Raw genomic sequence first — 72,089 nt, forward strand, 5'->3', positions numbered from 1 at the left:
GTCTATGAAACTACCCACAGACAAATTTTATAAAGGACTATGTGTTAACTGGAAAGAGAGCACCATCTACACATGCTGATATTGGCTTAACTACTTTGCAACGTTGGAAAGAAGTGTAAGATTATATATCTGTCACTAATATCAGTGACTCTCCAAAGTAAAAGATATAATTTCTTCCATCAGCATTTCATATAATTAATGTGAATTTTATGATGTTTTATCCATACATTTTTAAGTCAGTAGTCATTAGCACATAGACGTGCTAGAGCTAAATACAGCAAGGTTCTGAATGCAAACGCTTTCATCTAACTTTAACATCTGAATGAATTTAACTTAACTCTAAGTCTTATAGTCTTCAAGGCCAATCAGTAAGCTCTTTATACACAGAGCCATCACACACTGGTCTTCTTTATTTCTGATGATACTTGTAGGGTGACTTAACCTGTGAAAGAAGAACAAGCCAATCATGCAGTGCTGTCTGTCCTTAATTCTTGAGAGTTTGTCACAGGATTGAGTATAGAACTAAACATATTTCCTATCAGTAAACTTTGCACTCATTTCATATGGCTAAGTTTGAGATTTTTAATCTAAACATTATTTAAGCAAACCAATTAATATAAGATAAACATAAGGAAATAAGTCAAAAGTGTCTGAATTCATAGTGTTTATAAATAATGATCCACTCAGGAGCACTGGTTTTATATACATTGCATTCTTCCTTTGGTGTGTGTAGTATGTTTAAGAAAATGAAATGTATTTCAGCTGGAAATTAAGGGACTGATTTACTCCAAGGCTCCAGATTTTTCTTCTGGAGCCCACATGCCTAGGAAACATTTGAGACTATACAGAAGCTTTAAACTTTTCTGGATGCCAAACAACTTGAGGATGGGACTTCCTGTCTGTTTTCTCTATGGAAGGGACACTGAGAATTTTCCAAGATCTAGGAGCACATTCCCCATCATAGTAAATATGCCACACTTGCAAAAAATATTAGGAAGTGAATACATACGATCCTCATTTCACAGATGAAGATTCTTAGACACAGAGATTTGCTATCTTCCTCCAAATCACAAAGCTGATAAGAATGGACACATAATCCAAACCTGAGCAGCTTGCCTTCAGAAGTTGTGTCTTCAGTCATTTGTCAAGAACATTTGCTCATATTTATTAGCAAGACAATAAACCATGAATATCTGAGACAGAAAAAAGAAATTTCAAAAAAATATGATCCATCCAGATGAAGTTGATTACCCTATTTGATCCTGGTTGTTATCCAGTCAGTCGGGCATCTGTATTTGATTTTCAAATCTTCACAGAAATCATAACTGTCAATGGACCAACAAATGTTTCAGACAATTAAAAGGAATTGGATGGATTATTTTTGTTTGGATGGTTATATTAGTTAAAATTCTCCAGTGATAGACATATAAGAAATATATTACAGGAATCAGCTCATATGATTTGGGGAACTGAGGAGTTCTGTAATACTTTATGTGCAAGTTAGGCAAACAGGAAGCTGGTGGAAAAATTCGGTCCTCATCTGAAGGTCCAAGAATCAGCAGTGCACATGTTCCAGGGAAGAAGAGTATGGATGCCCAGGCCCAATCCCCACTCCCTCCACCTTTTTGTACTATTACAGCTCTAAGCAAACAATGATGCCCACCCACACTGACAGGAACCATCTGCTCTGCTCGACTTAGTCTAATTCAAATCATAATCTCTTCCAGAAATACCCTGACAGACACACCCATAAGGTTTTACCAGTATTTGGGAGTCTCTTTGCTAAGTCAAGTTGACATATGAAATTACCCATCATGGTTGTGTCGAAAATTCCCTTCCCGAGTCCACTCCTTTCAAAGCTCTGCCTTACCGTGGTGGCATATTTGATTTACCAGCTAACTCTACCAAATTGATTGCACATGCATCTCTATCAGATGTGCTTCTCGGGCTTATTTAATTCGCTTTTTGTGGTTTGATTTTTCTCAGCCTTTTTTTTTTTTTTTGCTATCCTTGAAAACAATGTGTACCTAACATAAGAAATTTTTATGAAAAGACAGAGAAATTAATAGTTGAAAACAGTTTATATATACTCTGCCTTGGCAGATATCAGCAACATTTTCATGTTTGTCATGTGCCTCCCTTCTTTTCTTACTCTTCCTTTTCACTTTTCTTTTCACATACAAGTAGAGCATTGCCTCTAAGTTTGCAGTTTCAGTCCATTCTATATCATTACATACTTGCTGGAGTTGTTAGATATTTTTCAGAAGCAAATGTCAATGTGTAATTACCTAGGCCCTCTGCATGTGTATGATAGTTGTGGAGCTTGATCTCTTTGTAAGGCTGCTAGCAGTGAGATCAGGACCTGACCCTGGTGCTTACCTGTTGTTTGGAAAGCTGTTTCCCATGCTCCCCCATGCCCAGCCTTGACACAAAGGGAGGATCACTGTTCCACCTCAACTTTCTCCATGCTTTGCTCAAGCCCATGGGAGGCCTGTGCCTGTTCCTTTCTGAATGGAGACAGAGGAGGAGTAGAAGGGGAGGGAGATAGATGGGAAGTGAGGCAGGGACAACTGGGAGGGCGGAGGGAAGGGAAACTGTGGTTCTCTATGAAAAATAAATGAAAAATGTTACTTAAATAAAATAAAATAGATCCACCGGTCTCCGCCTCCTGGTTAAAGGCATGTGCTGAGATTAAAGGCACGTGCCACCACCATCCAGTATTCAAATTTTCATATATTTGAAATATATATTCTTTGAAATAAGCTTTGAAAACATATAGGAGACAACTATAGAAATATTTTAGGAAAATTCTTTGAATAATAGACAAAATGAAATAAATGATATTCGTAGGAGAATGGTTAAAGAATTAGGATAATTATCCCCGCCACAACCCCTGCCACCACTACCACCACTGCCAATTAAGTAGGGATGGAAACAGATGGGGGAAAGCAGGTATAAGGAGTGGCTTAATCAAAGCTAAGCATCTATGAAGCCTCATGAAAGCCCACTAATTTGTAAGCTAATTAACAAATGTAATTTTTTAAAACATAATTGAACTAAGGTAGTCCATATCAGTGACCATGGTGGTCATAGAAGACAATGATTGTTAAATGAAAATCTTTATGCTAGACACAGGTTACCCCTGAATGAGTTATCAGTGGGTGAAGTCCCAGAGGCTCCCAGCACAATATAGGCTATTAACATTCTTCTTGGTTTCTCACTATAATTAGATGGTAAGATCCTACTGCTGAAGATGCCACACACTTTAGTTGTAGGACACAGAGAAGTCAATATTAAATTGACTAGGAAATGCTCTCTCTCACAGATTTCATAGTGCTGGATAATACTATGCATACTGCTGGGGGAAGGGGTAATGGAAGGGAGCTATTGAGAGTTTTACCCCAGTGCTAGACTCTGCATAGCACAGTGCCATCTTTCCAGGCAGTATGTGCTCACTGGTGCAATACTGGAAATACTGTTTATTAGAGTAATCAACCACTCCCTTCATATGATTTTGAGGCTTCCTCTATAGGAGAGACTTCAAACCTCATCAAGTAAACATGGCCAAAAATCATGGCCAGGGATGTTGTAGTCCCCAGGGGAAACCTATAGTGTTTTTTTCTAAATTTTTACATTAACAAATGTCATCTAGATATGTATGTTTATATCCAACATTTGTGCTGCTCTCAACCACAGTCAGAAAAGCATATTTTGGTGTGTAGTAGTTACTACAAAGATCCTAACTGTCCAACGTGCTAAGAATAAATAGTTGTAAGTGCTCAGGGGTAGATGAGACATCTGAGTCATCTCCCCACCCCGAAGTCTCAGGGAATATTGAGCAAGTGGGGGCTGGAAGCATTTAAGAAGCAGGGCATGGGGGCATGGGGAGGAGTGCTGTGAAATCTTGTCCTCTTGACATAGTTTGGCTGTTGTACACATGATCTCCCACCAGCTGAGGTTACCTGAACAAGATTAAGCCACTTATAAATTTCAACATGAATGGGGTAAGGTCTAACTGGGGCTCTGCCCCTAACTGAGGAGCAATTGGCAGTTGACGGCTGCTGGGGAGAAACAGTTATTTTCTTTGGAGGCAGGTCTGCCATGGCATGTTGCCCATGCCCTAGTGGGTGATATACATATGGGCATCAGATACAGTGGGTTTAGAAAAAAAAAAGACATTCCCTCCAGTTCTAATTTTGTGACATACTACATTGTCTAGCTTGGTTTTGAGGGATAAAGTTCAACTTTGTGAATGATAGATAGATAGATAGATAGATAGATAGATAGATAGATAGACAAATAGATACTAGATTTGTATGCATATATATTTTGTTTTATACTATATTAGATTTGTTTTGCTAAGGTTTTGTTTTTTATATCTGTAAACAGGTATGTAATTTGACAATGATTTTTTCTTTCTTTTGCCCTTGCCTAGCTTGGATAATAGGTTTATAACAGTCTTACAGAATTTATTGAGAACCATTCTGGCCCTACCTGAGATTTTTTAAATACTATACAAGTTTAGATGATCTATCCATTGAAAACTTGTTAACTCACCTGTAAAAACCAGGATTGGTGCTTTCTCACTAAGAAGCCTTTCTTTACCCAACAGTTATCTGTTTATATCTGCTGTAAGCTCTGCACTGACAAGGAAAACTAAACCCACAGACAATCTCTTAACTCTACTCTATTAAACTCTATAATGATACTAATGAGTCAACACTCATCAAGCAATTTCAGTGAAAGGAATGAAACTGTGTATCTTTGCAAAATGTGAATGCTGTAATAATATGATCCTGCCTATGATATATTCATTTATGTTTTTCTAAAGACAAGGCTAGAAGACCAAGGTTGATATTTCCTTTGCTCAAAATTTTCAATACTGTAATCATAGTTGTATTATAGTGAAATATTTACCCCATTTGCAAAACATTTTCCCTTTAGATCAACTTTATTTAATTTTTTAAAGTTTTGTTATGGAAAATTCAGCTTCAAAAAGAGGTTAGTATAATGAACTCCTGCATTTCTCATTCCATTTTGAACCATTATCAAATTAAGGGAAGTCTTGCTAAATACAAACTCAATCATTTTTTTTTCCAAACCCAAGAAATAAATCAGAATCTGTCTCAAATATGGCGGTTCTTGTGGCATTGTCTGGTTGGCTGTTGGTGGTCTCTAAGGCCCTGTCATTGAGCCATTACCAAAATAACTACCATTTTCTCTCCATCTTGTTTTTGTAAATAGACTGTGGAATTTTTCAGATTCCGTATTAGATGACATCACAAAGGATTGGATGCAAATGTAGATTTGAGAATCTACTTCTATTAAGGAAACTATTTTTGAGTTTGAGGATAGTCTTGTCTACAGAGTGGGTTCCAGAACAGTCAAGGCTACACAAAGAAACTCTGTCCTGGAAGAAAGTAAGAAAGGAAGGAAGGAAGGAAGGAAGGAAGGAAGGAAGGAAGGAAGGAAGGAAGGAAGGAAGGAAGGAAGGGAAGGAAGCAAGCAAGCTTCTTTTAAAAGATTTGGAAATATGTAAACACAAGACCACATTTATGATTTTATTTTTTCTCTAGAAAATACAGCTATCTTAATAAACTTACATTAGGGGCAAAGGATAAAGATCAGTGACAGCTCTTGTCTATCAAGCACAAGACCGTGAGTATCTCAGTATCACAAAAAATCAAATTAATGTACTAATGCCTCATTAGTGCCATTATAGAGTTGAATAGAATAACAAAGAGATTGTCTGTGCTTTTAGATTTCCTTGGCAGTGCAGAGCTTACAACATAAAACTGTGCTTTATGTAGTTGACAGGGATTAACACAGAGACTCCTAACTGGCCAGAGTATAGAGAATAAGTGACTGTGGGATGCTGGTCCCTAATTGGGACATCTGGATCATCCCCACTTCCCCAAAGGCTTGGGAACATGGAGGAAAAGAGGCCAGAAAAACTGTAAGAGCCAGAGGTTGGAAATGACTTAAGTGGAGCAGTGTTTTCTGGATATAACACAGGGTTGTACTCATGAACTCATAGAGACTGTGGCTGCAGTCTGCACAAAACCAAGCCTAACAAGTTGCAGCAAGGACTAGGGAGGAACTTGTAAAGCCCCACCATCTAACTGAGGAGCTATTAGCAGTTGGTGGATACAGGGAAAGGGTGTGTCAATTTTCCTCAGGGGTGTGGCCCTGGTGGGTTGCCCATGCTCCTGTGAATGGGTCTATACCCATGCACATATGGGCAGCATTAACTTGTATCAGTGAGGGAAGACATGAAGTTAGGAGAAGGTTGTGGTGGGGGAAAGGATTCTAAAAGGATTGGATTTGGAGTGGGAAGAGTGGTATTAAAATCCATATACAGGGATGATATTTGCAAAAAACAATTTAAAATATATTTTTTGTATTCATTTTCACCTCTCTTGCAGGTGAAACCTAAAAATAATTTTATAATGTCACTAGAATCTATTCAGTATTTTAATCACTATTTCATATTGCCTATTTATTTTATAATTTTTCCAATTGCTTCCTTAAAATAAGGTCCTTACATGAGACTGCAAGTCCATGTTTGTCCATAACTTCCCATTCCACCATTTTTCCCTTTGGTTATTTGTTGAAGAGTTTAGGTTGATTTTTTTCTAATGTAGTTTTTGCATTTGAATTCTACATATTATATTGTTTAAATCTGTTCTACTTTGTGTGTTTTTAGTATATCAATATTTAACATATATATTATATGTAGATTTATGAGCAGATTAAGGTTTAATATTTTATGTCTTATGTTTTACAAGATAGTTTTTCTTTTATGCAGCAACTAGTAGTTGATACAGCCTTTATCTATTAACTTGTTGGAGGTTCCAAAATAACAAGATAATAACTATTCATATTCCATTGAAGTACTTCTATAAAAAGCAATTTTCCTCTTTAACTATTTGTTGCCATAACTGTTTTCTTTTAGATCTAGAACAATAGCAGGGCGCATGGAAACTCATGTGGTTTCTGCACTGACTCTTGCCTAAGAACAGAGCATTTGTGGTGTTAATTGTAAGGTGGTGTTCACACCTGGGACCAGATACGTCAATAGTGAAGGATTTATCCCACCTCTGTGTTCCCTGACACAGCTGGACTACGTCTTCTAAGCAGGGTGGGCATGGAAGAATCATATAAGGAAATAGTGTTCTCACTTAAATATAAAAAGTGTTTCACTTACAGAACTAACAGATACACTAAACTGACTTACTTGTATCTAGAATTCCATTTGATTGGAATTTCCCTTTCTTCCTCAGCTCAAGACTGAAAACCTGATATTGATTCAATTGGTGTGCATCATAGTGACATTCAAAACCTTACTCTTTGCATTACCAGAAAACTCTCTGGTAGTTGTGGGAGAGGATACTGGCATTTAAGATATGACCTAGTCAAAGAGCCGCAGTATGAAGGAAATGAAAGGCACTAGGAACAGGTGTGGTAGGACTTCCCACACACAGCTTAGTGGGCCACACCGTCAAGCTCATCTGGCTCTGCATTGCCTGAGGGAGAACCAACATACATTCTTCATACAGTAACTGTGCATTTTGCTTCCACACTGTATAAATTGTTTGCACAAACTCAAGGCAGCATGTATATATGTTAACTATGTTTTTAACTATTTCATTCCTCGTGGATAAACACTGAAGAACAAAATATGATTTGTTTTTTTTTTCCTCCAGTCTCGACTAAAATGTTCAAAGAAACTGAGCTGATGTGTGAATTATCGCAACCCAAGTGTACTTGAAGACAGTTCTTTGAATGTGTGTTGTTAGTTTTTGTTGTTATTTCAGAACTTGTTCAGAGAATCATGTGAGTTGATTCTGAAGGTCTGTGGACACAGACTTCAGGCTTGGGCAGGATGCTCACTCACTGGTTTACATTTAGAAATCTTTGTTCTAATTCAAAGACAGGAAACAAAGCAATACAAACAGGCAGTAGGAAACATTCATGTAAGAACGATTAACTTCAGGTTTTTAAACAATTCAGTATTAGGGGAGAAATGAAAATATTTCATAATGCTGTAGAGCCCAAAGGGCCAGTCAAATCATCACAATTTCTAGTATAGAACCTAAGCATGTTATTTAATAAATCTGTCCTGAAAGCCAGTGTTCTTTGTTGCATTTTATTTTATCTTTCCTAAGGTTTATTTGAATGATTTGTTCCTTGCTAAAATATTTTACTTTTATAAGCTCAGACTGCTTATAGGATATGTTTCAAAGCAAATCTATATGATCAATATATTCAGAAAGCAACTGTTGATTACCCAAGAATTATGTCCAGTTTCTAGCCTAAAAAGGGTTATATTGTTTTAAGTAGGTTATACATGGGGAGGAGGAATGTGTGTAAATCTGTAAATAGAATAAAAGTTTTTAAGGCAGTTATATAAGATCAGTAAGTTATACTAATGTGATCTTGAAAACATAAGCTCTAATGACTGTGAGAGAAGAAAGGAAGGGTGGGGACTCAGCTATAGATCAAGGGAGGCCAAGGGACATTCTCCAGCGGAAGTAGAATTTGTCTTGAGCTCAATGAAAGATGTGACAAAGGGTAGTGAGAAAAACATTCAAGATGAGAAGGGAGACGTGCTATAAGGAGACTTCTGCTGGACAAGTATGTTTGATTAAGCAAAGAGCTTAAGAGAGTTGGTGGGGAAAATCTAGCTGGCAAGAAGATGACAATGTAAGCTCCTTGGGCTTAAGAATTTTTCAAATGTGGAGTCTTTAGAGATCCTGTAGCAGATAAATACCATGAGGATGAACACCATCCATGTTTGAGAAAACACTGGTGTGCAGAGAGCAGAGTAACCACATGTACAGAATAAGAAAAATGACACCACTGAAAGAAATAACGATGCTTGGCTCATAAGATCCTCCAAGCTCACCCATGTAAACGACGCATGTTTTCAGTTCAGGCACCCTTCACTAGGGGTTCAACTTGTCAAAACATGCTTCTCAAACTATGATCTTAACTATGTCCCATGGAACCAACCATTGCAGCAGATATTCACTCCTGGATGCAGGTCTAACAGAGGTCTTGAGTTCTGCCACTTGTCAGTTGTTCTTTCCTGATTCTGCACTGTGTTAGTGCATGTTATAACTATATTTCCAATTGCTCTTTCACTGCTATCTGCATTCCCATTATGACTAATACTCAATCCAGCCAAAATTGCTTTGGGCTGCACCTGAGTACTATATTCCAAGTGTGTTCACTTCTACTGTGCACACACTGGGCCAAGTTACTAGATGCTGTCGTAATTACAAAAGTGTTCTAGCTGGTATTCCCTTTGGCTCTATTCCTCCATAATCTCCACAGAAAGCATGAGTAAAACCATGAAAACACAAAATATTGCTTCAATTCCCTCCAAAACATTGTTGGATTCTTTAAAATACAGAGACTTACAGGCAGACCCTGCATTTCTTCCTATCAATAATCATTCTGAAGTGGGAACAGAAACTTCTCAAGACCCTAATCTAATCTAGGAGGAACCCTTTGGGGTCCCACAGCACCAAATCTGCAACCAGTCCACTACTTGACCAGAACCACTATTTATATGCCTATCACTTGGCTCTCTTCATTTGTCCCTCCTGTAGATCCTGGTGCCATTGTCTGAAGGCAGAAGACAGTTTTCTAGACAGCTGTCCCCCTGGTGAGGCCAAGAAATAAATTCTTTTCCTGCTTCACCTCTGTTAATTAGTCTCTCAAGGTAGGTAAGGGGCCAAACCTGCTCTGTTCAGACCCCTAGAGCCAGGTCTCTGCAAACAAAATCTAGTAACACTTATATCAAGCCTTTCATTAGCCTTCTATTACATTTAGAATTTTAAAAATCTAAATTCTTCATCCTCCTACTCCACAAAGTTTAATATGATCTCTCCCTGTCTTTTCTGATTTCTCTTTCACTGACCCCTTCATTCTCTAAATTTCTCCTTTTAGATTAGAATAACCTGTCACTTCTTAGAGATTTTGCCTCTGTTGATACAATGATGTCCTTTGCCTCCATATCTATGTGGAGCTGGTCTCCTGCAGTCATTCACCTCAGTTGACATCATCCCTCTGCTGATATTCATGAGTAAGTAGCAGGTCCCACCCCTTTCTTCACTCATGGAAGACATCACAAGTCTCACTTATCAGGTTATTTGCTTCTTGTTTCTTCCTATTCTAATGCCACCCATGAAGGGGCCTGTCATCTGGTTTATCACTCTATGTCTTCAGTAGTATCTGGCACACAGTCAGCTCTTATTAAATAATTGTTGAATGAGCAAACAAAGTCCCTTTGTATAAATCAGGATAATTGTGGGACAAAAGAATTCCAATTCTGTGCTAGTCTCAGGGATGGGAAGACATGAGAGAAAATGTGTATTTTCCTGCAAAGTTTGCAAGACAGCCAAGGGTTCCCCCTCACAATGGAAAGTTTTATTGCCATGAAGAGAAGCACATGGAGATTAAATTGTAAGGAATACTTGGAGAGATTTGTGGACAGTTATGTACCCATTCCGTGGGTTCCATGAGCCTGTAAACAATCAGAAGCACAAGCCACACCCTGGCTGCTATGCTGCTGTTATGGAACAGAGAGAAAGGCTAGCTTGTGAACCATTGTGGCAGGACTGGTGGCTTGAGAGACAGCACAGTCTGTGTTTCCCAGTGGGACAGCCTCTCTCACTCTCAGGTCCCAAAGGGCAGAGAGCAAGGACCATAGAACCACACAGACCAGTACTCTGACTTCTGAAGAATTTTTCAGGCTCCACATGAGTAATGAATTGGGCCTGGCATATCACACATTGCCCTTAAGATGAAGGAAAACAGAGCAGGGATGGATGAGTGCCTGTGGGAAAAGAAGGGGATCAGCTCTCACACAAACCGTCATGCCCTGCATGGCTGGCTTAAGCAGAAGTCTGGCAGTGAGAAAGGGAACTAAATGAAGAAGAAACTAACAAGTAATTCTCTCTCTTTTTTATTTGAATTTCTAGTCTGAGGGGGATAAAACACTACTGCTAGTTGTAGCAAGTAATGGTATTAATGATACATCTTCCATCATCCAGAGAGTATTGACCGCCATCATTTGCGTGAGACCACTGAAAAAGAAAGCAGTATGTTGTTAATAATTCATAGTTCAAATTCTAGATACCTAGTAGACCCAAACTCAAATTAGAGATTTTGTCATTTAGGAATATGGCATCTCATGTAGTAGGATTTTTGTGCTATCACTGTGTAATACTGTTTAAAGAAAACAGACAAGCTATTTCAGTGATTCATTCAGTACCTATATGCCATAGAAACCTACTAAATCGGAGTAAAACACATGCAAAATAAACAATTTGTTTATAAATCCTATTATACAACCTACACTTTTCCTTCTCAAAGAACAAGACTCAAGAGGGGTCTAAAAACAGCACAAATTTTCTTCTTAAAAGGTCTTTGGATATTCTGATTTTGAAAGAAATTGGTGAGCTTAAAAAGTGGAGTGCAGAACTAAATAGAGAATTCTCAACAGAGGAATTTAAAATGGCTGAAAGACACTTCAGAAAGTGCTCAACATCCTTAACCATCAGGGGAATGCAGCTCAAAACCACTCTGAGATACCATCTTACTTTTATCAGAATGGCTAAAATCAAAAACACTATCCTCTCCAGCATAGACTGGAGAGGATGTGGAGAAAGAGGAACACTCCTCCATTGCTGTTGGGAGTGCAAACTTGTACAGCCACTTTGGAAATCAGTATGGAGGTTTCTCAGGAAAATAGGAATCAGTCTACCTCAAGATCCAGCAATTCCTCTCTTGGGCATATACCCAAATAATGCACATTCATACAACAAGGACATATGTTCAACTATGTTCATAGCAGAATTTTCTGTAATAGCCAGAACCTGACAGCAACCTAGATGCCCCTCATCTGAAGAATGGATACAGGAAGTGTAGTACATTTACACAATGGAGTACTACTCAGCAGAAAAAAACACTGGAATCTTGAAATCCGCAGGCAAATGGATGGAACTAGAAGAAACAATCTGGAGTGAGGTAACCCAGTCACAAAAAGATAAACATGGTATGTACTCACTCATATATGATTTTAGGCATAGAGCAAAAGATTAACAGTCTACAATCCACACTGCCAGAGGGGCTAGGAAACAAGGAGGACCCCAAGAGAAGTAGTCTCTCGAAAAAGGGGAGGGGGACAAGAACCTCTGAACAAAGTGGGAGCAAGGGGTGGGTGGAGAGGAAGGAGGTGGGAGGGGAGAAGGGGAGGGAGGAGGAGAACAAGAGGACTGAGACAGGGGAGGAATAGAGGAGGGCAAGAAAGGAGATGCCTTGATAGAGGGAGACAATACAGGTATGAAGAGAGGTCTGGCACAGGGGAAATGTTAGGGGATCCACAGGGATGACCCTATCTAAGAATCCAAGCAGTGGTGGAGCAAATGCCATTGATGCCCTTCCCCTATATTGAGACTGGTGTCTACCTTGGTTACCATTCCTAGAACCTTCATCCAGTAGCTGTTCAAAGCAGAAACAGGCACCCACAGCTAAGCACTGAACCATACTTCTGGAATCAAGCTGTGGAGAGGGAGGAGGGATGAGCAAAGGAGCCAAGATGGGGCTGGAGAAACCTGCAGAAACAGTTGACCTGACCTAGTGAGAACATAGAGACCCTAGTCATAAAGCTGGGGAAACAGCATTGGACCGAACCAAGCCCTCTGAATGTGAGTGCCAGCTAGGAGGCCAAGACAGTCTATGGCTCCTAGCTGCGCCAGTCTTTATTCCTAGAACACAAATGGACTTTGGGAGCCCATTTCCTATGGAAGGATACTATTGCAGCCCAGATATAGCAAGGGGGGGCTAGGCCCTCCCACAAATTATATGACAGACTTTGAAGGTGGAGGGCCTCACTATCGCTGGGGAGGAGTCGGGGTGAGGGTTGCGGGGGTTTGATGGGGAACATGGGAGGATGGGAGGGCAAGGGAATGGGAGGATAGATATGTAAATATGAGTATTAATTAAATAATTTAAATAATTTTTTTCTACCTTTAAAGTATGTGAAACTCTATTAATCCATTCCCTTTGTAAATATCAAGACTGAGCTATAGAATTTAAACATTAAGATTAATAACAAAAAATTACTAATAGGTTTGGTGTGGTTAGATCAGTGACAGGGCATGTGCTTTGCACACTCAAGGCTCTGGTTTCCATCTGCTATAACACACACACACACACACACACACACACACACACACACACACATCAAACAATGAATGAATAGATATAGTTTCAAATGAAAATTGAAATTTTATTCTAATGCAATATACAAGTGGTGTTTTCCAATAACCAGTTTGCCAAAGAAAAAAAGCTTACTGCTGTTGTTGATGAATAATACTGTATAAGGAAACCAGTGCTGCCATAGACAGGTCTTAGACGCAGAGCTGAATGCAAAGGATCTGGATGACAAATACTCAGTATATGCTACACCCATTAAAAACAATCCCTACTGGCTCCAACAATTCCATTTCCAGGAATTTCCCCATGGAAATAACAGATAATTCCCACAAAGATAGACATATGCATCTCACTTTGGAACTGGGTTGAATTATACCTCAGAAAAAAAATTAAAACCCACAAGAAGCCCATATTCTAAAATTTGATTAAAGAAATCATGGGAAATATTTTGTAGGTGTTAACTGATAATGAAGATCTATTGACTGCTATTAAAATGATCGTGATTGGTTATTCCTTCAAAATTAAGTAGTAAAAATTATAGCATAATTTAATTTTGTTACAGCCTTCATATCTATCAACAAAATGCTTAGAAAATTAATTCTGCATATATGTTACAGTTGTGTAGTTTGGTCCTCTTATGGAACTTCTAACAGTGCTAACAGGGCTTGTCTCTGACTCTTTTACTGGCTTTTGTGACCCACTCCTCATACTGTGTAGCCTTGCCCATAATATGGGGAGGTGCTCTGTCTTACTGCAACTTGATGTGCCATGTTCTATTGATACTCCCAGGAGACCAGTCCTTTCCTGGATAGAGGCAGAAGAGGAAGGGACTGGGGATAGGTGGGGGAGATAGGGGAGACTGACTGGAGGGGGAGGATGGTGGGGAGCCTGCATCTGGGTTATAAAGTAAATAGATGAATAAAAAAGGAAAACATTGTCTACACCAACATAAAATTGCATATATATTATGGTTTCCAGTTTAGTGTTTTTATGGGATTCCTGACTGTGCAAATGTGTAGGACTGTGCAAATGTGTACTCTGTTTCTTGTGCCTTCTCTTGGGCTCTTTTCCTTTTGTTTGTTTGTTTTGTCCAATTCTAATGTGCTAGTTTTGTTTCATTTTACTATTTTTATTTTTATTATCCCTTAGAAGACTTTTTTAGTGAGAAACAGAAAGGGAGTGGATCTGGATGAGAGGGAGGTGGGGAAGGAACTGGGAGAAATAGAGGGAAGGGAAACCATAATTAGAATATTTCATGAGAGAAAAAAGACTTTCAATAAAAGAAAAAAACCACTAGGTTCAGTTCTATGTAGATCCCAATCTTAAACTACTAACACTCACAGCGCACTGCTTTCTCTGAAGTGGTCTCATGTTAAAGAAAATATGAATTGAGTTTTGGGATTCCATTTGGGTATGGGATTTATGTTTTCCTTTATTTTCATTATACTTTTACATTTTTAACCATTCTCAAATGTTCAATTATTTTATGTCAACAGGAAGTATTAAAATATTTCATTTATTAGATGATGACAAATATTTTTATTTAAAGGTATCTAGAACTTGAAAGCTATAACGTGGTAATATTGTAATATTAGTGAATGATAGCAGGGGATTAAACTCTTTACAACAAGATCTCTACATTGTACTGGCTTCTTTATAAGTTAATATTTTCTATCTATAAGTTAATATTTTCATGAATTGAAACAAGATAGCAGGACATAGAGTCATATACGTGTGTGTGTGTGTGTGTGTGTGTGTGTGTGTGTGTGTGTGTGTGTGCGCGCGTGCATGTATATGTGTGTTCATATATGTGTCTGAATGAATAGAAAGGAGAAAAAGTAATGACAATAAGCTTTATGGTGTTGTTAAAATGCACATCTTCAAAGACTGAAATGGTTTTATTTGATCTATTTAAAATACTAGCAGTATTGGTTTAACTAAACCTGCAGCCACCTTTTGCTTTGTCTTCTTAGGAAACTAAACAGTTTACTATTAAATTAATGTTTGGTCCATCACCATGTGCCTAGAATAATGACTTGACTGAATCACACAGTGAACAATGTGCTTTTCAGGACTGACTTGGAATAGTTTTCCTTGTTTTGTTTTCAGTGTGTTTGTTAAGAAAGGCCATGTAGTCTTCTGGGACCAGTTGTCACCTCATAAATAAGAAAAATAGAGGCCAACTCTACTAGAAGCCTACTAGAAGAGAGCATTTCACTAGTAAGGACTCTTTGGAAACATACTGCTGTAACTACAAAATTAGAAACATAGGGACCAACAAGTAATAGGGGAAATTTTAAGAAAATAGCATGAACTCAATATTGAGAATCTACATCTTCTTTTAACAAAAAAAGACTCAGGAAAAGCACCATATTGTTTGCCACTCAAACTAACACTTAAAGCATAGATGGCACCTTCCCCTTGCCTGCCTTGTGTGTGTTAGGGAATAGAAGACACCTGCCCCTTGCCTGTCTTGGGTGTGGTAGAGCATAGAAGATACTTGCCCCTTGCCTGCCTTGGGTGTGTTACTGTGGTTGTAGCAGTACTGAAACAGAATTCAAATTTTGGCATTAAGACTGATTTTTCACTCTAGTTCTTTTTCTCCATGCTTCCAAGTTAATATGTATTTAGTTAATGATTTTGATCCCATTTTGGACCAATAGAATAATTTTGTAGCCAAATATACAGCTTATTTCATGGTATGTTTAGAATCAAGCCCATACTGCCAAAGTGAGCCAAGGAGTTGTATAAATGTGAGAAGTACAGACAGCTCCTTTGGAAACATCTGAGTGAAAAAGGCTGACTTGTCCATCTAGAATTACCTGATTTATCAGAAATTGTTCATTCTTACATAAAAATGATTCCCATTATGACAGGCTTTGTGTTTCAGGAAACAACTGAATTTGTTTTCACTGTCCAACACCCATGTGGAATGTGTTGACCAAAGCAACAATTGGAGACTGTGCTGACACACAGTGGAAGAATTTTTACCAGCATGGATTATATGAGTTCTCTCTCAGTTGAAGGAAATACCAAAAAAAAATCTTTAAAATTATTCCAAAGAAATGCTAAAAGTCAAGGAATAGTATATATGATACATCCAAGCTAATAATATACAGCATAATAGAATAGAATGCATTTTAATTACAAGCAAAATCACACTATGTACTTACCCCATGTCAGGCTTTGTGATAAGATTTTGTCCAATTAAATCATGTCTATTCTGATGGAAAAGAACATTGTTATCTATGTTTTCAAATAAGAAAATTTAGAGGTTAAGAAACTAAAACAAGGTTATAGCCTGGTGTATGAATGAGCCAGAATTCCATTTCATGTAGTCTTACCTTTGAACCACCAGACTACCATTCCTTTATCAAGAGCATTCACTCAGTGAACTCTAAGTAACAGCATAGAAAAGTCTCTGTGGAATTTCACCTTGGTAACAAAGCAACTGCTTAGAGGTTGAGTTGAGACCCTATTATGTGAGACACTTTGGGAGAAGCCTGAATGTTATTCTTGAAATCGGGGGGGGGGGGGGGGGGGCTAATCATAGATAATCCCAAGGGATACTCACAAAACAAATTCATTGTGCTAATAAGTGACTTCAACAAGGTACAGAGAAAAGGATAAACACAAAATATTAGAAGTATTTCTATATAATGTCAATGGAAGTTGAAATTAAATAAATTATGTTCATATTAAATAAGAATCATTTTGTTCTAGTGAAAGTGATACACTTAAATATACAAGAATAAAATGTAATAAGAATTACATGCTGAAATTACAAAATTTAAATGAAATAAATCAAAGGTATGAATAAAGAAACATACTATATTCATAATTGGAAGAGTCAACATAATAATGTCAACTCTCCCAGTCTAACATAGAATTATAAATCATTTAAGCTTAAAACTCCTTCAAAGCTTTATATCAATAAATATAAGGCTTATAGATTTAAGGCATAAATATATGCTTATGAAATGTCAAAAGAATTAAAATACCTATGTTGAAAAAGAAAAAGAAAATGAGAAGAGTTAGTCTACCCAATGACATAATCTCTCTATAGTAATCAGGACTATGTGATTTTTGTGAAAAGTAGATAGAAAAATTAAATGAACAGAATATAGAAGCCCACAAAGCCTGCCAAATTGATTTGTGGTTAAAGTGAAAAGTCATTTCAATGGAGGAAAGACACTGTTTTTGTTTTGTTCTAATTTGTTGATGAATACTGGCCATGGTGGTGCATGCCTTTAATCTGAGCATCTGGGAGACAGGGGCAGGTGGATATCTGTGAGTTCAAGACCAGACTGGTGTACATTGTGAGTTCCAGGTCATCCAGAGATACAGAGAGGGACTTTGTCTCAAAAGGAAAAAATATAATGATGTGTCAATTACACATTCATAGACAAAACCACTTATTTCAACCTACATATCATATCTCATACAAAAATTAACTCAAAATAGAACATGGTTGTCAACCTCTGAGTTTAGACCTAGACAAAGATTTAACAATGGATTTAACAATCACCACCATAAAACAATGGATTGGTGACTTGTACCTAACTAAAGTTATCATTTTGTATTGTGTGTAAGATATTAAGGAGATTTGAAAAGAGGGAGACATGCAGAGAGGGAGACAATATTTCTAAATAGTCATATATTTGATGAATACCTAAAATATGAGAAAGTCTTGAAACTCAGCTGTTTAAAAAAGTCAAATACAGTTGATTCTCCATATACATGAGCTTGGTGTCCACAGATCCAACCAACCACTTCCTCAAAATACTTGAGGGGAAAAGGGTACATCTGTGCTAAACATTTTCTAAAACAACTACTACGTAACACCTGTGTCAGATAAGACACCAGGCATAATGTAAAGATAGTTTAAAGTATGTAGGAGTCGGCATAGATTATATACAAAGACTGCCCTTATTATTTTGTATAAGGGACTTAAATATCTGTGAAATTTCATATCCGCAGGGTGAAATAGAACCAATATCCCATGAACACAGAGGAATATGGGTAAAGAACATGAAGACTTTCATTGAAGATGTACAGATGGAAAATAACAAGACAAAAAATCAATATTATCAGCAGTTAATAAAATATGTATTAAATATATATCACTACATGTCTATTAGAGTCATGAGAATAAAATAATGGTGACAATACAAAATTTTTCGAAGACTGTGGATAAAATAGGACACTCATATATGCCTGGTACAAATTTAACATGAGAATTTATGAAATGCATGCACCATAGGGCCAAACAATTGCACTTCTGGTCATTTACCCTAGAGAAAAGAAGACCTAATTTTACATAATAGTTTCTCCATGAATACTTGTGGAAAATTTTCTTTGAATTAAGTGAGACCTAAAAATTATCTACCTAGATGTTTTCTAGCAACTGAGTTGTTTAACAAACTGTAGTATAATTATAGCATGTATTCTCAGAAGGAAAAAATGAGACGCACTGTTGATATACACAAAAGTGATAAATCCCCAGAGAACTACACTATGTGGGAAAAAAGGCCCCCAAAGTTTACATACTCTGTGATTCCATTCATGTAATAGTTTTGAAATGACTAAATAGTAGAAATGAAAACCAAATTACTTGTAAGGGATTACTAAAATAATGCTATCCTATTATCTTAGTTTGTTTTCAATTGCTAGGATAAAAACCAAGACCTAAAGCAACTTGGGCTGGAAAGGTTTTATTTGGCTTATACTTCCACATCACAGTCCATCACTGACAGAAGCCAGGGCAGAAGTTGAAGTAGAAACAGGAGGGGTGCTGCTTACTGGCTTGCTCTCCATACAACCCAAGACTACCAGCCAGGGATGGCACCACCATTGTGCACAGTGGTCTAGAACTTCCCACATTCATCACTAATCAAGAAAATGCCTCCACAGACCTGACTACAGACCAATTTGATGGAGATATTTCCTTAGTTTAAGTTCTTTGTTCTGAAATGAGTCCAATTTGTGTCAAGTTGATAAAAATAAAAATAAAGTTAGCCAGCACACCTTTAATTGTCAAGAAATCCTAGCATCACCTGAGAAAGAAGACTCAATTACAGAAGTGTCGGGGTCGGATTGTCCTATAGACATGCCTGTGGAGAACCATCTTGACTCTTAATTGATGTAAGAAATCCAAGCCCACTGTGTGATGTACCACCCCTGGACAGGCGGTTCGGGGCTGTGTAAAAATACAAGTTAAGCATAAGCCTGGTAGTGAGCCAGCAAAGCAGTGGTCTTCCACGGATTCTCCTTCAAGTTCTTGCTTGAATCCCCGCCCTAACAATCCTCAGTGGTGGAGTGTGACCTGGAAGTTTAAGCCAAATAAAACCTTGCCTTGCTACATTGCTTGTGGTCATATTTATCACAACAACAGAATAGATCTAGCTCAGATGAGGTAAAAGCTAAGTTTGACCGCACTAAGAGCTACCTGAGGGATCTCTGCTGGGTTGTGAATGTTCTGTGTTGATTGCATCATTTTCAGGAGTCTAGCTGTGATGTTATCTTCAGTTCTGTAGGATCCAATCACCCAATTAAATTAATTTTTTTAAAAAAATGGGTAAAGAGCACAGGAGACCTATGTAGTGTTTTTCGAACTGTGTAAGAATACTTATGTTAAAATTAAAAGTTTAAAAGAATAATACATATTTTAAAAGGAAAGGGCATAGCATAGGATTCCAGGCTGGGGTTCTTGTCTATTTTCGCCATCAGTAGCCATAGAGTCTTGGGTAAGTCCAGTCAATTTTCAAAACCAGAGTTTTCTGATTCTAGAAACATTCAGATGAAATAGCATTAATCAGTTTCTAACTCTGTGATTCCTCTTTGGGCTTCTGTTCTCTGTAAGGACTATGTCCATGGAATATGTCCTTCTCTTTGCTGATGAAATCGAATGCATGAAGCCTATTTCAAATCTGGGAAAATACTTATACTGAAGTGTAGACTGAAAATCTTGTAAGTGGGCAAGGTCCATGTTGGCTCACTGCTGGGCATTTCTCTGAAAGGAACCCATCAGCTCAACTCAAGAAAGCATTTCCCTTAAATATTAGCTTTAAGGAGCTCACTTGAGACTGAATTATAATTTTTCTCAGTCTATAAAAGAAATATTTCCTTTCTAGCTGTTTCTGAGATTTCCAGAAATCCAAACTTTTCCCATGCCCCAGTTTCACAGGGTGGGGGAATAACCCACACGTGTGTGGCTGGGCCTTTAGTTCACTTCAGCTTCAGGAATGTTGGGCTTGGCAGAGTTGCTGGGACTAACATGTTTACACGACATTTGGGGCACGTTTCTTCTGGTCTTCTGTCTTTCACCAGCTGATAGACACCAACCCTGTCTGAATAGGAATCTAATACTGGGAACTAGTCTGTTTTACTACATTCATACAACGTTTCTCTCAAGTTATTTCCTCTGCTAAGAATCTGCAGATCTTAAAGGAATGTTAGAGAAACAAAACTGTTATTTAAATACCATAGGACGTTCAATTTTGCTAGCATTGTTCTTTAAAAATTCTTTTGAGTTCAAATTACAGAAGTATTGACACATTCTTTGACATAATTCCATGTATGTAGCTCATATTTTGAATATAGATGAGCCTGTGGAATAGATGACAGCTTTGAAGAGGCTCTTCTCTCTCTCTCTCTCTCTCTCTCTCTCTCTCTCTCTCTCTCTCTCTCTCTCTCTGTCTGTCTGTCTCTCTCTCTCTCTGTCTCTCTCTCTCTCTCTTGGTTTTTTGAGACAGGGTTTCTCTGTGGCTTTTGGAGGCTGTCCTGGAACTAGCTCCTGTAGCCCAGGCTGGCCTCGAACTCGTGATCCTCCTGCCTCTGCCTCCTTCAGCAAATCCTAGCAGCGTGCACCACCACAACCGGCATGGCTCTTCTCTTAATCTTATTATTTAACTATGGAAACAACCTAAATATTTAAATATGAGGCTGGTATCCATACTCTGGCTTTAAAAAAATTTAAAACGTTGGAGGGTCACTATGAAAATTTTTGAAATTGTTATGCTTGAGTTCTACTTGGGAGTGCAAAGAATATGTGTAGTTTGAGCTGGCATATATCCTACCTTTTGACATTGCAACACAATATTGTTATCGACAAAGTTCACTCTTGAGAAACTCAAAAACAAGTTACAAAAAGATTCATAATATTTTAATTAAGTAAATTTATTATTTTATGTTTGGCTGCATTCATAGCTGTCCTCCACTACATTTGGCCACATGAAGCCAGCAGTCCACATGCTAGCCATTCCTACTTATGGCATTTATTCATCACAATTTTTTATTGGAATCCATCATTAGTCATGCCATGGCTAGTGTGAAGAGAGATACAGGCTCACAGGAAATGAACTTAACACATAGTGCTGAACTATACAGTGAAGGCAAGTGCTGTAGGAGGACATTAGAATTATTTAACCCAGCTGTAAGAAGGCTTTCACATGTGTGATACTGTGTTTTGAACTCCAAATCCCACTTAAATAGGGACATCAACATCCATATATTGTGAATATCCATAAGTTCAGCGCTCTCCTTTGCTGGGTTATTGGTATGATGGGGGATGCCCTTCACATAAGTTTCTCTTATTGGTTGATGAATAAAACACTGTGTGGCTAGTGGCCAGGCAGGAAGGATAGACGGGGCAACCAGAGGAGGAGAATTCTGGGAAGTATAGCCAGAGAGGAGGCGACATGTGAGCCCAGGAAGAGAGGACATGAGTCAGGTGTTCTCTGGTAGGCTAGGACCATATAGAAATGCATAGATTAGTAGTTATTGGTAAATAATTAAGACAGAGCTAGCCAATAAGAAGCCATATTCTTGGCCAACAGTTTCATAATTAATATATCATCTGTGTGTTCATTTGGGGCTAATGCAGCTGTGGGACTAGGCTGGTAGGAAAGAGTGCTCGTTACATTGGTATATTTGTAAACATTCTTCTATAAAGAGCTGGTAATCCAGATCAAGACAGCCTACTGCCAAATAGACCACTTTCCTGGTGAAAATTGCTTGTACAACCTTCATTGCTCTCAACAGTGTAGTGGTGAGAATGGATGTACCATAAATGGCTGGTATGTATCACAGGGTCAGCTAAAATTAGAGAGCACAGACCACTCTATGAGATGTTCAGATTTAGAACATCAAATCTCTATCTATGACTCTAGTTGTCAAATGCTTTCCTTCCTTCAACAATAAACCAGACCAGTGGATTTATATAATTTGCAAATTTATCCTGAACAATGTTGCAGAAAAAACTAAAACCAAACTGTATTCCCTTGTAAAACCAGTTTCCTGAGTGATGTATAAATAGAAATCATAAGAAAGCATGTTGGGGATTTTCTTCTCCCAAACTTCTTACTTAATACAGAGAGCAGGCTTCTTGAGGTAAAATTGAGTATCTTCATTGTCCAAAGTGACCTTAGGTTCCCCATGTAAAACCCAGCCCTCCCCACTCCAGACTGTTGGACAGTGTTAGTGTCTGGTTTGTCTGATTTGATTAGGAACTCTCCAGGCAAGAGCTTTGTCTGATTCTATGTTCTCCACAGCACCTAGCTTGTTGTTGGCTTCCCCCAATGCCAAGGAACATTCTGTTAAAAAATAATAAGATTGACTTCTCTACTGAACCTGATGAGGTGGCAGTCTTCTTCATACCCATATCCCTTCTGACCCATGATTCATATTTGTGTGTGTGGGTAGCAAGTTTCCTGTGTTACTGAATCTCCTTTGGGTTGATCTTCTCAGGAAGAGTTTGAGTTTTGGGAACATAGACAGTTGAAATATGCTAAGCTATGTGAAGGGGAAATATTTCTAAAAGAACCACTATTTTTCAATGGTCATGGGGATCTGTGTTAGCCAAGGATGCAGGTTGGTTAGCAAATGAAAGCACAAAACCAGCATGTCCCTTAATGCAAGTATTACACTTCAGATTCTCTGTTCCTTAAAGAAAATAGTCAACTTTTTGTTTCATTAATGAATCTTTGAAATTGTCATTTTAACTGTAGCTTCTTTATCCTGGTACTAAATTAATAACAAAGTTTCCCATCATTTTATTTGAGCCACTGTTAGAAGTCAGATATTATATATGGGATTTCATAGCATAAGCATAACAGAGGAGGATTCTATGTGACCTCAACTCATTTCATATGAAAGTGAAAAATGTCTTCATAGAGAAAAGACTCTTTCATTCTGTGTTTTCTTTTCTTGCCATTTAGCATGCCTAAATGTTTTTTGTTGAATGTTAGACATGATAGATTAGGTAATAGGAATTTAGGTAAATATTCATGTAGGGTGAGGTTTTGTGCTAATCTGACTAGGAGTTGGGTTGTGATTAATGTTTTCTATAGCAACATACCAGAGCCTTCAAATGCCTCTGCTGCACTTGGTTTTGTTTCCTCTGTTACTCTAGGTCTTCCCTAAGAATTCCTGTCTTTTGGAACTTTAGTCCTAATTCTCTGATGTATGTCCTGTGGGTGTGATGGGAAGGTGTTGAGGCAAGGGTGGGGTGGAGTTTATAATTTTGTCACTAAATTTTAGTCTTGTCATAGGCTGAGCTCACTAAACTGTCACTTTACTGAGTGTTTCTTATCTTTGCTCCACACTTAGATCACACAACAAACCCATATGGAAATGTGAGTAGAGTCATTCTCTTAAGAAAGCTTAGATTCTGGTCTAATGTAATGGTGGAGGTTTGACCTTTGAATTCAGTTCCCTACTGGATAACTTAACTCTAATGAATTTTTATTTTACTCAAAATCTATAATACCAGAAATAATAACCTTCACATTCACACAATATTGTAATGTATGATTTTTAACAGTCAAGATGAGTTTACATTGTCTTCAAAGCTTATTATTCCTAATGACAAAATTAAGTGAATAAGATAATTGAGATGGATAACAGACCCTAGCATGGATCCATTGATTAATTCTGGTAATCATAAGTAATATCTGTAAGTATTATAGAGAGGATTAATGAGAAAGGTGTGTGTGTGTGTGTGTGTGTGTGTGTGTGTGTGTGTGTGTGTGTGTGTGTACTAGGAATCATGTATTGACAACTTGGTTCCCAGTTTGTGGTGTTAATGAAAAGTGGTTGGATAATAAGGACATTAATCTCATTAAAGGATGAATCCATTGATAAGATGAAGGTTAAATAGTTTATTGGTAAGACAAGGTACATAACTTTGAAAGCTCTCTCTCTTTCTCTCTTTCCTTGTCACCACAAAGTAAGCCACTTTGTATCACTCTGCACTTTTTGCCATTATATGTTACCTTTCTATGGCCCCAAAGTAATGCAGACAGATAACCATGAACTACTTAAACCACTTAAACTAACAGCCTAAACAAATCTTTCCTTCTTACAGTTGATTTCAGCAGTAAAGAGGTGACTAGCACTAGTTAATAATTGCAGAAGAAATAATGAAATCAAATTACTAGCACTTAGCAAAATCAGAGTCATGATTGCTCCAAGCTGCGTGGGGTATTTCATTGCACGTTAGTGGACAGCAATGGGACTAAGGTCACTGGAGAGAACAAGATATCTGTACAGTCTCCGTGTATCAAACAGGTTGCTTCTTAACAACAAAAGAAAAAGAACATTCAAGATATGTTCACAATAAAAAAAAATATGATGGACATGTTACAAGCAAATGATGTGAGTTGGCTCCCTAAAGCCAGATTCATTGATTCAGTGCACAGAATGTGACACTCAGGTAGGAAACAAAACTATTTCTCATTGTCCTATCCAAAAACATATTCTCTAAAGCTGGTTCTAACAAAATGTTCATTTGATGGAAACTGTATAAAACAAGACTTGAATTATATTTTTCCTGTCATGAAAGGAAAAAATAACTAGGAATTCTTTTAATATCTTGGGGTAACACTAATCAAACAAGTGAAAGACCTGGATAGCAAGAACGTGAGGCTTTAACAAAAGAAATTAAAGAAGATACCAGAAAATGGAAAGATCTCCAATGCTATTGGATAGTTAGGATCAACACAGTAAAAATGGCAATCTTGCCAAAAGCAATCTACAGATTGAACACAATCCCCATCAAAATCCCAGCACAATTCTTCACAGACCTTGAAAGAACAATTCTCAACTTTATATGGAGAAACAAAAGACCCAGGATAGCCAAAACAACACTGTACAATAAAGGAATTTCCGGAGGCATCACCATCCCTGACTTCAAGCTCTATTGTAGAGAGATATTCCTGAAAACAGCTTGGTACTGGAACAAAAATAGACAGGTAGACCAATGGAATCAAAGGGGAAACCCTGATACTAACCCACATATCTATGAACACCTGATTTTTGACAAAGAAGTTAAAGATATACAATGGAATAAAGATAGAATCTTCAACAAATGGTGCTGGTATACCTGGATGCTGGCATGTAGAATACTGCAGATAGATCCATGTCTATCACCATGCAAAAAACTTAAGTCCAAATGGATCAAAGACCTCAAGTAAACCCAGCCACACTGAACCTCTTAGAAGAGAAAGTGGGAAGTACCCTTGAACGAATTGGTACAGGAGATAGCTTCCTGAACATTACACCTGTAGCACAGACACTGAGATCAACAATTAATAAATGGGACTTCCTGAAACTGAGAAGCTTCTTAAAGCAAAGGACACAGTCAGCAAGACAAAACGACAGCCCACAGACTGGGAAAAGATATTCACCAACCTCACATCTGACAGAGGGCTGGTCTCCAAAATTTACAAAGAACTCAAGAAGCTAGTCTCCAAAACACCTAATAATCCAATTAAAAAGTGAGGTACAGAACTAAATATAGAATTCTCAATAGAGTAATCTAAAATGGCTGAAAGACACATAAGAGGATGGGTAAGGAGGACATAAGGGAGCAGTTAGTTTGTGTAGGGAAAAAATAGAGGAGAGCAAAATAAGAGATACCATCAAGGAGCCAGTATAGGTTTAAAATGAAATCAGGCTCTAGGGAAATGTCCAGAGATCTACAAGGATGACACCAACTAACCATCTAAGCAACAGTGGAGAGGCTACCTTAAGTGCCCTCCCCTGATAACCAGATTGATGACTAACTTATTTACCATCCCAGAGCCTTCATCCAGTAGCTGATGGAAGTAGAAGCAGATATCCACAGCTAAAGACTGAACTGAACTGAACTGGAATCCAGTTGCAGAAAAGGAGTGATGAGCAAAGGGGACAAGACCAAGCTGGTGAAACCCACAGAAACAGTTGACCTGAACAAGGGGGAGCTCTTGGCCCCCAGACTGATCACTGGGAAACTAGCATGGAACTGATCCAGGACCCATGAATGTCATGGGTGTCAGTGAGGAGGCCTCAGAAATCTATGGGGCCTCTTGTAGTAGATCAGTACTTATCCCTAGCATATGAATGGACTTTGGGAGCCCATGTCACATAGAGGGATACTTCCTCAGCCTCGACACACAGGGGAGGCCTGTCCTATCCAAAAGGGTATGACAGATGCTGAAGAACCCCCCCCCATGGAAGGCCTCACTCTCACTGGGGAACAGAAATGGTATTGGATAGGTATGGTGTTTGTGGGGGACTGGGAACGGGGAGGAGGACAGAACGGGGATTGACATGTAAAACAGTCTTGTTTCTAATTTAAATAAAAAATAAAAATTAAAAGAAAGTAAAGGGACTTTATACCTAAATGACATGCAGCATCTTCACTGGACCTTTGGGATAGAGCATGTAAAAAGGATTTTACTTCATTATTTTGAAAGCTCAAATATGGGTTGTGGAAATATTCAGTAGGAAACTGAGTTCAAATATGGGTTGTGTGGATAATAGCATCATTGTGAGCTTATGTTTTCCTTTGCTGTTTGTAGAAGAGTGTCCTCATTTGGGAAGAGAAATAAAATATTTTTCATTGAGTATCTTGATATTTATAATTAATTCTTAAATAGTAGGAGATTAACAATCGATTAGGCTAATTAAATGACCTACATTTACTTTTTTTATAGGCTTGATCTTTTCAAAGTAAAAGTAAATATAATGAATACCTATAATAATAATCACTGCCAAACCATGTAAGTGTCGTTTATCACACAAAGTAACAGTTAATCTTGCCTTTCATCAATTAATACATTTAAAAACCAGTTACCATATTATATTGAAATAAGTATTAGCAAATGACAACCCACCTGTAGTAAAATAGTCAGTCAACAAGAAGAACAAAAGACTCTTGAAAAGCAATTTATAAGGAGTTCAGAATATCATGATAAGAAATTAAAAGTAAAGTTTTGGATACTCATCTATAAAATACTTGTTGCCGAACTATGAAAATGCCAACTAAATAATTAACACAAAATAGAGGCAGATGCAATAAAATACCTTCTGTTTTTGATTTAGTGCTTGGTAGAAGCCCATTTGCTTTAAAGTCTGCCATCTCACTGTACTGGTTACTCTGACAACATGTAAAATAGTGAGTGCATACACTTAGTCTTGGCTCTGAAACTTCTCCTAAATAGGACACTTTTAAAGTCACTTCTTCTGAAAGTGATGGCAATGTGATTGAAACTATGAAAGAGCCTGCATAAAGGTTATGTTGAATACTGCCAAGTGCTAGAGCCCTTTGCAAAGAGTACCCAAGTTAGGTTTTACCCTTTCCACCTCACCTCCTTGGCTGTAGGGTGTTCCAAGGCCCCAGGTTAATCAGTGCGTGCACAGGCATGAGGGGAAAGGCATGAGGGTTAAAGAATTAATGCTCTTGTCTATGTGCAGTAAAACATCCTACTGCATTGAGACACATTTTGGAGCAAACTTCATTTCAATTAATGTCATTTATAAACTATCTTCACTCTGGGGAATTTCAGCAGCTTGATTTAAAAAAAAAACTCAATAAACAGAAATGTCATGCTAGCACTGCTGAATATTATTGTGAGATATAACAGTTAATTCCCCTTCTTCCCTGACAAATTTCAAGAATGAGTGGTCTAAAGGTTTATGTCTGTCCTGGAGAATGGGACAAAGAGACCCAGGGAGAGTGCAATAGGACACAGCAGGGAAAGAAGAGTTACTGTCGCTCCAAATACTGCCCTTCCCAACATGGCATGTCAATGGATACTAGAATCTAAGGAAGGAAGGGGTCTGATGAGATTCAGAAACTTGCCCCAGATGAGATTTGTAGTCTCCATTTTGAACAGAAACATTATATTTGCAGCTCAGAATCTGCAGAGAGGAAGCACTCTAAACAGAACTTTCACTACAGTCCCAGGAATTTTCTCTCAGCTCCTGATCCAGCGGAGAAGCTGCTGTCCTGGGATGAGTGCAGAGCCTCAGAGCAAATGTCTGAGCTATTATTCCCTGTGCCTGAAGACCCTGGAATAGCATGTGGACTTCTGATTGACAGTCAAGTTACACTCCAGTTTTAATGTTGTTCTGTGTTTTTCTTTCATTAGAAACAAGATTTCTTCACATGTCAATCCCAGTTCCCTCTCCCCACCCCTTCTCCTCTGCCTCTCCACCCTCCATCCCAACCCCTTTCTGCTCCCTAGGGAGGATGAGGCCTTCCATGGGGTTTCTTCAAAGTCTGTCATATCATTTAGAGCAGGGCCCAGCCCCTCCCTCATGTGTCTAGGCTGAGAGACTATCCCTCTATGTGGAGAGGGTTTCCAAAGTACATTTGTGTACTAGGGGTAAATTCTGACCCACTACCAGAGGCCCCATAGATTTCCCAGACCTCTAAACCGACATCCTTGCTCAGGGGGTCTGGAACAGTCCTATGTTCTGTGTTTTATATTAAAGTCATTTAACTTCTGAACATCTCTTTTAGTTTTTTATTTTTATGCTGGAAATTAAACTTACAGGCTCTCCAATGATTAGCAACTCAGTTATCTTATTAAAAAAAACAAACAAACAAGCTGGGTAGATACTCTTGGCTGCCTCTTAAGGTAGTATTGGTGTAAACTGTTCTGAGGGTCTGCTGCTGTGCTTGACAGTGATAAGGGATGAGGACATGAGTTGGCCATAGGCTTAAGCCATGGAGTAAGTGTGAGTAATGGTCCCTTCCCTTTGATTTTTTCCTGGAGTGACCACCTGGGTCATGATGGCAATGATGTTCAGCTTACTCCAGCTTCCTCTGTGTTCACACATATTCACACCATGAACTGTGTGGGCTTACACAAATTCAAAAACAGAAAAAAACTTTTCCTGATTTTTCCAAAATTAGCCTTCATAGTCATACATAGTTTGGGTCATCACTATTTAGTCTTATCCACCTGATGCCTAAATTTTCCTTGAAACTTCAAGTTCTCTCCAATTAACCAATCAGCTCTCTTCAGTTATTTTGTAGGTCTTTCTTTATTCTACTCCTATGGTCTTCCAGTAATAGCAGATAACAGCCTTTATGTCTAATATAGGTAAAGGCATTTGATGGTCTTCAACTTCTACTGTTTAAACTTTTTTTCAAAAAGTAGTACAACTTAGAAATATTTTTGATGATTTGAAATAAAACATCAGTCTTAAGCAATGGGAACTTGCTTTCAGAGATATTATCAAAGCAATTCTACTTTTTGCAAACAAAAAAGAAAGGAAAAATACAGTAATCTTAGATTTAAAATGGAAAAACTAAGGGCCATGACTTGGGGTAACTTTTGCATTCATCATTCCCTAATCACAGCACCAGTGCTTTCTATTTGTCAATTGTGGCATGATAATTGACTCTACTTTTTCCTCTCTTGTACTCCATTTAAGGAGCAGGAGGGAGCACTTTGTGAAAGTACAACTGCTAGTTCTTGACAAAAAGAAATATAGCTGCTTTATAGCTAGGTGAAAATATGTTTCATGTTTCAGTCATACATATCTGGGCTCAAGGTTTGGAAAGTTCAAATTAAATTTCCCAGTATTTAGTTTATTATAGAGTCCATGCTAAGTGCCTTGGGGAAATTGACTTTTCGGTGCCTTATCATGATTGTCACATTCTTAAGCTATGAGTTTCTCTTCACTACAATCCACCAGTGTTCTGAAAGTATAGGTTTTATAACTAGGAAAACCATACATAGCAGTTCTTTTAACTGGGGTTCTTTGTCATTGTGAGGTAATGCTAAGAGTTCTTTGTAAAGCTTATCACTGCCTTTTTCTCACCAACTCTATATTTATCATCACTGTTTTATACACTTACTATGTCAAAACCCAAGGATAAGTCAGCCCATGACTAGATCCTCCCTTTATAGCATTCAAATTTATTAGTGTCCTTCATTCCCAAAAGTTTGTCTAACCTAAAATGTGATGATGTCTCCTGTTGCCTCAATTGAATCTTATCTTTCTAGATACCAAAATTTAACACAATAAGTTTCCAGTGGCTCGCTGTTTGTTGTCCCACAGGTTGTCCCAACAAATAATAATGAAAGTAATGAAATAAAAATATTTACAAATTTATATTGTCTTTCAAATTTCTGAAAAAAGAACTCAAACTATGTTTTTATATGTCTGTCTCTAATGATTTACTAAGGCTGTCACAGAAAGAAGTTGCGCCTTAAGATGTCTTTGAAAGTACATGGAAATGTATATGCATAAGAATTCATGTCTTAAGGTCTTCTGAGGTCATCATATTTCTCACTTATCCATAAGTTTTCTCTTCCATGTATTAATGCAAAGGAAAAGAAAACCCCCCCAGCCATTTTCCTTTTACTGTCTATACACAAATTCAAAGATTCCCAAGCAAGATGACACACTAGAAATAAACACAAGAAACTTTCTTCTTGGCAATGCACTCTAAAAGCAAAGACTAAATAGTTGCAAAGGTAGAAAGAACAAGCCAAATATTTCAACTTTTGTTCAAAAGTCTAAATAGAAATATGGTCATATTGTGAGCTTTGCCATCTTTAGTTTCTGGGAGAAATCTGCATGAAGAACGTTCCTTGAGCTGGCACCCCAGGGAGAGGGCTCCCTTTCATTCTTCACAGATGGTCTCTGGACACAAGCAGCTGCTCTGCATGCCAAGGACATGAAGAGAGAAGGAACTACCAAGCTGATTTCTGAGGAAGCTGGCTCCCAACCCAAATATGGAAATCACAGCCAAGACCTTGGTTACTTGTCACTTTTTCCTTACAATTCTGAGTCCTTATTTGTTCTCCTCTAGAGGCAGATGGTCATTGCATCATCGCCATCCACATTCTCCTCAGTGTTCGGACACTAATTTACTTAAACACTTTATACTAAGGGCATTTCAGTTAAGGTTATGTTATTATTACCCAAAAAGTGAAACAACCCTGGTGAGTTTTCCAACTGTGGTGCTTTAGAAGATGAATAAATTCTGCCCATCTTTCATAATTCTTTAAGACTGAAGTCTGAGATCTGTCTTCAGGGAGGCTTCCTCTGTCTAACAAACATTCATGCCATCCCTGAATAGCTGTTTGCTCATCTATCTCTGAATCCCTTTAATCCTGTTCACATAAGTGCATGCAGGATTTCTGTAAGCCTCCTGCTATTTATTCATTTTGAAATTATTTGAAATTTATTCATTTAGACCAGGAAGCATCTTCTTTATATTAGAAATAAGCATGAGGGAGCACTAAACATTTTGTAAATAATTTATCTAATGTCCCACTTGTGTTGAACAGCTGTAAGAAAGGCAGTTTCACACTTACTGAACTGTGAAAGATTATCCCAATATAAAATGTTACTTCTAATGGGTAGGAAATTTAGTGTGTCTAATATGAAGATTAATTGAGGTTATTAATGACCACAGCTTAATTTTATTATGAGGGATGGTGGGCAGTGTTTTCTCCCTGTTTGCTATTCCCATGTCTATAGAGCAATTTTGGATTTAATGTGTGATCACTCTCTTTTTACTCATCCTGTGTGTTGGTCACTGTACAAGACTATCTACTCATCATCTGCTAACTAGGTGTAGTAACCTTTAGAAAGATATTGTTTACTGTGTACTCCTGTAATATAAACTTCAACTAGTGGTTTTAAAGACACAATAACAAGATAAAATACTTCCCACACTGTATTATGCTCAAGAATTATAATAATTACAGTGGTTAAAACAAAACAGGAATTAAAATTAATTGACTGGCATGTTTTTTATTAACACAGGGTACTATAAAGTCTGTTGACCTCAGAACTATCAACACAACACCACCTTAGCAGAATTAAACTATGAACTCCATAATTTTTTTTTTAAAGAGCTAAGTAGGTCAGACTGCTGACAGCCCTGGCACTGACATTCCTTCTGACTGGGAAAGCATTCTCCACTGTGGAAGAATGAAGGCGGCATCATAAATCTACCTTGTTGCTTGTAAAGAAGTTATTTAATGAGAAACTTGGAGTATTTCTGATAGTATCAAACAGTTCAAACGTAAGCTTTCTGCTCCTCCTTCCCCTACTTTCTCCCACCCTACCACACACACACATAAATTTTAGTCTTCTTGAACGATGTGCCCTTTCTTTGGTAATCTTTTATTTATTCTTGGAGAATTTCATACATGTATGCAATGTTATACCATATCCTCTCAGTACAGTATTCACACACAATTCACTTCCAACACATCCTCCTCCCAATTTATTTCCTCTTCTTTTTTCCATATACATTGCTGTCCATATATGCACGTGGCTGATGGGAATGGGGCCAACTGCTAAAGCAAAAGAAACCTACCAGTGGGCACACCCAAGAGAAAATGATTCTAGTTTCCTTCAGCAGCCATCAATTGCCAATAACTCCTCATAAACCCTCCACCCAGCCCTAAATCCCTTCTGTAATCTTTCTGCTTTGGTCTTTTGTAGGTCTTGTGCAGATAACCACAGCTTCTGTGAGTTCATGCATGTGGATGCCATGCAATGTTCACAGGACAGTGTAGCATAACATTTCTCCTTATCTTCCAGCTCTTTGTGCCTCATCTTCTATGATGTTCTGAGCTGAGTTGGAAGTGAGTGTTAGTCATAGATGTCCCATTTAAGGCCAAGTACTCACAGTCATTTGTTCTCAGCACTTTGACCAGTTATGAGCTTCTGTATTTTAATCACTACCCACTGTAACAGAGTTTCTCTAACCAAGGTTGAGGGCCATACAGCTTTATGAGTATAAACGTAACTATTTAGGATATGATTTGACAACATAGCCATTCAGAACAATGCTTTCCCACAAGAATGTATGGTCTTTTGAGTGGGTTTATAATCCTAAGCATGAAGCCTCTCCTATGACATTCGTTGTAATTTAAGAAAAGAGGTGCTTGAGAGAAAGATGCCATGTGACAGGGTTCAGGCAAAGGGTTTTTTTAATTAGGAAAAGGGATCATAACTAAGGGAAAGGGGAGGGGTGAGAATGGCCTCTGGAGACAGAAGCAGCAGGAGAGAGGGGAAAGGAAAGGGGAGGGGGAGGAAGAGATGGAGTGAGGGGAGAACAGACAGAGAGAGGCAGTGAAAGAGAGAGAGAAGGATGGGAGGTGGGCATGTTTAAAAGGGAGCATAGTGAATATGCACAGGTGGTGTTCTTAGTGGCTGCAGTTGTGGGTGTATCCTGTCAGAACCCCAAGGACAGGCCAGTACAGATGCTGACTACTAACAACGTTGACCTCAAATACAGTTAGAAAGCAGTTGGTTACCCCATAGCAGCCATACTACTAGTAGGCCAGTGGACACATCTTGCCTGGCAGGTCAGTATTGTAGCATGCAGGTTCCAACATGGTGTCAAACCATACAATTAATGCCATTTGTCTACCACTAGGCTATAAGTTGTGTGCCAACTATGAAAGCTAGCCAATAGGAAAACATTTACCAGTAAGTTCCAAGTTAATTTCTTTAAGTCCTGAAACCACTAAGAGCAACAGTAATAGCCTATACTGTTTTTATTATATCTTGGACCTATCTGTCCAACAAGTTGAAGGAAGAAGTTTTCCCTTATCTGGCATTGGAGTTTTGTTACACAGTCTATGGCTCTGCAGAGAGAATTATTGCCCTGCATAATGTACTGTATGTGTTATGTACAAAATATTACAGAGTGATAATTCTTCTATGTGTATAAATTACATATAAAATATTATGTATTACACATAAAACATATTACACAGAGTGATAATATATATACAACACATATAGTGTAATATTAGGTAAGCTTTTCCTCTCTTTCCCTTTGTATTACGTCCCTGCCCCCTCCTGAGTTAATTATTTCCTACATTTTGTTTTCTTTCCTCTTAGATAGCAACAACATCCTACTATCTTCTCAGGTAACCCATATCGGTCTAATTGGATGGGAGGATGGCTCAATAGGTGGAAATTTTTGCATGCCACTGTGAGCCTAACAAAGTGCCTGTGGTTGCAGAAGTCAAGGACCCTAGATGATAGCATACTTCTGCTATTTTCCTAAATGAATACAACTTCTAGCTGTATTCTAAATGCTTAGCCTGTTCCCAAAGATAGTTGTAGCTCTCCCACACTGTCAAAGAAGATGACAAAGGTTACTAAAGAGATACACGACTGTCAAAATGCAACAAATAAATGGCCAGGGGATGTCCAACTCCAATTGGTACATCTACAGTACAATTCCTATCCATAAGGCTCAAGGAATGTTGTGCAAGAGGGATCAGAAAGTCTATATGTACAAGAGGAACAGGATATTTGCTTTGAAACAGTATCTTCTAAATATGTAAGGGGTGCTGTAACCATAAACAATGTGGCTGTCTGCACAAGACCTACACAAAAGCATTGTAGTTGCCATGCCAATATAAATGGGGGAAATTTCACAAGGCTCTAACCCTCCCATCATAGCTCAGGCCTTTCCTTAATCTCCTTTTCTGTTCTAGAATAAGGCTTGGTTGCAGCATCAAGTTTCCTCATGCTCTTTTTTTCTTCAAAAAATACATTTCATATTTTTTCTGTGCCGATTGCTCTTTTTCATTGTTGACCTCCATACAACTGGTTAGTAATAACCATGTGACAGAGTCAATATTAGATTGTATTGAAGTCTACTTCACCAAAGACATTAGTCTATTACTTTTATATTTAGTCTCTGGCAGATTCTTAGAACAAGGGCAGAAAGCAGCTACGTTCTTTGCCAAAATATCACAAGAATGCTAATATCGTTCCCCTCTGAGGCTTCTTTATCTGGACTACAATAGTCCACATACCTCTCCACACGTTTGTCTTTCATGCTCCTACTAGGATGACCCATTAAGCTCTGCTTGAAGCATTCAGCCACTTTTCTAGTCCAAAGTTTCAAAGCCTACTACAATTTCTCCAAAAGCCAACCAGGCCAGTTTTTTCACAGCCATAGTATACTCCCTAGTAACCAGTTTCTGTCTTAGTTTCTTGCTGTGATAAAGACCATGACTAAAAGAGACTTGGATAAGAAAGGGTTTATTTCATCTTACAACTCTCAGTCTGCATTTCATCACTGAGGAAAGCCGGGCAGGAACTCAAACCAGGAACCTGGAACTAAGGAATAAAGAAGAAGCCATGGAGGGATGTTGCTTCATTAAGGCTTGCTTTCCATGCCTTGATCATCTGCTCTTTTACATTACCCAGGACCACCTGTCATCACCATACTACCCTGTGGCACCACCCCAGATGGACAGGGCCCTACAACTTTAATCAGTAATCAAGAAAATGTCCTCACAGACTTGTCTGTAGGCTAATCTGAAGGAGGCATTTCCACAGTAAGGTTCATCTTACTGTTTGACTCTAGCTTGTGTCAAGTTGACAAAAACCCAACCCAGAAACTCAGTTTATTTACTGAGTTATTTATGTAATTTATGTAATTAATAAACAAAATCCATGGGAGTCCTATGTGAAATATCTGCTCTTAGAAATTGATGCCATATTATACATACAAAGAGAAGTTGAATACCAACTTTGGTATAGAGGCTATATTTGCTGAAATACTATATTCTCTACATTGCATTTCAATTTGAGTTATTAATAGATTTTTCTTTTGTTTTACTTCATGTTGATTTTTCCCAAAAATATTTCAAAAATCTCTGAACTATTTCACAAAGTTTAAGGCTGAAACTTTCCACTGTGAAGTCATTGGCCCCTGGCCAGAGTGCAATCACATAGAGAAGAAAAATGATACTTATGTGCAACAAATTAAGCCAGATGAAACCAGGGATGTCTTCTTTTTAATCAAGCATGCACAGTCACACATGGGAACCTGGAGAAATCTAAAAAGAGTCATATTTAACTTGGACTTTGCAACAATTCTCCCTTTCCTAATATGGATATTTTCTTTTACTTGGCATGGGTCAACTCTCAAGAAGAGGTCATGCCTTTGAATTTTTCTTCCACAATCAGATAACTGAAGAAGTAGATCTAGTTGGGGCATTGACCATTGTTCCTTTGAGTCAACTATGATGGTTTAAAGGGGGCTGCATAAAAACAGAGCCAAAGGTATTCCTAAATAAAAGATGTGAAACTATAGACTTCAGTCTCTGCTTATACTGTATTAGCAAACTAAACTTTCTGCCTATGTTCCTATATCTTCATTCCCATAGAAAATTTCAAGGGAGCCTCATACAAATCAAAATAGAGATTTTGCTGATGAGCACACTTTAATGTTACCTCAAAAACACACAATATTTTCATGATAATAAGTCTTCCCTGTGGCATACTTGTGTCATTTATCTCAACTTTAACGAGTGCCAATGTTTTGCTCTTTTAAATGTTCTACTGTTGAACAGTATCTGTAACCCTAAATACCCAACTAAAACATCCATGAACCTTCAGAAAGAAGTCAAATGCATTCCTGCTTAAATGAACTGACCTACATGTTAATTGAGTTATGCTAACTTTTCCTCCATTTGAGATAAAAGGAATAAAAGAAAATCAGGCACCTCTTACATCTCCATGCACAGTGGTGCTTAGAGAAATATAGCCATGCTCTCCCAAGTTTTGCACTCCCCTGCGGTCACACATTCTTTCCCTTGACCTATTACAGAAGTGTTGGATGTCTTGCCTTCTATAGTGCACTGACTCAGTTGGAAACAACTGCATCAGCTAACATGAATTTGGCCTGTTTGAGACATGCTAGCAAGGTTTTTCCACCTTAAAATTCTTTTACAGCTAGTCTTCTGAGTTATTGTCTGCTCAGTCACTATCTTCCACCCAGTTTTCTTTCCATCTTACCATGTCCTCAGAACCACTTGAAAACTCATGATCTTTCAAAAATAGAAATGCTGGAGAATTCTGTCCATTAGAGTGCTCTGGGATCATGGTGCCCACAGTTTTGTGCTTCCAGCTGTTACTCTGTTTGTCCACCCACCCTGCCAGAGGAAGAACAAATGTGTAAAACAAGTGGAAGTGGTGTGATGCTTTAGAGTTTATGTTGACATTTCCATGCCATTTAAATTTGTCTAGGTCTTCAGGTGGTGAGGCCACCTATTCAGTCTAGCTGAATATAAGCCTGTTGATCTCAAAGATCCTCTCTTGTGAATGTTTACCTTGTCACTTTATTTTTCTTTTGAAAGACTAATAGAAGCTAATGGCATCACTAGAATCTTCTTTCTCAATGAAAAATTAAAATTAAAAACATAATCAGTCTGCTTCTTCTGGAAATTGCCAGCTCTTTATTTGAGAACATATGATTGTGGTTGTAATGCGAAATTTTGATTTATCATTGTTTTGGAGAGAGCTCCTAATGTAATATCTTAGGAGAGATTGTAATTAACTTTGAAGCAGTTGAACTAAAAGAGCTCTCTACTTACTTCTTTTGGTGTTGTTTCCCGTCACAAATATCAATTGTTTTTGTAGGTAACAATAACTTTGTGTTCAGGTTCATTCACACAAAGTACAAAGGAGTTCACCAATGACAAGGGGCTCAGAATTGAGAATTTTGTGGCTTAAATATTTTCCTAACATTCTATTTTATATCATCTCACACTATGTATAACATATAAAAAGTACTTTAATTATTTAGTATTTGTGGGGAAATGTGTTATTACCTGGATGTGAATGTTCCCCAAATCAACACATTAAAATCCTAGCCCTCACAATCATGGTATTGAGAGGTGGGCCCTTGGAAAATGTTCAAGTCTTGAGGACAAAAGCTCTCTTGAATGGGATTAATGTCTTTATAAAAGACCCAAGGAAACTTAAGCATCACTTCCTCGAAGGAGGAGACAGCAAAAAGCCTCTATCCATCAAAAACAAGCTCTTCGTAGAGTAGATACAAAATATGCTAATACCTTGATTTTATGTCTCTCAGCTTTCACAACTCTGAGAAATGAATTCTTGTTCTCCATAACCCATTAAGTTCATGGTACTTTTGTTCTAGCTTACCTTATCAAAATGCTCTGATTAAATTTCATATTTGAAACAAAGTGGCCACTGTGAGAGTATTAGGAGCAAATTAAACCTTGTGGACATGGTTCTTATGGATATAATTGGGGAATCCTATAAAAGAGCTTGAGGAACTGGGTGTGCTTTCTTCCTTTCTCCTGTATGGTAGGAACTACTTATGAAAAATAGGCCTTCCAGATGCATTAATCTAGAAACGGCTTTATCTTGTGCTTTCAAGCTCCAGAACTACAAGAAAGTAAATTCTTGTTATTTATAAATCATAGTCTTATAGGATTATAAGTGTGAAACACACCTCAACACACTGAGCTGTGAAAGGCAAGGAAATGCAAAGAATGAGCAGAGAAAAAAAAAACAAGGAGGTAAACTGACTTTGTAACTCTATGAAAACAGGGTGTTATTTTCTTAAAACAAAACAAAAAACTCTGAACTTAAAATACTGATAGGAAACTGGTGACAGAGAATGAAGTAAGTAGAATGAGCAAATAATTTTTTTAAAGGTCATAAGGGTACTACAGGAGATGAAATCCACGGCCAGGCAAAAAAGGGACCCTCTTTTTCTATAATAAGGGGAATATTAAAGGCTTTGTGACAGGAAGCTGGAAGAAATGGAAACATGATGACAGGAAAACCCAAGATACATCATCTACTGAGGGTGGGTGAGGGAATGTCAGATGACAGCCCTGTGAGAGACAGATGTGTGCTGTTCATAACCATCTACGTTTATAGCATTTTCGTTAAAACTGAATTTTAGATCACTCATAAGTTCATATACTTTCCCCCTAAAATCATATTTCCAGTTTCAAGAAGGTGAGCAGAGGCTTCTTTTTTTTTCTTTTTTTTTTTTATTAGTTCAAATTAGGAACAAGCTTGTTTCACATGTCAATCCCTTCTTCCTCTCCCTCCCCTCTCCCACACCCCTCCCCCCATCCCTGACCTATCCCACCCCATCCACCCTCCACTCCCCAGGCAGGGTAGGGCCCTCAATGGAGGCTCCCCAAAGTCCACCTGGGCCGGGCCTAGGCCCTCCCCCATGTGTCCAGGCCAAGAGGAGCAGAGGCTTCTTTAGACCCATTTTCTGTTGAAAATTCACATCTAAATGTTAAAGAAATGCATCATATTTAATAAATATAAAAGATACACTGTTGTAAATTATGTTATATAAAAGGAGACTTGAGTAACCATGAAAATATTAGAGGGGGTGTTTAGATCTAGGTACCCCCATTTGATGGAGATGGGCAGAAAATTCCAGTCTTGAATTCAGTTGTTTTTGATGAAGTTCTCCAGCTTACAAGCCATATCCTTGCACACAGAACTCCATGCATCTGTCCAGTTCCTTATGCTTGTAGAAGACAAAGATCATCATGTGAATTAATTTGAATGAGAAAGTGTTCTTCTATAGCCTTGCATATTTCAACATTTGTCCCCATTTGAAGACATTGTTTGGGTCGATGGTGAAGCCTTGCTGGAGGAAGTATGTCATTAGGGGTGAGCTTTGAGTATTCATACCTTCACCCTATTGTAACATGACAAGACACTACTACAGTAACTCCACTTATTCATGTTGAGCCTATTTTAGGTTTAACTAGAATTTGATTTCCTTGGTGGGGAATAAGGTGGAAAATTAACCAACTCTATTCTAGGACCTGAGGCCAAGATGTCCCAGCTATCTTAGCTTCTGTTTAACTGCTTGCTTGTGCAAACCGCTCTCCCTGCAGTTGCTTAGCAAGATAGTAAGATGTGGTTTTTATGCCTTTAAAAGTCCCTTGGTCTAAGTGCTCAGGGCTCTACTTAGGTCCAGAATACTCTAGTCTCATCAGACTAGAATAAAAACTTTGGATTGGCTATAAACTTTGTTTCAGTGGCCATCTCTGGTGGGCTTCCTGTAATGCTACTTCTGGTTCCACTTCTCCATTTCCTGTGTACAGATGAAGGTGTAATCTCTCAGCTTCCTGCTTCTGCTGCCATGCCTCCCTGACTTTATGGATCTTCCCTCTGGAACCATCAGTTCAACTAAAGCCTTTTATAAGTCACTCTTGGTCATTGCTATTTTGTGAGAGCAACAGAGAACTAATGAATACACCCTCCCCAAGATGGAAGAAGAGGGATAAAACAAATGTAACACGTTAGTGAAAGGACCAGAGGGAACAGAGACTTCAGAGGCAAACTATTTATGTCAGTCATTTATCTTGATACTCGGGAAGATGTAACTTTGAATCAAAGAAATGTGTCATAAAAGAAGAAAAAAACCCAAATAACTAAAACTTGAAGGAAAATGGTAAGGTACTGGGGAACTGGGGTGGGTGGCTTAGTGGGTGAAGTACTTGCCTTTCACAATAAGGACTAAAGTTCAGCTCCTCGGTCCCACATAAAGAACTGTTTGTGTCTGTAATCTCAACATTATGAGGTGAAGGCAAGAGAATCAGAAGTTCAAAATCACTCTCAGATATATAGTTAGAGGCCAGCCAGGCTCCATGAGACCCTGTATGAAAAGAAAAAAACAAAAGGAAGGAAGGAAGGAAGGAAGGAAGGAAGGAAGGAAGGAAGGAAGGAGTGTTAAAGAATCAGGAGTGAGGAGTGGTCATCTAGAGGTACACCTAAGTTCTCTCCATGGAACAGACAAAGAATTGTACATCCTGGAAGAAAGACCAACCTAGAGAAACCAAAGTGACAGAATCAAGGGATGTGGGGAAGGGGACTGGAGAGCAGCCATCAGGAAGTCAAAAGTGACAGGCAGAGAAAGTGAAAGCCATATCCAGAAAGAAAGAGGAGAAGGAGGGGATAGGAAAGGGATAGATAGATAGATAGATAGATAGATACATACATACATACATACATACATACATACATACATGATATATAAATAGATACATAGATAGATAATAAGTAGATAGATGATAGGTAGACAGATAGTAAATAGATAATAGATAGTAAATAGATATATGATAGATAACCTTTATTAAAACATGGAGTACTGCTCAGAAGAAAAAAAAACAGTGGAATCTTGAAATTTGCAGGCAAATGGATGGAACTAGAAGAAACCACCCTGAGTGAGTTAACCCAGTCACAAAAAGACAAAAAATGGTGTGTACTCACTCATATCTGGATTTTAGACCTAGAGTAAAGAAGTAGCAGCCTACAATCTGCACCACCACAGAAGTTAGGCAACAAGCAGGACTCTAAGAGAGTCATACATGGTCCCCAGGAGAAGGGAAAAGGGACAAGATCTCCTGAGAAAATTGGGAGCATGTGGGGGAGAGGGGGGAAGTTAGAAGAAAGAGAAGGGGAGAAGAGGAGGGGAGAGGAGGACATGAGGGAGCAGGAAGATCTAGTCAGGAGAAGAATAGAGGAGAGCAAGAAAATAGATACCATAATAAGGAAGGATTGTAGGTTTAAAGAGAATTCTGGCACAAGGGAAATGTCCACAGATCTACAAGGTTAACCCCAACTAACAATCTAAGTAATAGTCGAGACGCTATCTTAAATGTCCTTTTCCCATAATGAGATTGATGACTACCTTATATGCCATTCTAGAGCCTTCATCCAGTAGCTGATGGAAGTAGAAATAGACACCCATAGCTAAACACTGAGCTGAACTCTGGAATCCAGTTGCAGAGAGGGAGGAGTGATAAGCAAAGGGGTCAAGACCAGGCTGGAGAAACCCACAGAAACAGCTGACCTGAACAAGGGGGAGCTCATGGACCCCAGACTGATAGTTGGGAAACCAGCACAGGACTGTTGCAGACCCACTGAATGAAAAGGTCATTTTGGAGATCTGGACAATCTATGGGGCCACTGGTAGTGGATCAGTATTTACGCCTAGTACACAAATGGACTTTGGGAGCCCTCTCCACATAGAGGGATACTCTTTCAGCCTAGACACACTGGGGAGGGTCTAGGCCCTGCTCCAAATGATATGACAGACTTTGAAGATTCCCCCCAATGGAAGGCCTCACCCTCCTTGGGGAGCAGAAAGAGGTTGGGATAGGGGTTTGGTGGGGGGCAAGGGAGGAGGGCAGGGAGAGGCAACTGGGATTGACATGTAAAAGAAGTTTGTTTCTAATTTAAATAAAAAACAGCTCCCATTATGATGGGAGGGACCTCACAGTTAGGAATCCATTGAGGTCTTTGGGTTGGGCATCCTCTTTCCTGGACTCCTCAGCTTCATTATTGGTCCAACTCCAATATCCTCCCTTGGGCATGTTATTTCCTTCCAACTGCTTGTTGAGACTTTGCAATAGGTGAAGTCTTAGAGGTGGTAAACAATCTTAGGCAAGCAGTCCCACTTAAAGCAACTGGTCCCTGCCATTGAAATTGAGCTAAGTTTGCCTGAATCTCCTTCAGGAGGAAGGGAGGGAATGAAGGAAGGAAGGGGGCTGGAGAGTTTTAGAGGTGACAGACAAGTGGTTTCTTGTGGTTATTTTAATGAGAAACACCCCTCCACCACTTGTTAATGCTGAATACTTGGTTCCCAGTTGATGGAATTGTTTGGGGAAATTTAGCAGATTCAGGCTGTCATTGGGGATGGGCTTTGGGGGTTTGTATCCTCACCCCACTTACAGTTCACTTTCTGCTTCCTGTCTGTAGGTGGAGATGTGATCTCTCAGCTTTTCTTCTGTGACCACCAGCTGTGATGCCTCCCGGAAACTTAAGGACCCTTCCTCTGGAAGAAGCCATCAACCAAAATTACTCTTTCTTCCTTAAGTTGCCCTTGGTCATGGTGTTTTATCTCAACAGCAAAGTAACTTATACAGTCCGCCTCTAAACCTTTTCCTAAAAGCCATATAATATGAAAAAAAAGTATCAACATTTACAACAGCAACCCCCCCAAAAAAAATCCCATACCTTTGGGCAGATGCTCTGTCAAAGGTGAATATATGAAATCCCCAAAATAAGGCCATCAGCATCTACCCTGCCCATTATCTCAGGCCTCACTGTTCTGGCATTTGATTCATGACAGAAGCAGCCTGTTCAGGGAACAAAAGCTCCTTTGTTTTCCAGGGAATGTGAAGTGAGGTAATACACCAATTTTATGAAACCCTCCCCAGGGAGTAAAGTGGCAAGTTTTCCACTAGAAATAATTGCTTCTGGAATGATAAGAAAGGAAGGTACTTTTGCAAGAACTCTGTCCTGACTGGCTACAGTTTCTGTCTCTAGCTTGCTCTTTTTTGGTCAGATGTATATATAAACCAATGTGTTTGGATAGTTTAACTTGTTTGGCTTAGTTTTTCTGCCATACTAAATCCAACTCAAGTGTTAAAATATACCAGAGCCAAGCTTTTCATCTGAACAAAGCTACAAAACTACAATAGATGAAAATAAGGAGGTTGTACTGACTCTGTCATGCATTCTTCCCTATGGATTGGCATCTGTGTTGATGTTAAATTTCGTTTTAAAAGGAAAGAAACTAAGTGAGTCTAGTAGTTAATCTTTTATGAATTGGCTGCACCTTCCTTTCTTTGGGATCACATTTGTGGTGCTCACATCACTGTACCTGTGTTGGGGAGAAGCTCTCAGAGTTCATTCTGAATCTTCTCTTACTGGAAAATACACTGGAGATTACTAATCAGTATCTGCTTCTGTCTTACCTATCCTTATGGCAGTTCTCTGATGCAGTCCTGTGTCATTCATTCAAACCCAACTTCCAATCTTAACCTGCTCCTCCTCCTGCTCGCTCCACACTTCCAGATTGGGGTTTTATCTGTCCTGTAAACCAATCATGGAAAAACATATGAGCCATTGACTCTTCACACTGACATAGCTTGTGAGCACACACGCAGGTGTATATGTGTGGACAGAAATAAGACCTCTCAAGTTTATGAGACTCCAGCTTTAAACTGTCTAATTTTGAGATTTTATAAAATATAGCATCAGAAATTTAAAGTTAATTATGTATTTATTTAATTATTTGACTTTCAAAGAGAAATAGATACTTTGTGGAGAAAGACTTGAAGAAAGTTATTTTAGCTTGTTTTAAAAAAAAGCTTTTTCTTACTTTTGAAGCTGGGGCTCAGGCCAGCCAGAGAGGTCTGGAACTCTGAATGTAACTCAGACTGGCCTACAGCTCCTGTTCCTCCTGCCTTCACCTTCCAGACACTGGAATTACAGGCATGAGTCCAACTAAAACCATCTTAAATGTTGATATTTTCATCCTTGGGTCCTTAATACTCTATATGAAACTACAATCAATCTGCCAAATAACACTAAGGATAATTCAACACTATGAACAGTTAACATGCTAAGAGGGTATAGCATATATCATATTTACATGATGAAGAAATTAGTTTTGTAAGTGAAAAGATGTAAAACTTTGTGACTGATAAATTTCAGATAATTAGGACATAACCTGTATCTGGAAGTCTTTATTAAGGTCTAAGTTGTCTCAGATATTTAGGCTTTAGAAATCATGATATTTATCAGTTAGTGCATCATTTAGTCAGCAGATGTTATTGGGTGCTTATTGTATACCAGGCACTCAATTATCTTCCAAAGGAAGAAAAGGGAAACTAAGCATAACTAACATTTCATGTCTAAATCATGTAGCATGCTAAAGAACAATAAGAAGTTCATATATATTAGAGGGTGATAAGAACTCCTCGGGAAAGACAACTGTTTTAAGGAGTATCAGGAGTATGGGAATAAGGAGTACTAAAGTATATGTATCAATCATGACTGGGCTCCTTAACTCTTCCATTTGATTGGTTGTGGTTTTATATGCCTAAATCCGATCAGAAAAACAACAACCAATAGTCATGCTAAGTGGATGGGGAAAGCCCATGGTTTCAACCTGACACAAAGAACTACAAGCAACTAAAGAATGCTGAGAGCTGAAGAAATTACTTCCCCAGGGAAAAGCACACCAGCTGGTTATCTAAATAGTCAGCCCTGAAAACATATGCATACAACTAATATACAAACTGAGTAGTTTGTATTTATGTAGTTAGGAATATATATGTACACATACGCATATTCATACACACATATAACAACAATTAATGAAAAAGAGGCAATATATTTGAAAGGCAGCAAGGGAAGGGTACATGAGCAGGTATGAAAGGAGGAAAGGAAAAGGGGAAATAGTGTAATTACATTATAATCTTAAAAATAATTAAAATATAAAAATATGTGGCAGAAAAAAAGTCATTACACGTGGTGTCTCATGGGAGGTGAAGGCTGCTAGATCTCCGGAGTGTGAGCTAGCCTGGTCTATATAATGAGAGCCTGTCTAGTGACATTGCTATTACAAGGTGAAATTCTCATCTCAGTTCTTGTTTTCTTGAAGGATGGAAAGAAATAATTCATCCAAGAGACAGTACACCTCAAAGAGAGATTATTACAGCAGGCTTATCCAAAGGACAAAGGGTAACAATCCCATTGGGTTCTGTTTTGTACATTCTCATGAATATTTATGTGGTGAGTGGCATATTCATGGAGCTAATATGACCCATCTTTTTTTTCTCCCAAACCATAGAAGACTGGATCTCCCTTTTAGAGTATTTCTTCCCATGGTCCTCTTAAGCTTGGGAATGGGGTCAAAACCACAATGAAAATGATATAATGAAGCTGAAGTCTCCTGAGTTTGTAGGACCTGTTAGTATGTCTGTGTGGGAAAGTGCCCTACTTCCTCAGCTTCTTGTGCAGTGGGAAGAAGCTAGCTGTAAGCGTCAGCTTGTTTGACCACAAAGCGTTCCAAACACCAAGGGACACAGCAAGCAGTTCCTCAGCTCCGTCACTTCCAACTCCAGGCCTCATCAGCAGACACAGCTACTGAGACACAGCTAATGTTTTCTTCAGTTCTGTCCCACATAATTCCTGCCTACCTGGTCTCAATACTATGCATGATTTGAAGCTTATACCAATAGGATTTCATGAGAGACAGCTGTAGTCTATGAGAAGACAGGGCTGAGTGAATCTCAGGTACTAATCTGAGCAACTTGAAAGATGCTATCAACCACAATGAAAGCTGCAAATAGTACAAAAAATGAGAAGGGAAACTCCTACAATCATCAGTGGGCATCTTGGCTTTAAGGTGCCCACTAGATATCCAGCTAGACCTGGCAAGGAGGCAAGTGTAATTAGGAACCAAAGCTCTAGAGTTAAGTGTGGTCCATCAATAGAAATTCAGGAGATTTTGTCTTGTAGATGATATTCCATATTGTGGGGCTCAATGAGATTGCTTAGGGATTACAGTGGAAGAGATGAGGACCAAGAGTACATAGGGAAATACTCCAACATAAAGAATTTGGAGAAGAGAGGAAGGTAATGAAGGGTTCTAGAGTGGGCATAAAAGCCTTAAATAATTAGAGCTGAAAGCCAAATGAAGAACACCAAGAAGGATGGTGTGATCACCTTGACAGGTCACATAGGGTGAGGCTCTCAGTTAGAAGGGTGGAGATTATTGGTAGTGTTGAAAAGAGAAATATTTAAGAATTGTGAGCAGAGGCAGTGAATTCGGAAATAAGTCTGAGCGAGTGGAAAGTGGAGACATTGAAAATAAGGGTATCCTTCAATAAATGTCACCACAGAGAAGAGCTGAAGAGGAAGAAAGTATCAGGAGAGGGAAACAGAGAGGAGCAACTGAGAAAATAAACAGGCATGCACTGTGTTCCTGTCTCCAGAAAGACTCATGGAAGCTTCGTGGTCACCAATTACACTTAATTTTTAAAGCCTAGTTTGTTCTATGTTTATTTATTTAGTGGTGTGTGTGTGTCTGTCTGTCTGTCTGTCTAACTGACTGTCTGTCTACAATTTGCTAGAGTGGATTATCTTCTTCTATCATGAAGGCTCCAGGAATTGAACTCAGATCATCAGGCTTAACGGCAAGCACCTTTACCTGATCCCTGTCAGCCTGCTTCCCTTTCATTTATTTTTTCATTAAGTTCTACATCTGTTTGACCAGTATCTGTTGAGTAGACACTACATTCCAGGCACAGTATTGTACCATGGGCTAGGAGGTTTATCTTATGGTCAAAAGATAATTATACTTTCACTGGTGTCTCCTAAGTAGAGCAAAAGCTAAACACAATGAGAGAGTCAAAAAGTCACACCCAGGAACAGGCAGAGATGAACAAAGGAACTTTAGTGTACCCTGTTGTCTTAGATGATGACCTATATCTATCTCACTTCGTGATGCTACAAGGTACTTTCTTTTCTTACTGATATCACATCTTTTCCCATCAGTCACTAAACCTGTGCACATGTGCAACAATCTTTTAAGAAATTTTCAAATTAGTTATTTGGAAGTTTCATAAATGTGTTTTGATAATGTGCACTCCAACCCTTCCCAGACCCATGCCCATTCCCTACTTTGTGCCTATTGCTTTTATCCTTCAAGACCAGTTTGTGCTGCCCAAATATTCTTAGATGTGTGATCTGTATTACTGTCCAATGGAGAGTAAGAAAGTGGCCAACTTACCAGCAGCTATCCTCTTACACAAAACTGTCTCTCTCTCACCCAGCAGCTAGCATTTGCCAGTTTGATTTTAATGTCTCCTTAAGCTTTGAAATCAAGTTTTGGCATGAAATTCTCACTTTAAAATTCTGTACTAAAGATGTATAAATTGTCACAAGTCACCTACCTCTATAGCCAACCACCTATGGGAGATTCTCAAAATATAAAGTTTTAAATGAATTTTGTTCGTTGACAATTTCATATAATATAATATATATATATATATATATATATATATATATATATATATATATATGTGTGTGTGTGTGTGTGTGTGTGTGTGTATGTGTATGTGTGTGTATATATATACATATATATCATACATACATATATATATATATATGTTATTCATTTTGATGACCCTCTCCCCACTGCCAGTCCCTTCCCCAGATTCATTAGTTTTGTTTTGTTACATGTTCAGGGTCATCTCTATGACCATTTGATTAGAACTATCTATCCACTGAAGCTCACTGGGGTCACCAGTATACAATTAAAGAGAATGACTCCACCTCTTCATTAATCTATCAGTAATAAATAGTTCGGCAGTGAGGGGTAAGGGGTTCTGAATGCCCCCTCCATCCATGGCTAACTGTTGAGGGTTACATCCTTATGAGATCCAATGCAGGCACCTGTAGGTGCTGGATGTTTATCACTGTAATGGTTTTGTCTCTTACCCAGAAGATGAAGTTTCACACCTGTCTCCCCTGATCTTACGGGTTCTTTTCTGCCTGTTATTCTGAAGTGTTTCATTAGCCTTAGAGGGGATGATATAAAGGTCAGGCTCAGGGCTGAGGTCTCCCGACACCTCATTCACAGTACCTTGTGCAGCCTCATGTCTGCATTGACTACCACTCACGGCAAGGAGAGGCTTCTCTGATAAAGGCTGTAAGTGACAGCCGCCTATAATGAACATAAATATGAAGAAGGCAGTTTGACGCTTTGCCAAACACAAAATTTGAGAATATTATCTTCCAAGGGTTGGTAACTCTTTGTCAACAATGTTTTGGAATTTAACCCCTCTTCCCACCCATTACTCAACTCACACCCACAGCTTTATTGGCCCATGCCTACTTAATGGGCAGCCTATTTCTGGGTTCTTTCCTGACTGCCTTCTTCTCGTTCTAGCTTACATCTTACCAAGAACATGCATCCATCTTTGTTAATTTAAAAAGTAATACAATTGCATTGCTTGTATTTATATACATACAAATGTGTATGCATATGTAGACGTGTAAGCACACATGGGCATAAAGAAAAAGAAGTAACTGAGCAGAAATTTGAACAAAAGATATTGTTGTGTTGTGAATTTTATAGAAGAAGAAATCCGACTAGACAACTGCCACCATTAGTGGGGCATCCCCCTGCCAAGACAGAAAGGCCTGTGTGTCAGTAAAGGGCTCGTAGATAAACCACTCCTGAGATGCTCTCAGGGAACAGCGTCTTCTTTATTGCATGTGAGCAGCCACTTCCACCGTGAAAATCTAAGACTGTGAGTGGTTAGCACATAACCTTGGATTAGATAGTGAGCGCTCACACAACCAGAGCCTCTGTGTAGAAGCAGCAAATTATCAGTGATGTGGAGAGTGCAGACAGTGTCTGCAGGCCAGCTACCGACTACTCAGGCTACTTCAGAATTCAGTGTTCTGCCTTCAGGAGCATGGTGTGCCATGCTTCTTATTTAGAAGGGCAGCGTGCCAAGTGGGCTGGCTGCTAGATCATGCCTGCATTTTCTCCTACAGATAATAAACATTTGAACTATGCTAATTTCAAGTATAATTCGGAAAACGAAAATTAAGTAAACAATGTTTTTTTCATAGTAGTATCAAGAAAAATTTAAGTATGAAAATATCATATTTGGTTAAATGCTATGACTATAACACTCTGATAGAAGGGTAAAATATTTGACAAATTTATAGATGGTTCATCAGAAAAATATATATGACTCTTTAACAATCTACATATTCTTATCCTAGATGTATATCGCATAGTAACTGCAAGTATTTGCACTGAAATGTTCATAAGACTATTAGTTGTGGCTGTATTTTAATGATACAAAGCATTATCATTATACAAAGACAGTATAAATTAAAATTAAGCAACATGACTCATTGATACATCTAAATAGTTTAATAATTTAAAAGAAGAAATTAAAGGTGATTATACTGATAAAATTGTGTAAAAATGAATCTCAAAGACCAGATTTGCAAAAACATGTTAATGAATACAGTGTAATTTCAGTCCACTTCAAAAAAACTGGGCAAGGGAGAGGATTTGGTAAAGTGCTTCATGTAAACACAAGGAGCGCAACATAAAAAGCCAGGTACCACAGTGTGCACCTTGAATTCTAACATGGGGAAAGAGGTGGCAAGTGAACCCCTAGGGCATGCTGGTCAGCCAGTCTAGACAAATCAGTGAGTCCAGGTTCAAAAGCAACTGAGGAAGCCATTTGATGGAAACCTCTGGCCTCCACACGCACACACACACATACACACATCTGTACACATACACACTATGATGATAGTATATTCCATTATGAATAAATACATGTTTGGAGGGGACATAAACACAATAGCTCCACGATAAAAAGTTATCTTTAGAAAGAGGAAAAATAAATCAACCTATAGGTTATACTATAGGCAAATAGTTTCTTTAGCCCCAATTCTCAATTTTAGAGACTGTAACAGAAGTATGATAATAATATGTAGGGTTAAGTCGTGATCAGTTAATTCCTGTAATTTTAATTTTTTAAATTTTGAATAATAAACAAAACAATATATAATGTAAGTTTATGCTCTGCAAAATCCTTTCATTAGGAACACACTAAAGAAATACTTTAGATGTATTTACTTATTTAAATACATGCTCATATATGAGCATCCACATTCGCATATACTATAAGGTTCATGTGCATGTTTTTAAATGTGGGTATATGCATATGGTATACTCAAAATAAAACTTAACATATCTGCTGATCAGAAACAGAAACTACCTGCAAAGCAGTAAGAGAGAGGGTTCAAGCCAAAGGCAAGCTGGATCCTGTGATTGGAAGCAAGCACTGAGAAGGAGGCAGTTGGCCTTGCAAGGTACAGGAACAAAATGTGTTCCCCACAAAATTATAGATGACCTGAGCCAGGTTTACTACTTGAAGCCAAGAGCTAGGGAAGGGCTGCTCTGTTTGTAAAAGGAGGCTGAAAATAACATTGTTCAAAGGCAGCCTAGGGCTACAGCTTAAGTGGAGTTGCACGTCTATGGAATGCTACAGTCATAGACACAACAACAAAATTACAAATTATATTGCTATCTTGACCACAAAAATAAGTGCCAAAATGCCATTGCAAGACCTAGTTCTGAATAAAATGTCCAAGAAGCCAGGTAGAGAAAATTGCCTCCTATTAGAAAAAGAGAAAAGGGAAGTTTCATTTAAAAAGAGCCTGGAAAACAAATTTACCAAACACATTTTTAAAGATTTTTAAATTTAAAGAAAGAGAGATAAGAAACTGAACACAAAGATAAAAAACTCAACACAAATTCATTCAAGGTGAAAAAAATCAACCTCACTAAAATGGATGGTTGTGCAAAATATTAATTTAAACAACTCTAAATGAGAAAAGGTATTTTTGTTAATCTCAATAAGCTGTATAGTTTCTGTATGGAACACAATCAAAGAGAGATTGGTAAAGTAGTAAGGTATGTGAAGAAATTCTTCCAAAATACACAACAGACAGATAAAAAGTTTTAAGAAATCTGAAAGTTATTTAAATGGGACACAGTTTTTTAACTATAAAAGGAAAAGATTGGGAAGCATGAATTAATTTCTAAGCATATTTTACAAAAATATGTTTGTCAATTGGCAATGGGCTCAAAGTGAATCTTCAAGAACAAAGGAAAAGTAAGACAACTTCAGCAAAAAAAAGGAAGAAAGAAAGAAAGAAAAGAAGGAAGGAAGGAGAAGAAGAGAAGAAGAGAAGAGAAGAGAAGAGAAGAGAAGAGAAGAGAAGAGAAGAGAAGAGAAGAGAAGAGAAGAGAAGAGAAGAGAAGAGAAGAGAGGAAAGGAAAAAGGTGTCTTCTGAACATGGTGGGGATGTTGCATGGCTGGCTGAACAAGACTGCACAAAAATGAACCAGTCAACATTGCAGTGTGGATGGAGAAAGGGCTCACAAGGCCCATTCTCCTATTTGAAAAGATTCAAATAGGAATTAGTGGACCACTGCAGTGGAACAGAGAGTAACTATTCTACAGGAATGTGGTCCTCAGTAGACTGCCTCTGCTACAGTGGTCAGCGCTGCATGTGCACATGGAAAACATTAACTGGACTCAATAAATTGTTCATGAAATGAATAGAAGAGGACATAAAGTTGAAGGAGGAGCATAGGAGGAAAGACATAGAAGGGGCTGGACTAGAGAGTGAGAGGTGGATATTATCAAAATGCATTATTGTATTTGTGTATGAAATTCTCACATAATTAAAAAGAAAGCACACTTATAATGTGGGAATTACCAATACGGAGTCAGGTAAAAATATAAGGGTATTTATTAGGGAAACCTTACTTACAGAACGACCTAGCCAGCCGGCAGGGCAGTAAGTACAGCAAGCCTAGGATGAAAACGGAAGAAGGGACCTTCCACCCACGCGCCCCTCACTCTTAAACCTTCCCTATGTCACCCTCACCACCCCCTCGGAGGACGTGATCATTCCTAATCATAACTGGATTAAGCTATTACATTAGAATATAGTTACACAATAAAAATAAAGCAATAAGAAAGGTAAATTCATTGGAAAGCAAAGGTTACAATATTGGAGAGCATAAGCATCAATAGAATACATGGCCAAATGAATTAAACAAATCATTACCAAAATTAAGATATTTTCTTTGAAAATAATTTAAAACCTAAAGAAAACTTAAAGGATCTGGATGAGAGGTCATAATAGGTAGAGTATGGAAGTTGTCATGGTCAGGATATAAACGTTAAATAACCACACATATCTTAAAACTTCCTAGATCATGGTTGAGATCAGTGGTAGAGCACCTGGTTGTTATATGTGAGTCCTTATAGTTCAATCCTCAGCACTGAAAAAGCATTATTGACTAAATGTGAATGCTTAAAATGTGAAGTTAATTTTAAAACTACAAAAGTATATTGCTTGAAGGCAAAGAGAACAGGAGAAAGAAAAGTCTTTAATATAACCCATGGAGTTTAAATGAGAAATGTCCTGCATTTGAACACTTGGTGCCAGGTTGGTGATGCTACTGTTTGGGAGATTTAGGAGGCGCAGACTTGCTAGGGAGCATATGTCACTGGGAGTACTCCCTAAAAGTTTGCTCTCTCTGTTTCCTGCATGCGCCTGCAGACATCATCTCTGTTTTCTGTCTGGCACCCAGGCCTCTCTGTGTTGCTGTGCTTCCACCACATCTTGATGGACCCTAACAACTCTGAACCATAAGCTGAAATAAACTCTTTTCTTTAACTTCCCCCTGGTATTTTATCACTGCAACAGAAAACTACCTAGTAATCACTGGTGACAAATAAGGAAATAATACAAGAATAAAACAAACAAAAAATAACCAGAGGGAAACAAAAATTTTAAGTAGACTTGTAAAAAATAAAGAAAAAATTAGTCAAAAGCTTTAAGAATAAGTACAGAAAAGCCATACCTTAAAAGCCTTTCTCCAATAATGAGATTGATGACTACCTTACATGCCATCCTAGAGCCTTCATCCAGTAGCTGATGGAAGCAGAAGGAGACACCCACAGCTAAACACTGAGCTGAACTTTGGAATCCAGTTGCAGAGAGGGTGGAGTGATGAGCAAAGGGGTCAAGACCAGGCTGGAGAAACCCACAGAAACAGCTGACCTGAACAAGGGGGAGATCATGGACCTTAGACTGATAGTTGGGAAATCAGCATTTATGGTAGCCTCTTGACTATTGCTTAGATTGTTAGTTGGGGTCAACCTTGTGGATCTCTGTACAATTCCCTAGTGCCAGATTTCTCTATAAACCTATAATGACTCCTTCTATTATGGTATCTCTTTTCTTGCTCTCCTCTATCCTTCCTCTGACTCAATCTTCCTGCTCTCTCATGTCCTCCTCTCCCCTCCTCTTCTCCCCTTCTCTTTCTCCTAACTCCCTCTCCACTACCTCCATGCTCCCAATTAGCTCAGAAGATCTTTCCAAAGTGGCTGTGTGAATTTGCACTCCCACCAGTAGTGGAGAAGTGTTCCCCTTTCTCCACATTTTCTCTAGCATAAACTGTTACTGGTGTTTTAGTTTTTTTTTCCTTTCTGACAGGAGTGAGATGGTATCTCAGAGTTGTTTTGGTTTGCATTTCCCTGATGGCTAAGGATGTTGAACACTTTATGTGTCTTTCAGCCATTTTAGATTCCACTATCAAGAATTGTCTATTTAGCTCTGTACCCCACTTTTTAATTGGCTTATTTGCTGTTTTGGAGACTAGCTTCTTGAGTTCTTTGGAAATTTTGGAGATCAGCCTCTGTCAGATGTGGGGTTGGTGAAGATCTTTTTCCATTCTGTGGGCTGCCATTTTGTCTTATTGACTGTGTCCTTTGCCTTACAGAAGCTTCTCGGTTTCAGGAGGTCCCATTTAATAATTTAATAATCTCAGTGACTGTGCTACTGGTGTGATGTTCAGGAAATTGTTGCCTATACCAATTCATTGTGGGTACCACCTCCTTTCTCTTCTAAGAGGTTCAGTGTGACTGGATTTATGTTGAGGTCTTTCATCCATTTGGACTTAAATTCTGTGCATGGTGATAGACATGGATATATCTGCAGTCTTCTACATGCCAGCATCTAGTTATGCCAGCATCATTTGTTGAAGATGCTTTCTTTTTTCCATTGTATAATTTTAGCTTCTTTGTCAAAAATCAGGTGTTCGTAGGTGTGTGAGTCCATATCTGGGTTTTTAATTCGATTCCATTGGTCTACCTGTCTATTTTTGTGCCAATACCAAGTTTTTTTCAGGACTATAGCTCTCTAATGGAGCTTGAAGTAAGGGATGGTGATGCCTCTGGAAGTTCTTTTTTTTTGACAGGGTTGTTTTGGCTATCCTGAGTCTTTTGTTTTTCCATATATAGTTGAGAATTGTTCTTTCAAGGTCTGTGAAGAATTGTGCTGGGATTTTGATGAGGATTGCATTGAATCTATAGATTGCTTTTGGCAAGATTGCCATTTTTACTATGTGGATCCTACCTATCCAAGAGGATAGGAGACCTTTCCATTTTCTGGTATCTCCTTAAATTTCTTTCTCTAAAGACTCAAAGTTCTTGCTATACAGGTCTTTTACTTGTTTGGTTAGCATTACCCCCAAGGTATTTTCTGTTGCTTGTGGCTATTGTAAAGGGTGATGTTTCTCTAATTTATTTTTCAGCCCATTTATCTTCTGTATATAATAGGGCTACTCATTTTTTGAGTTAGTCTTGTGTCCTGCCACTTTGTTAAAAGTATTTATCAGCTGTAGGAGTTCCCTAGTAGAGTTTTTTGGGTCACTTATGTAAACTATCATATCTGCAAATCTCTGGATGGGCTGGACTGCTGGATGGGATTCCCTGTGTGAGTCCCCAGCCTTAGGCAGCTCTGTTCAGGGCACCAGAAGCCCTCCCTCCCCTGTCTATAATTACCTTCTCACTTAAGCTCTGTCTGCCTGGCATGTTTGTTCCCTGCTTCAATCAACCTCAGCCACATGGAATCCACCAAGATCCTCCACATGCTTTATCATAACACTAGGGATGATAATGAGTCATTTCACAGGCAGTAAATCGACCATCAAAAACTGATATGAAACTTATGAAAATGAAGTTTTAATTAAGTCAATTTGATACTACAACATAAATACAAAAATGACTCAAGAAGTTTATCGGTAACTCAAAAATCTTCATAGACAATGATGTTTTGTTTTGACAGGATCTAGAATCACTTTGGAGAAAAGTACCTAATACACAGACTAAAGGAAATTAGTGCTTAATTTCTAATCAAATGTCTTCTACACAACCTACAGAATGAAAGAAAATATTTGAAAATAGTAGTTTGCAAAAGATGAACAACTAATTTTTAAAATAGAAGTTTCATCCAATATTTCTCTGAAGAAAATATTTAAATGATCAGCAAACATGTGAAAAAGTACATGATGTTAGCTATCATCAAAGAAATGCAAACCAAATCCAAGAATATGATGCCATTTTAAAACCACCACATGGTTGGGCGGTGGTGGTCCATGCCTTTAATCCCAGAACTTGGGAAGCAGAGGCAGGTGGATCTCTGTGAGTTTGAGCCCAGCCTGATCTACAAGAGCTAGTTCCAAAACAGCCTCCAAAGCCACAGAGAAACCCTGTCTCAAAACACCCCCACAAAAAAACCAGACATATATGCAGGCAAAATACCAATGCACATGAAATGAAAAATAAAAATTTAAAACCACCAAATGGTTTTGGGATGTGAAACAAGGGACAGTTAGGAAATGGAATAATAGAAACCTTCAAATATTTTTATGGGGATGTATAAGGCAGTGTTGATTTGGAAAATAATTTGTTCATTTAAAAGAGAAACCAAATTATCATAAAACCTACCAGCAAATCTATCGTTACCTGTACACCCAAAAGAAATGAGAGTATACGTTCATGCAAAATGTGTAAATTATTCCTTATAATAACATTATGTATTGCAACTAGGAAATAAAAAACAACCCAAACTTCTATCATAGATAAATAATCATGTGGACTATGGTATATAAAAACAATGGGATAACCATTAAAATGAATGAAGTTAGAGACAGAATCTCACAACAAACTCCCTGATCCCCTGCATCTCAAAAATAAAATAACAACATAAAAGAGAGATGCAACACCTACACACACGCACACGCACGAGCTTGCATGCACGCACACACACCAACAGGGGAACCCATGATAGACTAAAGTAATAATTGCTTCCAAGTCCACCTTGATCAACCAATGAGTCAATGATTTATGGAGGTTATGAACGGGAATGTCTGTGAAAGGTTACTTCCATGAGAAGGGAATAACTCAAAAGCAGCTGCATCGCCAAACAGCCCGTGTCAGCATTGGTGACAGTTCACAACAGCTGCACCCCTAAAGCATTTACAGACCAATCCCAGAAATCTCTACAGGTCAATGCTCCAGTCTTCCAAGTGCCCAGAAGTCATACTGCTTCTATATCTCTGTAGGGGGCGCTCGTGAAACTTACAAGTTTCAGCTCCTCCCAGACCAGTGAAGTTTGCTTTCTTTTGAAGTCTCAGAAGCCTCAACCCCACACTCCTGGAGGAACATTTTCAACTCGGAAGAAACTGCTGTCCAACGATGTCTTGAAGAGTATGTTAAGTAAAGAAACCAGGGCACACATTATATGGTTCTTTTCATCCACAGTCTTGAGAATGGATGGGCAAATCCACAGTGAAAGTCAGCAATAATTTTGATGGGATGCATCGAGAGGAAAACGAATGATTTCTTAAAGTGATTACTTAAAGAATATAGGGAGGTTGTATCAAGCAATGAAAATGTTTTGGGAACAAATGCTACTACTATTTGCCCAGCATCTTCAATACACTAGATAACCCCAAATTGTGCCTTAGGTGCCACTAAATAAGTTTAATATGGCTGACTATATTATCTTTTTCTTTTCAACCTCAAAAATGAAAGAAAACTGTCTTCCTCACAGACAGTAATTTTTCCAGGCTTAGGAAAGATCAATGGAGCAAAGGAAGGATTGTAAACCGCTTCACTGGGAAGGAAACACTGTCAGTTTATTTCATGAAGCTAGGAACATCTTAACAATAGAAGGAAGAAAGTTCTACACTAATCTCATTTTTAATGTATCAGTAAAGACAATCTTATTGTCCAGTGTATCCCCTATCATAGCTGTAAACTTATCACCAAAATGTTCTTCCATCAACTTGACACACAGGAGAAAGAATTGGTAATCTTGACCATCAGTCGATAAAAAGTACTCAAACTAAAGCACATATGAAAAAAGGCAGGGGGTGGGGGGTAAATAATGGAAGGCCCTAGAATTCTGAAATTCACACATGAAGAAGTTCAAGGAGGTTTAATTGAAATGCCAGCAAAGATCCAGACCCTGAAAGTGGATGTCAACCAGGAGGCCTTGGAACCCTAAGGGGCCTCTGGTAGTGGATCAATATTTTTCCCTGCGTAAGAAGGGACTTCGAGAGCCCATCCAACGTGAATGGATGCTCTCTTGGCCTGGACACATGGGGGAGGGCCTAGGCCCTTGCCCAGGATGATATTGTGGGAGCCCCCATGGAGGGCTCTGCTCTCCATGGGGAGCAGAGGAGGAGGGGAAAGGTGGGGGTTTGGGGGGAGGGGGAGAGGGAGAAGGCATTGACCTGTGAAATTATAATTTTGTAAAAATTAAATTAAAAAAGGTTTAAAGAGAGCACTCATATGGCCTGGGGTGACAGTTCAGGCAGACTTCATACCTGGCATGTGTGATGCCCAGGGTTAACCCTCAACACTAAAAATAAATAAATAAATAAAATAAAGAAGGAAAAACAAAAGAAGTCAAAGAAAAAAGACACCCCCAAAAGGACCAAAAAAAGTCAAGGAAAGTGGAGGTTGGAGTATTCAGGTCAGCAGTAAAGCACTTGCCCTGGATTCGGTCCTCAGCTCTGAAAAAAAAAAAAAAATAAGTTAACCAAAAAGACACTCTACTACCAAAGAACATGAATTCAAGTTACAAGACACTTTTCATTTAAAAAAAAAAACAAAACTAGAAAATCATAAACAAATGAGCAGTATCCTCAAAATGAAAATAGAAAAAAACATCAAAAATTCATTGTTAGACTCAAGGAAATATTAAAAATAATAACAAACATGGTTAGAGTAAGAAATAGGTAGTGGCAGACTGTAAAAAAATATTTGTTGACTGAGTGGTATTGGTTCACTCCTTTAATCCCAACACCTTAGGAGGCAAAGGCAGTAGATCTCTATGAATTTGAGGTCAGTCTGGTATACAGAGTGAATTCCAGGACAGCCAAGGCTACACAGAGAAAACCTGTCTTGGAAAAAACAAACAAACAAACAAAAAAACAAAAAAACCAAAGACTATTTGCAAGTTGCATATGAGCAAGGGATTTGTGCCTATATTGCATAAAGTATGCACTCTCAATGTTTTCATTCCAAAAATGAATAAAACAGATATATTCAAAGAAGATATATTTTGTCACATAAGTATGTGAAATTATCCCACAGTTATTTGAATAATAAAGACCACAATGAGATACTATTTAACATCCTTTTTTTTTCACACTAGGAAGTACTAAATGCTAGCAAACACACTATAAATAGGTAATGAAATAGCGTAGTCACTCTGAAAGAGATTTAGTAGTTATCATAAAGCTAAGTGTATAACATAGCAACCTCATATTTATTCAACAATTTTACTAATAATCTCTAATGACCTGAAACAACTCAAACATCCACTACCTAGGAAGGGTAAACTATTATATAACCACACAACAGAACATCACACAGCTGAAAAAAACAAATACGTATAGTTTTATCATGGAGCTCAGTAATTTATTGCGACATGAGTATACCCAAATTACTAGGATATTAGCAATTGATCATATTACCACCACCTCAGAAAATGTCATATTCCACTTAATGAATTTTCCCTTAAGCTCAGCCTCTGGCAAACACTAATTGGTTCCATATCCCTGAATCTCAGCAAGAATGTCATATCAAAGGAATCAAATGGCATATAGCTTTTTGAGAATGTGTTGTTGGGTTTTTTTTTAACTTAGGTGGGTTTTTTTTTAATTCACCTACATTTTCACAACATACCATACTTTATTATTTCCTTTTTTATGTTTTGAAATCCTTTTACTGGTCCAATAATATATATTCTCCAGTTTCCTTTTTATCCATTTTATCCTCTTCTCAGAGTACTGACTGGCAAATAAGCTCTGACTTGATTGGAATTTAATCCTTAAATGGTTCACCTATTTTTTTCATTTATTTCCATCTGGTGTCACAAGGAAGCTCTGTAGATGTCCCAGCAAGCTTTTGTTATCTCTGTTCAACTGATCGGCTTGGCTTAACAATAGCCACCCAGTTCTTTCACTTAACTCATGTTAGTTTCTTCCATTATTGAATGCCTGATACAAGGCACCATCTGTCTTGCAGAAGTGGAACCATGACCACAGCAACTCTTATAAAGAAAACCTTTAACTGTGGTGGCTCAATTAACAGTTTCAGAGGTTCAGTACATTATCACCATGGTGGGGAGAAAGACAGCATGAAGGTAGACGTGGTGCTTGGGTAGTAGCTGAAAGTACTACATCTTGCAGGTAACAGGAAATTGACTGAGACACTAGGCAGTATCATGAGCATAGGAAAACTCAAAGCCTACCCCTACAGTGACACACGTACTCCGACAAAGTCATACCCACTTCAACAAAGCCACACCTCCTAATAATCTCACTCCCTATGAGATTATGGGGGTCAATTACATTCAACTACCCCAGTAATTGTTGAAGTCTCTTGACTCCTATTACCTCAGTGGACCACCAGTTCAGGTTCAGAAATCCAGATAGCAGTGGCAGAACTGTCTGTGTGCCAACCACCCTGAATGATGGAGTTCTCATTGCCAGATGGTAGCAAATGAGCTGGTTCCCAAATTCCATTTTATCACCTGTGTTCTGAGCTAATCCTGCTATCAACTTTCTAAGTTGGCTGTCTAGGACACATCTTCTCAAACCCACGTTGTTTACTAAAGAGTGTTCTTAGAATCCATCTTTGTAAGAAGCATGAATGAGGAGAGGAGTAAACAGCAGCAACAATATTATAGTCTAAACCAAAGCAGCTCTCGAGCAAGATGCACATCTAGGATTATCTATCTCTCTTGGAACAAAGTGACCAGGCTATTGTCAGCCATTAGAGGTGGCCACCCCTACCCACTATATAAAGGGCATCTTTCAAGGGAGTGGCATCTGAGGCCTGTCACCTTTGCAGCAGAATAGTAAGCTCTTCTCACCTGACACCTGCCTTTGGGAAGGACTCAGAACATGACATCCACTGACATTTCTACCATCTGAGTTACACCTGTAGATTTGGGTAATGAACCTCAGCGTTGATTAAAATGTTCTAAACTAAAGAATCTAGCCAGACCTAAATATGATCCTCCTCCAACTTTACCCACTTCAAAAATCTCTATTAGTTTTAAAATTAGAAACCTAGGAGTCTTTCCTATTATCTCCCTCTTTTCTCCCTGATAAACCCATTTGTCATGCATGACATAAATTAATATTACTATTAGTCATTTGTAGCTTCAAATTATTGCTCACATTCTACCTAGTCATTTCCTTAGTCACTGCCACCACCTCTAACTCTAAGTAATAACCTTTTCCCACTGGGTTAAATTCCAAAACCCCCTGCTATTGTCTCTGCCTTTTTCTTTGTTCTCTCTTCCCTGGTCTGTCCTTTGCATATGTATCAGCCTGAATTTTGTGAAGTACAGATCAAATCTTTTCAAATTCCTAGCTTCCTATTGAATTCAGAATTGGATCTAAACTCCTTTGCAACTCCCACAGACCGACCTAGAATGATTAGAACACACTCATTCTCTCCACGGACTACCCCACTGTAACTCACCACTCCTCCACCATGGTGAAATTCTCTCTTAAAGCAGCTAAGCATCGTTCTTTCATAAACAAAAGTCTCCATTTTCTTCTGGCTCCTGATTTTAACCAGTGATTTTCCTCATCCTCTATGATGAGACGTTCTAAAGAGCTTTTCCCTTTTGCTTGGTTAATATTTCTTTAATATTCTTTTACAGTATAGAAATTCTCATAAAATACGTAATCTCACAAATGAATCCTGCTTCCCTAAGATGTAAAAACTCAGTTTTTCAGTCTAACACCCAAGACCTGCCAGTCACTGGTATCACAATTCATCTTCCATGCTGGGATTTGGTCTGACTTTGGGCTTGGACAGGTTTTTGTCTATGCCATTGTAACCACCGTCAGTTCATAGGCACTCTGCCCTGCTGTTTAAGAAGGTGTTTTCTTGTAGTCATGCTTTTCCCCCTTCTCAGCAACAATTCTTGAGTCTTGGGGGAGTAGTATATATGGTCCTTTAAGGATTGGGCATCTGGTAGTCCCTTATTCTCTTTACCTTGGCCAGTCGAGCCTCTCTGGGTTAATCACCATCTATTACAAATAGAAGTTTTCTAACAAAGGTTGAAAGATGCATTAATCTATAACAGTAAGTCATTAGAAGTTGGTTTAATACTATGTTCATTTAACAGAGTAATAATAATAGACTCTCTCCTATGTCGCCTAGAACATATCTAGCCATAGGTTTTAGAAATCTGTGTTGTTTCTTCACTTGTGCCTACAAAGCATTTAAAAAAAATATTACCCAGCTAGGCATTGATACATGGCAACTCATAGCTAGCTTTTTCAAATGTTAAAGTGGGACTAAAAACCTGATACAAATCAAGCTGTGATTCATAATCCAACCAGGATTCTCATGAGCACTCTCCAGGATTCAGACAAGCTACTTGGCTGACCAACTTTTAGTGTCTTAATTCCCATTGAAAACACTTTTTAGGTTTTAGCTAAAGAGCCTCAACTTCTCATCCCAGGAAGGGGTTTTCTCACAAGGTCCCCAGAAATGGCAGGCAAATGGAAGGAATGAGGAACAGCACATTTTTTTTTTTTAAAAAAAAAAGTCATCAGTTAATGAAACAAGCAACTTATCACTCCCTACTCTGCTCCATTTTGTATCAAAAACGCTGATTAGCAGGCAGGTGAGCAATCTGTGAAGAGGCATCAGTAACAATGCCACCTGCAGGCTGGCTCCTCAGGGGAAGGCATCTCTTCAGCTCTCCTCTACCTTGGTTTCTCAGTCACATGCACTTGCTCTGTTTTCAACGGGTTAATTACCAAGGAAGCATTTTTCCTCTGTGGTCTAGACATAGAAATATCCAGATATTGTTTCCCTTGAAAGGCGGCCATCCTGCCGAACGCTCTTGATCACCAATTCCCATGTTATTCTAGGGCCAGACAAGGCTAAACACAATTTTTGAAGCTTTGTCTCCCTCCTCCTTTTTCACCGATTAACAGCTTGTTTGTTTTTGACTAAGGATGCTGCCAGGCAAGCAGAGGAAGGCAAAGAAAATTCCTTAATTTTTAAGGTGGGGAAACTGGCGAATGATGGATTTGCTGTTGCCAAGAGGAAACAATCCTTGGACCTAACAAATAAGCATGGAATAAAAGGTCACTAGGTATTATATAATTTCAGCAGTATGAGTACATAGTAGAGATTTTAAAATAATATAATTTTCTTAACTGAAACCTGAAGAGGAGAGAGAGAGAGAGAGAGAGAGAGAGAGAGAGAGAGAGAGAGAAATAGAGAGAGAGAATATAATAGAAAGTGAGAAAAAAACACAACAGAAATTTCAAGCTGTGGGAAAAAGTCTTGACATTACTATCTCTGTGACCTTGGAAGTCACACAACTTGTTTGAGGCTCTTTGTGTTTTCATATGTACACTAGCTAGTTAAGGAGATGTAATTATGGTGGTTCTGTCTCTTAAACTCTTTGACCTTTGTGTCTCTCTTCCAGGGGCATTTTACCTGGTTTTTCATTGTGTCTCCTTTGCTATCTCCTCCTCAGAAACTGAGTGTGCTTCTGTGGGAGTTTCATGAGCAATGGGAAGGGCAGGCAGATGAGTCTTCTCTGAAAACATGATAAATAGACCCAGGCTCCTGAGGGAGCCATCCCATCAAGGCCCGGAAACTCCATATAGGCACTGGGAAGTTTAAGAGACACTGCAGCCCAGGACAGACTGGCATAGGACCTAGGTACATGCAGGCCACATGAGGAGGCATTCTGAGGTTATTCTGCATTCTGCAGCATCTCCCTTCTGGGAGGACTTGGATTTCCCCCCTCCCATCACAGATTCAGATTCCAGAGTCCCAGAGGCCCCCAGTACAGCCACAACAATCGCCATTGCCAGGAACAGTGGTAAGTAGCAGGAGCTGAACCCTGACTGGATCAGGACTCCCTCCAACTCTTAATGACTGGGACAACTCGGTTGGCCACCAGTCAGTCCTGTTTTCTCCCAACTTTGCTAAAATTGCCAAGCTTGTGATTGCTGATGCCCAGTGGTGATATTTCTATTCCAGGCCAAAGACTGTGAAAAATACGTTTAAAAAATAGAAAAGAGTCAATATGATTAATGTTCTTGAAACCTGAAAGAAAAATTAAGTCTCAAAACACCATTAAAGAAAGTGGAGGGACAGACCAGTTTTGGTAGCTGTGTGGCTAAAGGGACACCACTACCTAAGCTTCCAGCTGACAGGAGACTAGACTCTGCTCGGATACTGGACAGCCACATGGGAATAAGGAAAGCCAACTTGGCAAAGGACAGGAACATTGCCTCTAGCAGGCCAAACCCTTCACCAGAGGCACACAGTACCCTCCGTGAAGCTGCTGGGACAGGGCCTCTTGTTTCTTTCTGAAATGCGTGTTCCAACAGTATTAGACACACTCTGGAAGCAATCACGCATTTCTGAATGATGAGTTCTGAAGTGAAGACTTGTCAGTAGTGTAGTAATGTGGAGAAAAGAAAAATATTGTATTTGGTGGTAGAATTGCCAAGCTCTTAAAAAGACACTGCAGAATTCACTTTGACTCAAGCTGATATACACTATCAAGGTCTTCTGTCTAAGCCATTACTGCCAAAGGCAAGCAACTGTCCTTCACTTGTCCCTCTCTCTTCCCCCTGCATGTTAAATGCCACATTGAAACATACCAAAGAGCAAGTTCAGACTCAGGGACAGGCTCCTTTTATTTTAGAGACAGGATGCAGCTATGGAACCCAGACTAACCCTGGATTCACAGTCCTCTTGCCTTAGCCTCCCGAGTGAACCATCATGGCCTGCTCAGAGACAGATTCTGAACATTTATCACATCAGAACACTTTCTTCAAACATGAGGAGATATATTTTACAGCCCTGTCTACCCATCTGAAGAATAACTGAAACTTACATGTCCAAAAGTTCTCTAATTTGATTGATTGGATGAACACTATAAGGTGTTTAATGGGACTTGTCACTTCTATCACTCTCTATATACACCCCAACAAACAATACAAGTCTACTTGAGACATGAGGAAAGATTACCCAATACTGCTAAGCCTCTCCCAGCTAAAACTCCTTCCTTCACCACACTCTAGGGACTTAGCCTAATTAGACTCTTCTTTCTCTCTGAAATTCATCTTCTCAGAGATTTTAAAAGCATCATTCCCAGGCATGCAAGTATTAAATTAGTGTACCTTTGGATTATATCATGTTGGACAATTAAGGTAGAACTTCGAAACTGTGCTAACTGAGTTAAAATGGAACACAGCACATTGAATTGAAGGAAGTTCCTTTAATTTTACAAAAGGACACATGTTAATGACAAATTGCTCTTTGACTAAAAGAATCTTTACATTTTTAAAGGGACAATAATTTGTGTGAAATTGTAATTTAGTTATTATACTCTTCCAAAATTCAAAGATATAAGTTCACTGTCTTCTAGTTTTCATTTCTCTTGAAAAAGTTAGTCTCAGTTTTTCTTTTTAAATTTAGATTTTAATATTAATCATTGTGCTTGGTTTTCAAACAATTTTATGAAATACTTCGGTATGGCTGTCTTTGTTTATCATGGCACTTCCCAGGCTCTTGAATCTGTCAGTTGGTATCTTTCATCAATGTGGTGATGAAATATGGTGATGCTTCTTTCTTCTCTCTTTTCCTGATTAGACACTGTTATCTCTATGCTAGACTTCTGTGTCATTCTGCACTTCTCACTCACCTTTTCTTGTAATCATTTCTATATCCTGATATGTATGTTTTCCCTGAATTTTCCTTCAACCCTCTTTCTTACTCTCATATCCAACTACCATATTTGTAATATGAGAGATTTTTTCTTGTTAGTTCTAGATTGCACACTTACGTTTTAAATTAAGCATAATAATCCACACCTTTACCTAGTCTTTCCATCCTCTGTGATTTACCCAATCCATCCAATCATGGGTATTTTCAATGGTTTGCCTGATGTACTACTGACATCTTGATCATCTCTCCTATTCTTAAGTTTACTGTTTTCCATAGTTTTTTCTCTTGATGACTAATATTTTCTATTTTTAAGGTATATCCGACAATAAGTTTTAAAATATAATAATTACTGGATTATGTATCTTTCACCAGAGAGCATACCCTTCTCCTTGCACAGACCATGAAGTGGTTACTATAAGAAGACAACCTGTTTGTTTGTTTGTTTGTTTGTTTTTTCTTGAAGCAGCCACCTCAAGTTTTGGGTTGAAAGCCCTGTTGATCTCTTTTTACTTAGCTCTCAAAGAGTTCAGAATTTCCAGTTCTGTCAGTTGGGAGTTTCCATCCAGCCCTTCAACCTCCACTGCAGACATCCTACTAGTCTAGAAAATGTCTTGATTTAGAGACAAATGGAGTGCCTAAGGCACCACTCTGTCTCGGGTTTCACTTCGCCTGTTGGACAATCTCGGACTACCTTTCCACACTGCAGTGCTACAGCAGATGTCTAGAACTGAGCCAGGGTCACATGGGGCAAATTATCCACACACTTGAAGAAGGCCTTAAGGTTGCTAACTTACCTCACCAAACTCCCACGCAACAAAACAATCACTCAAACAGAGAGAGTGCTGGTTTCTTTGTTTCCCTAGAACTTAACTTGGAGACGTGCTCCAAAACTGATTTCTCAAGGAGAAAAATTTCCAATATCCCAAGGGCAAAAATATCAGTTTGCCCCAGATTTTTTTCGCTCATGCTAGAGTCTTTATCTGTTTTCCCATGACTATATTGGTAGGGTGCAGTCTGTGAACTAAGCAGCCAAGTATCTTTCCAAATGTATTGTGTAAGCCAAAATCAAGTCCTCAGAAATCTAGTTTCTGGCCTGGAGAGCTGGCTCAGTGGGTAAGAGGACCGAGTTTGAGTCTCAGTGCCCACATCAGGAAGCTCACAATCACCTGTAACTCCAACTGCAGGGAATCCTTACACCTCTAGGTGTAAGGACACCCACACACATACAGCACAGACAGACAGACAGACAGACACACACACACACACACACACACACACACAATTAAAAATAAAATAAGTCTTAAAAAAAAGAAATCCAGTTGCTAGGTAGCAACTGTTTAATATGAGCAGGGTAATGGTGAAGTAAACATAAGGCTTATAGAGACAAGAAGAACAGTCTCTTTCTCATTATCCCGAAGCACTGTGATCTGGCTCCAGGCTGTGTTCAACTTACAACATCACCCTCACGTATTCTCTTCCTACTCAGAAAAACAAGTTTGGCTTTTTGCTTACTCTTCCACAGAACCTCAAACAATGTCCTAGAGAGGAAGAATCTAAAAGACAGTAGTTACCTATTCCACTCAAAAGCATTGCTAACTTATTAATTTCTATCTGTTTAATGGATGGTGGATAAATACTATAATTTTAGTAATCTAGTTAATCAAGAGTATGGTTTTAAAGTCAAACAAAATACCCCAGAGCTGTAGCTGATACTAAATGTACTTTATCATGAACATATTGGTCTAAAAGTCTACATAAATGCATTTATGTTATATGTGTAGGAGGAAAGAATATATTACTTATATTTTAAAGTATGAAACTATGAAGACTAAAATGGTTCCAGTATGTTAAAGCTTTCTAGAATATGGTCATACTTTTTCCTTTTCTTCTTAAGTTCTTTAATATAATAATGAGATGAAATTGAGTTCATTCTAAAAGGTATTATGATTGAACTATTACCTTTGGCTCTCTGGTTACCAAAAGTTGGCTTGCTCAGGACTTCAGGTTCTTGGCAATGTTGAAATGGTATGGGAGAGAGAAATGAATTGCATGACAGTTCTATTCAATTTGAAAGCTTTCAGCACTGGTCTACACAATGGAAAAATCTCAAAGACATTCCTTGTGTCTGCATGTTTGTGATGATTACAAGAAAGTCAAGCTTAAGTCCAACAAATGCTTTAAAGTTAAGATGCTTGGTGTGTGAACCAGGTTCTTTTACAGAGGCCAATACTGCTACAAAATTACTTGAAGACTGAGAAACTTGAAGCTATATGAAGGTAATTTCGACCATGCAATGAGCCAACTTTGCATATGGAGAGAATAATTTTAAACAGCAATATATAAATTAATTGAGTCACAATAAACCTAGAAATTAGATCATATATTACTTCTTTGTGGATATTGTATACATTTAGAACACATGTATGGGTATATGCATATGGGCATGGAGGTTGCACATGTAGGTGTAGGTATGTGGGGGCCAGAGATCAACCTTAGGTTTCACTCCTCAAGGACCATCTAACTGGTGGGTTTCTTTTTGTTATTGTTTGAGAATATCTTAATGCATTTAACATATTTTGAGCAAATCTATCTCCACTCCCTCCACTTCAGCTTCTACTATGTCCCCATCACTACCTTTCCCTCACAACTTCATGTGTTGTTTTGCTTTGTTTAAACTCACTGAGTTCTCTTAGTGCTGCTAGTATGAACATGGGTGTAGGACCACCTACTGGAGGAGCATGGGAAGGCTATTAGGGCTCACATTCCTGAAGAAATCATTTCTCCCTCCCCTAGCAACTATTCATTTCCAGTAGCTTCTCACCTAGGAATGAGACCTTGAACACCCCTAACCCATCCATGCTGAGCTTTTAGCTGTCTGGTCTTGTGCAAACAGTGACTAGTATTGTGACTTAATCTGTGCAAGACTTACCATGTCTGAAAAGCACTGTTTCACATCCATCCTTCACTACCTCTGCTTCTTACAATTTTCCCCACCCCTCTTATGGTGATTAAGAAGCCCTGGGAGGAGGGGCAGTGGTATAGATTTACCATTTAGGGCTGAGCACTCTCTCTTTTGTCTGCACATTGACTAGTTGTGGGTCTCTATACTAATCACTGCCTACTGAAACCTTCTCTCGTAACAGCTGAGAGATGCATTGATGTTTATGTTTAACAATAAGTTATTAGGAGTCAGTTTAATACTGTATCTGCTTAACAGAATAATAAAAGTAGGTTGAACTGCTGGCTAAATTCGTGTCAACTTGACATAAACTGTCGCTGTCTGAGAAGGGGGACCTCAATTGAGAAAATAACCTCATATGATGGGCTGTGGGCCAGCCTGTAGAGCATTTTCTTAATTCGTGATTGACGGGGGAGGGCCAAGCCCATCATGGGTGATGCTACCCCTGGACTAGTGGTCCTGGGTTCTATAAGCATATGCTGAACAAGCCATGTGGAGCAAGTCAGTAAGCAGCACCCCCCCATGGCCTCTGCAGCAGCTCCTACTTACAGGTTCCTTCCCTGACTTCCGTCAATGATGGACTACATTGCGGAAGTACAAGCCAAATAAATCCTTTCCCTCCCAACTTCCTTTTTGATTATGGTATTCCATCACATCAATAGAAACCCTATTAAGACAGTTGTTACCTAGGGCCTATGACTTACACAACCATGAATTCTTGACCCATTTAACAATGCCAGGCATGAGTTTCACCTTGTGGAATGGGCTTTAAATCCAATCAGAAGTGATTTAGTAATTCTCCTAATATTCATGCCACTATTGCCTCAGTGGGCATATCTTGCCAGACCAATCATTATTGTAACTTATGCGGTTCACAGGTGGGTAAGACTGTTGACAACATTTCTCCTTCTGTGGCATACATAGTAACTTCCAGCATTATGAAAGCTAACTAGTAGGTATAAAAATTTGAGGCTGTAGACACATGGGGGAGGGCCTAGGCCCTGCTCCAAAGGACATGACAGATTCTGAAGACCCCCCCCCATGGAAGGCCTCATCCTCCCTGGGGAGCAGAAAGGGGATGGGATAGGGAGTTAGTGGAGGGGGGCAGGGGAGGAGAGGAGGGAGAGGGAACTGGGATTGACATGTAAAACAATCTCGTTTCTAATTTAAATAAAAAATAGAAAAATCCATGTGCTATGACTTAAATATGAAGTTGAAAGACCCCCGTGGAGGTACTTTCGTAGAAGGAGACCCGTACCCAAGAATCAGCGAGACCACGAACTTGGATGCAAATAGCAAGAGGCTTTATTGGATACACGGGTACCCGGGGCGACTTAGCTTCTGTGAGGCCAAGCGCGCCGAGCCAAGGGAGAGGGGTCCTTATATAGCAAAAAGCGCAAGCGAGAAGCAGGGATTCTATTGGATAATTCAAATGAGGCGCAGTACAGAGCTATTCCCATTGGTCAATGTAAATGAGGCGCTACACAGGGTTATTCAAATGAGGCGAAGTACAGAGTCATTTCTATTGGACGGTTCAAGTGAGGCACAGAGCCATTCCAGACCAGCATATTCTCAAGGTCTGGTGTCTGGTACAACAGACTCAATTCCCCCCTCCGCGTCCAGATGGCTGACCTTGGGGGCGAGGGCCTTGGGACAGAGTGTTCCCCATCGGGCGGGGCCCCGGGCCTGCTCACCTGATGCTCGCCCTTGGGCCAGCCCACCTGGTGTTCGCCCTTGTGCTGGCCCACCTGGTGCTCACCCTCGTGCCGGCCCACCTGGTGCTCGCCCTCGGGCCTCCTCGCGGGCTCCTTGCTCGGCCCCAGCCCCGGGGCACGGTGCCAGGCGGGCGGGCAGGGGGCGCAGGGGCCCCGCCGGGGTGGACCAGCTTTGGAGGGAACCGGCGGCCGGACGTGCCGCGGCGGGGGAAGTGGAGGCCTGCGGGGATGGAGATCGGGGAGGCGCAGGAGCGAGGCATCCGCCGCGCGCCCCATCAGCTGCCGACTGGAGGAGGAGGCAAACTTATGAGCTAAGGGACAGGGGTCTTTCAAAGTGACTTCAGCAATAAGATTTTACTGTCAAGTTTTAGAAGGGAATCCAGGACAATAGCAATAGTCTGTAATGTTTGTAGGGTCTATGGGAACCCATTGACCAAAAAGTCCTGGGCTTTTTGTCTGTCAGCCTGAAGAGTCTGAGAGGGGGATTGTTGCCCCTTTGTAGGGTAACACCAATTAAATCTGCTTATATATGTACATACCTTAGGAAGCGGCTAAAGCATGAGATTTCCGTATGGTCTTTCGAAGATCATTAGTTATGGCTCTGCTTTTCCGTCCTCCACCCCCCATCCTACTTAATCCTTCCTGCTTTGTTATTCTCCTTTCCCCTTCATTCCACTTGTGTTCCATCTTCAATCGCTTAAAATCCCCACTCACGGCAATTTGCTAGTTTCCTGACTTCTAAAGGGACTCCAGGTTAAGCATACATGTCTAAAAGCTAGGGACCGCATATGGAAGAGAACATGAAAGTATTACCTCGCTTAGGATGACTGTGTCCAGTTCCATCCATTTACCTGCAAACTTCACATTTCATTACTCTTTACAGCTGAATTAAATCCCATTGTGTAAATGTACTACATTTTCATATCTATTCATCAGGCGATGGGCTTTCTGGGCTCTTCCCACTTCCACTATTGTAAATAGAGCAGCCATAAACATGAATGAGCAAGTACTCTGTGATAAGACACAGCATTCTTTGCATGTATGTTCAAGATTTATATAGCTGGATCACATGGTATATCTCTTTATAGCTTTCTAAGGAGCCTCCTCACTGATTTCCACAAAGGATGCACAAATTTGCACACCCACCAGCAGTGAATAACTATTTCACTTTTTCCACATTCATGCCAGAATTTGTCAACCTTTGATTTTATCTTTTTGTCTTAGCCATTCTGCCTGAGGTAAGATTAAATTTAAAGTATTTTGATTTTCATTTACCTTATATCTAAGGTTGTTAAATATTCTTGAAGAATATTCCATAGCTATTAGTATTTCTTCTTCTAAGAATTTCCAGTTAAGATCCATAGTCTATTTTTTAATTCTGTTGTTTCTTTTCTTGAGATTTTGGGGGTTTTTTGACCTTATATATTCAAAAAAATAATACCTGTCAGATGTTTAGCTGGTAAAGACTTTCTTCCACCCGTTCTGGTGTCTCTTAAAGCAATTGACAGTTTAGTTTGATGTTCGGAAGCTTTTCAGGTTTTTGAGATTCAATTTGTCCATTGTTTTTCTCTCCTGCAGTAGGGTAAGCCTCTTCAGAGAGCCCTTCCC

This window comes from Cricetulus griseus, chromosome 4, assembly GCF_003668045.3.
Source record: "Cricetulus griseus strain 17A/GY chromosome 4, alternate assembly CriGri-PICRH-1.0, whole genome shotgun sequence".
NCBI lineage: Eukaryota > Metazoa > Chordata > Mammalia > Rodentia > Cricetidae > Cricetulus > Cricetulus griseus.